The sequence below is a fragment of the Narcine bancroftii genome, chromosome 12 (assembly GCF_036971445.1).
Source record: "Narcine bancroftii isolate sNarBan1 chromosome 12, sNarBan1.hap1, whole genome shotgun sequence".
Taxonomy (NCBI): domain Eukaryota; kingdom Metazoa; phylum Chordata; class Chondrichthyes; order Torpediniformes; family Narcinidae; genus Narcine; species Narcine bancroftii.
Genome location: NC_091480.1, coordinates 33,485,521 through 33,557,609, shown reverse-complemented (window position 1 = coordinate 33,557,609; position 72,089 = coordinate 33,485,521). Strand labels below are relative to the sequence as shown.

At 42.3% G+C, this 72,089-nt stretch overlaps 1 protein-coding gene and 1 long non-coding RNA gene across 5 annotated transcripts in view; one reads left to right on the top strand and one right to left on the bottom strand.

Annotated features, from left to right (window-relative positions):
• The window catches only part of LOC138747008 (uncharacterized), a 21,046-nt gene extending 14,658 nt beyond the window's left edge, over positions 1-6,388 (top strand). Inside the window, exons 4-5 of the long non-coding RNA XR_011347231.1 lie at positions 3,862-4,078; positions 5,389-6,388. This is a non-coding gene — a long non-coding RNA (uncharacterized lncRNA). The remainder of the gene's footprint in view (positions 1-3,861; positions 4,079-5,388) is intronic.
• A 5,151-nt stretch (positions 6,389-11,539) lies between these two features.
• LOC138747007 (lipopolysaccharide-induced tumor necrosis factor-alpha factor homolog) lies at positions 11,540-57,965 on the bottom strand. 4 transcript variants are annotated; one of them, XM_069905837.1, is made up of 4 exons: positions 57,943-57,965; positions 26,293-26,444; positions 23,550-23,703; positions 11,540-14,392 (listed from the first exon to the last, which is right to left on the bottom strand). In XM_069905837.1, the coding sequence occupies exons 2-4, from the start codon at positions 26,429-26,431 to the stop codon at positions 14,284-14,286; spliced, it is 402 nt and encodes a 133-aa protein (XP_069761938.1). In that variant the 5' UTR covers positions 26,432-26,444; positions 57,943-57,965; the 3' UTR covers positions 11,540-14,283. The 4 variants fall into 4 exon arrangements, with proteins under 4 accessions (XP_069761938.1, XP_069761936.1, XP_069761937.1 ...); XM_069905835.1 differs by lacking the exon at positions 57,943-57,965 and adding an exon at positions 39,932-40,196; XM_069905836.1 differs by lacking the exon at positions 57,943-57,965 and adding an exon at positions 39,516-39,737.
• Between the last annotated feature and the right edge of the window lie 14,124 nt (positions 57,966-72,089).

The window sequence follows — 72,089 nt, the reverse complement described above, 5'->3', positions numbered from 1 at the left end:
GGGAAGGGAAGGTTGAGAACCCAATTGTTACTGAAATATTTTGTTGAGAAAAATGATCTTTGGCCCATTTCCTTTGGAGTTATGAAACTGTCATACCCACACTCCTGTTCGGCTCCGAATCATGGGTCCTCTACCGGCACCACCTACGGCTCCTAGAACGCTTCCACCAGCGTTGTCTCTGCTCCATCCTCAACATCCATTGGAGCGCTCACACCCCTAACGTCGAGGTACTCGAGATGGCAGAGGTCGACAGCATCGAGTCCACGCTGCTGAAGATCCAGCTGCGCTGGATGGGTCACGTCTCCAGAATGGAGGACCATCGCCTTCCCAAGATCGTATTATATGGCGAGCTCTCCACTGGCCACCGTGACAGAGGTGCACCAAAGAAAAGGTACAAGGACTGCCTAAAGAAATCTCTTGGTGCCTGCCACATTGACCACCGCCAGTGGGCTGATAACGCCTCAAACCGTGCATCTTGGCGCCTCACAGTTTGGCGGGCAGCAGCCTCCTTTGAAGAAGACCGCAGAGCCCACCTCACTGACAAAAGGCAAAGGAGGAAAAACCCAACACCCAACCCCAACCAACCAATTTTCCCTTGCAACCGCTGCAATCGTGTCTGCCTGTCCCGCATCGGACTGGTCAGCCACAAACGAGCCTGCAGCTGACGTGGACTTTTTACCCCCTCCATAAATCTTCGTCCGCGAAGCCAAGCCAAAGAAGATGAAACTGTGCACATTATGAGTCAATTAGGTATGATTAAATCAGTGTTTTCCAAACTTTTTCTTTCCACCCACATACCACTTTAAGCAATCCCTTACTAATCGCAGAGCACCTACCACATAGGGAATACTTAAAGTGGTATGTGAGTGGATATTGGTTGAGAACCATTGTTATAAACCCAAATGAATGGAGATTTGAGAGCAGCAGGAGGGCTCCTCCAGTCTCCATTGCAATTGCAGACACCATTGATTGTCCCTTTTTCATTGGTTGCTCAACTCCCTATTACCATTCCCTCCCTCCTTCTCTTATTCATTAGAATGTATAAGAATGAAATGGGTGGCATTATTAACAAAGTGGTTTCTGCAATGCTATGACAGCTCCAATGACTGGGGTTCAAATCAGTCTGTCTGTAAGGAGTTTGTACGTTCTCCCTGTGACTGTGTGGGGTTTCCCTGGATGGTCCCATTCCCTTCCACCCTCCAAAAACATATGGGGTTTGTAGGTTAAATGGGGTATTTGGGTGGCACGGGCTAGTGAGCTGAAAGGGCCTGTACTATGCGCTATCTCTATGTTCGTTCATATTAGCAGATCTCTTAATACTTTGCTCAGTTTTTGCATAGTTTAGTTGAGGACATTAGCAATTAGTGTCCTACCCTGATCATCCCTTTCAGATAAGGATTGGTCTTAGAGTCAGACATAGACTGTGCTAAGTAAGGACAGCAGATTCCGTATATCGTTAGAAACCATTTACATTTGACACTTAATTTGGTGGCTCCGTGCATACCAAATGTGAGCACGGCTGCATGAATAATTCCGATGCAAAGTCCACACACAGTACAACAGGCTTTAATTCGCTTAAATGTGTACATGCCATGTGTCAGTACGCTCCTGCCTCCATGTGTCTAACTGCTCCCAAAGGGACCGGCTTGAGTCTTTATACGGACTGACGATTGACAGCAGGCAGGAGGGGCCAGCCTCCCAGGTTGCCTACCTGCAGGTACAGTGGTTGCCCCCTGCAGTCGGCTGGTAGGAGTGCGACCAGTGTAGTGGTCGTATCGCCATTCCAATCAATACTATAGTCACTCAATAACCAGGCCTTAGAGTAACAGCCTAACTCTAGGTTACCACTTTCCATTGCTACAACTTATGCTGATTTTACTTGTTAGGAATGTTATTCATTTAGGATTATAGAGGAACTGTTGCAAGAAGAAAACGTGACATTTAGAAGTAATGAAAACAAACACCAAATTTTCATTTAATTAGCAAATGCACCATGTTGTTTCAAGTGCTGACTGAAAATAGAAAACATACAACGTATTTCTGTAACAAAGTGCAATATTGAAATTGTTGCAAGTGGTGAGTATGACACTTGGTTGGTTTTATAAGTAGGATGGATAGATTTTAAGATACCATTGTGACAAGCTATTGTTGGCCATAACATGGTAGTTCATTCATTTCTTGAGCAGTATATCCTGATAGGAAGGCCAGTGGACAAAAAGGAGTAAATTTAAATTCAATTTATTTTTAAAAATTTAGACACAGCACGATTACAGGTCATTTCGACCCATGTGTTCATGCCACCCAATTAACCTACAACCTCTGGTATGTTTTGAATGATTGGAGGAAACTAGAGCCCCTGGAGAAAACCCACACAGACACGAGGAGATCGTACTGTGACAGAGTATTTAGAGGTGGTTTGGAAGGAATTGTTAGAGCAACTTGCACACACATATTTTAAAACAGAATATTTGCAGGACTTTTTCAGAATGCTTTTTGCTGGAGGCAACAAAGTATCGACAGCAGCTTGCCTGGGAGCTTTGCAGGGAGAGGAGAAGAGTTTTGCTCTCAGAGAGGGAAGGTGTCAAACAGAGAGGAGAGAGAGAGAGAGAGACAGAAATCCATTCCAGAGGGACAAACTGGCAAACTTTGGAAGACTGTCTGGTCAAAGGAGAAGACCAGCAGTGTGAAAGGTGACCTGAAAGAGAGGATCAACTAGACAACACTGAAGGGGGGTAAGTTTTGTCAGCAAGACTGATTGAGAAGGAATCAGTTATGGATGTCCTGGAAAAGGAATCTCTCTCTGAAAACCAGCAAGAACCCTCCTGAGTCGTAACCATTTGCCTGTTAAGCAAATAACAGTGAACTTTGTTAATGCTAACTTCTGTGCACAGTACAAGAATTGCCTGCAACCAGTGAGAATGGACTGTGATCCAAAGAACTTTTCTAATCTTAAATATACATTACACATGCCTGCGCTTAGTATTAGAGGGGGATTTAAGTAGGTTAGGTAGGTTAAGTAATAAGTTAAAGTTTAATTCTGCTTTCTTGTTCAAATATAATTAAAAACTACTTTTGTTTAAGTGACCCCGTGTTGTGGTGAATATCCATTGCTGCTGGTTTTTGGGGTCCTCTGGACTCTGTAACAGTACAGACTCCTTACAGAGAGTGTGGGATTTGAACCTTGGTTCCGATTGCTGGCACTATAAAGGTGTTGCGCTAACCGCCTCTGTGCCACCCTTAATCTCCATTCTTTCTTTGGCTTGGCTTCGCGGATGAAGATTTATGGAGGGGGTAAAAAAGTCCACGTCAGCTGCAGGCTCGTTTGTGGCTGACAAGTCCAATGCGGGACAGGCAGACACGATTGCAGCGGTTGCAGGGGAAAATTGGTTGGTTGGGGTTGGGTGTTGGGTTTTTCCTTCTTTGCCTTTTGTCAGTGAGGTGGGCTCTGCGGTCTTCTTCAAAGGAAGTTGCTGCCCGCCAAACTGTGAGGCGCCAAGATGCACAGTTTGAGGCGTTATCAGCCCACTGGCGGTGGTCAATGTGGCAGGCACCAAGAGATTTCTTTAGGCAGTCCTTGTACCTTTTCTTTGGTGCACCTCTGTCACGGTGGCCAGTGGAGAGCTCGCCATATAACACGATCTTGGGAAGGCGATGGTCCTCCATTCTGGAGACGTGACCCATCCAGTGCAGCTGGATCTTCAGCAGCATGGACTCGATGCTGTCGACCTCTGCCATCTCGAGTACTTCGACGTTAGGGGTGTAAGCGCTCCAATGGATGTTGAGGATGGAGCGGAGACAACGCTGGTGGAAGCGTTCTAGGAGCCGTTACTATTTTAACAAAGAGCTGTATTCATATTTCAGGAGAAGGCGGCTCAAAAAAATATAGATTCCTCAACCAAGACGCTAAAGAGGAGTGAACATTCAGTACCATGTGGAGTGCCGTGGTTGATCCATTGAGATCACGACCACAGCAGTCTCCAGCTCCTGTAGGAAAACCAAGTAGCCACAAATAGCATCCCACCTCTCGGAGACAACAGCCAATTGCTTTTGTGCACCATCCCTCTACTCCTGGAGAACAGTGAGTAGCTCATTTGTATCTCTCTCCTGTGTGACCACACTCTCCACTTTCTAGATCTCTCTGTTTCAATACGGGAGACAAACTTTCCACTGGCACCAACTGCCACATCTACCTCGACTACACTTCCTCATGGCCTGTCACCTACAAGGATTCTATTCCCTTCTCCATATTTCTCCGTCTCTGCCACATCTGTTCCCAAGATGTGGTCTTCCGGTCCAGATCTTTCCAAATGCCCACTTTCTTCCACAAACGTGGCTTCCCCTCCTCCACTACCATCAACTCAGCCCTCACCCGTCTCTCCTCCATTTCCTGCTCCTCTGCCCCCAGGGACAACAAACACGTGATTCCCCTTATTCTTACCTATCACCCCACCAGTCTCCGCATCCAATATATTTCCTCTGGAATTTCCGGCACTTACAGCAGGAGCCCACTGGCAGACACAATCTTCCCCTCACCTTCCCTCTCTGCATTCCATAGTGACTGCTTCCTCCGTGACTCCTTTGTGCACTCATCCCTCCCTACCAATCCTCTCCCAGCACCTTCCCCTGTGGTCATAGAAGGTGCCCCACACTTGCATCCACACCTCCACCCTCTCCAGAGTATGGGGCCTCAAACAAGCCTTTCAAGTTAAGCAACACTCCATTTGTGTATCCGCAGGATTGATTTACTGCATCCAGTGCTCCCTTTGTGGCCTTCTCTACATTGGAAAGACTGGGTGCAGACTGGGAGATTGCATCACTGAACACGTCCACTCTGTCTGCAGCAGAGACAGGGATCTCCCAGTGTCCAACCATTTCATATCTGCATCCCACTCCCATACTCACATGTCTATCCATTGCCTCATGTACTATTCCACCAAGACCACCTGTAAATTGGAGGAACAGCACTTGATTTTCATCTGGGCACTCTCCAGCAGGATGGCATTAACATTGACTTTTCTGGTCTCTGCTAACCTGCTCTTCCTTTCCCCCTCCCTTCCCTTCCCCATCTTCCTTCCCTCAGCTTTCCACCCCTTCCCTCCTCCGCTTGCACACTGCTGTGCCCTCCCTCCCTTCTCCACCTATTACCTCTTGCCTTTGCGACCATGCTCCTCCCCCTTACCTTTTTAATTCAGATGCCTGCCAACATTTTCCCATACCTTAATGAAAGGCCCAAGCCTGAAATGTAGGTTGTGAATTGTTTGACCTGCTGAGTTTCTCCAGCTTTGTGTTTTTACTGCTCATGGGTATATTCTCTCCATCCATAGAGACAAGCATTCTGTTCACAAGTGCCGTCACTCTTATAAAGGAAATGATTGTTCTTTTCGACAGACGAACTACTCTTTACTGATCAAGACACTGACGGCCCTTGTACCCATCACTATCTCCTCTGCTTGCTGATCAGTGTGTTTGCATTCAGGTGGCCTCACAGCTGCTGGTACCTGAATCACCAGGCTCTCTGCGGTCAGTACATCACACCAGATCACCAAGCTCTTGTCCACTAATGAGAGGGAGTGAGACTCCCCAGCTTCTGTTGAACCCTACCTAATTCTTGCCACGAACCTCACCTTCTACAGACCAGATCTCCGGCATCTTCTGACAGCGAGACCTGACAGTGAAAAGAGGATCCGTTGAGCCATTTGCCAAAGGGAAGGCCTTTCTCTCAATACAATTTATCCTGGCCTAAGACTAGTTCAAACTGGTCTGAGGACCGAGTGTGAGCTGGAATAGAAGTCACCAAAGTCATCCAATTCAGAGTTTTATGCAGTTTATGCTGAAGAAGACTGCAGTGACATTTTCTCTGAAAAACAATTAAGCTCTTGATTGTTCAAGTTTATTATCACGTATTGAAACTGCAATGATAGAAGATGAACAGAATAATTATTGCACAACCCCGGCACCTGCAGATTTTCTTCAGTAATTTCTACAGGTGAACTATGGAGAGCATTCTGGCGGGTTGCATCACTTGCCAATGCTCAGGTCAAGGAAAAACTCCAGAGGGTTGTTAACTTGGCCTGTGATATCATGGGCACCAGACTTCACTACAAGAAGCAGTGTGTTAAGAAAGCAGCCAAGGACCCCCACCACCCAGGCCGAGCCCTCTTCACTCTGCTACCATCGGGGAAAAAGGTACAGGAGCCTAAAGACGAGCACCCAGCAGCACAGGGACAGCTTCGTTCCCGCTGCCATCAGATTCCAGACTGATCAATGAACCAAAGACCCAGCCTTTGACTTTTTTGTGAAGTATTCTTATTTATTTTTTGGAAGGTCGTTTATTTGAACTGTGCACTGTGACGTTGCCGCCAAAAAATAATGAATTTCGTGATTTGTTCATGACTAAAAATTCGATTCTGATTGAGGTTGTTTTGCGAGCTATGGTTCAGCAATACTTGGAATACCATTAGCAATTCTGTTCATCCATGACAGGAAAGATGTGGAGTCTTTGGAGAGGGTTCCGAGAGGCTGAGTTAGGAGGAGAGATTGGACAAACTGAAGTTGTTTTCTCTGGAGCACAAGAGGCTGAGGGGAGACCTAATAGGGGTGTATAAAATCATGAGAGCATTGATAGGATGGACAGAATTTTTTCCCCAGGGTAAAAGCGTCACACACAAGAGGACAAGCATTTAAGGTGAGAAGGGGGAAATATTTTGCACAATGCCTGGAACAGGTGGTGGAAACAGATACAACAGTAGCATTTTAAGAGGCTTGTAGATTGACAAATGAATATGAAGGTAATGGAGGGATGTCTAGATGTGTAAGCAGCAGAATTTTCATTTAATTTTACATCATGTTCAGCACAGACGAATGAATTACTGTGCTGTACTGTTCTGTTTTGTTCTGTGTTCAGACCAGTAGACATCTCAAAGTACCGAGCTACAGATCAATTGGAATGCAAAGACACCAGAATTTTACAGTTTTGAAGTTCATTCAGGATTCTAATCATCCCAGAAAGTATCCTTGAATCAGATTGTTTATGATCTCAAACTTGTGAATCTTCATCTTGATGGGAAGGGGATAAAGAGATTATGGCTAGGGTGGGATGAGTCATTAAAATGGAGTAATAATATATAAACGCGCATACTAGTCAAATTCTAAGAATTTGAGGGTAGAATTTAGTGGGCCGACTATTACATGCATACAGATTTTAACTGCATTAAGTACCCGAGTCATTCGAGGTATCAGGAAATCGGATGGGTGGGCAGGTGGCTGGAACTAGGTGGTAAGGCCGCGGTCAGGGCGTCGAGACGCTTGGGTGACTGAGACTGGGTGGTAAGTCCACGATTGGGCATTGGGAGCTCGTAGGGGCAGGCGGGCAGCCGGGGCCCAGGCGCGGAATCTGCAGTCAAGGCATTGGGAGCAGATGGGTTTGCAGGCAGGGCCTAGGCAAAAGTCTGCGGTTGGGGTATCGGGAGCTTGGATGGGTGGGCAGCTGGGGCCAAAAATGGGGGGCGGGGGTGGTCGACGTTTACACACAAAAAATATATGGAAAATACCAGATTTTGGGGTCTAATATTGCGGGTTGACTTTTACACGGTACCGAATATTTCACGCTTATTATACAGTAGATAGAGTTGATGGAAAGGAGGGGGATGTGTGTGATGGCCTAAGCTGTGTTCACAACTCTTTGCATTTCTTGTGGGCTTGGGCAGAGCAATTCCCATTCCACAGAGCAATGCACCCCGATAGGATACTTTCAGTGGTGCACCCGTCCAAGTTGTAAAGAGACGCAGGTGACCTGCCACGTTTCTTCAGGCTTCTGAGGAGGTAAAGGCGCTGGTGCACCTCCTTGTCTATTATATTGACATGAGTGGTCCAGGACCAGTCATGGGAGCGGCTTACAACTCAGAACTTAAACCTGTCAACTGTCTCCACTTTGCCAAAAACAGTCACGAACAAGACAAACAGAAAATTGTTGAGGGCAAACAAGAAACAGAAGAGAATAAGGGAACAGCCTTATCACACCACACATTACAATACATTGTGAAATGCATTGGAATGCACACAATACAGCTTCCTTATTACACAGCTTTTATTCATTAACAGGCTTGCTGTTCCTTCAAGCACAAATGATACAGTATTTCCTCTTCAAAGAGCACAGAACCTGAGTCAGGGACTGCATTCAAACTATTATTTATCCCCGCATTTCCTGAAATAATAGACTATTTTTATTTATGGCACTGGCTACATCCCTTGATCCACCTTTTGCATCTAAAACTCCACTGATGTCTCCCTCAAAAATACTTAAGGAACTGAGCCTTAACAGCACCCTTCCATGGAGAGTTCCAAAGATTCACCACCTCTGGATAAAGACACGACTTTTCATCTCCATCTGGAAAGTCAGAACCCTTATTGCTAGACTGATTTTTGCATACTCCCATGTTCTGGTTAGGAGAAGTGAGGACATTTATATTACTCAAAAGACGTGTACATGGATAGGAAAGCCTTAGTGAGATATGGACTGAACACAAACATGATAAATTGGGCTGAAGGACTGGTTCGATGCTGCAGAACAAAGACTCTTAGCAGGTGAGGTAACATCTGTGGAATATGAATGTTTCACGTCAAAGATCTGTTACGTCGCAGGTCAGCCGCAATAGAAATTCACCAAGGCAATGTTATATTTTTCTTTTAAAACACATTATTTTATTAATAACTACTAATAATAAGACGTGTGTGAGCACGTCTCAATTTCCCAGTCTGCATTTTAATTCCAAATGTTACCAGAACATCATGCAATTGGCACAATTCTGGAAAGTCATTCCAAAGTTCAGTCTTAGAAATCCCTTGTTGAGGTGCAGGCTTTCAAATTGATGCACAAAATTAATCCCAAAGGAGCTGGGAGAGACTGAGTGCCAAAAACTCACGAATCCTCATCGAGTTTCTTCCAGAGAAAAGATCCTTTCGTACAAACAGTTGTCATAACTCCCTTTTTCCTTGCATAGGGGAAATGAAACAAGAGACTTCCACAATGCATCCAAAACCCAGGTATGGGTCAATCAAAGTGATTTTTTTCCTTTGGTCACAGTGAGGTTCAGCAATTCCCATGACAGAAAGAATCAGCTGAATTGTCCATTTCACACAGAGTCACCCCACCTCAGTGAGATGGCTGGTAGTCAATAATGAATGCGGTTTCCTCCAGTATCCCATTCATTTGACTCTCTTGTCACCTGTGTCTCTGGAACAGCAACAAATGTTCCTTCTCCTCTCCAAAGGAGCAAATTTGGGTCCAATCTGTACTTTTTGTTGTCACCCAGTCTCTCCACAGCTTGTACTAGCCCTTAAGTAATATTCACACTCAATGAAATGAGCTTATAATAGACCAAAGAACAAAATGTTCACTCAATTTCTCATCCCAAAGACTCTGAGCTGTTAAAAGCTTTTAGCAGTTTTTTTTTTGTCATTTCAGATTTCTGGCAATTGTATTTTTTTTTAAACATTCATTGACCAAGATTGAGAATCCAGTTCAACCCAAGTAATTCACCAGTGCGCTACAGGGAAAAGGGTACAGACCAAAGACTGTGGCTTTACTCTTTCCAGAGACAAACTCAGGGACAGTTAAATTCATCCCTGATAAGTTAACTCAGTCATTCAGAATGGAGTCAGCTGACACATCCAGGAAGATGGGTCGCAAGTAAGATTGACCCTGTCCATGTGGGTGATGTCAATCGACGTCTCATTTTATTCATTCTTAGGTATGAAGTCATCTTAGATGAGAACTGCTTTTATTTCTCCTCCCTAATTACCCGCGTGAAGCTGTGGAGAGACATTTTGAATCACTGCAGTCCTTCTGATGAATGCTTATGAAGGACTGATTAGAAAATGCATAAGGCATCAGAGTAGAAAATGTAATTAGTAAAGGTGGCAATGTTGGTGTAGTGGTTAGTGCAACATCTTTACAACGCCAGCGATCGGGGCCAAACCTGGGTTCGAATCTCGCGCTGTCTATAAGGACTTTATGTTCTCCTTGTGTCTTTGTGGGTTTGCTCTGGGGGCTCCGGTTTCCACCCACACTTCAAAAACATACTGGGTTGTACGTTAATGGAGTATAAATTGTGCGGCACGGACTCACAGCACCGAATTGGCTGGTTACAGGGTTGAATGTCTAGATTTTTTTTAAAATTCAAAATAGCAAGTGTAATACATGAAAATATAACAGCTCCAAACACAATCTTGAATATGATTCACGGCACCTATGTTTTTTTTCCCTGAAAATAATTAAGCAGATTGAAAAGTTAACACCAATTTGCATTTACCCAGTGTTCTCTCAACACTTCACATGATAGAGAAAATTTTACCCAATGGTATTAGTGCAGATTCCCAAAAGCCTCGTCAATTAGTTAGATTTGAGGGAATACTTTAAAAAGGAAGAAACAGAATTCGAGGTGGAGAGATTCGGGAGGTGCAATTTAGGGATGAGAAGCTTGGTATGTCAAGCAGCTAATGGTGAAGTAACGCAAACCAGGAATGCCAAGGAGGCCAAAATAAGAGGCCAGTAGAAATGAAGGGCTATTCTGGTTGTAGACAGGAATGGTGTGGTGGCATTTGAACACACCCAATTCTGATGTGTTGGAAGTACTAGAGAAATAATTCTGATAACTGCCGAGATACTTGCCCATTTCTTTGTGGATTTAATCAAATTCCCAGAATCCTCAAAGGCAAAACACAGGCAATGACGTAAATACTCACCAAGTCAGACATTTTCTGTAAAGAACAAGCCAGAGTGGATTGTAAGTGGCTGACATTTCATCAGGACACTTTACAGCATTTTTCATTGTTATCCCAATATATTATTCTCTCTTGATCGTCTGGTGAGGCCACTGGAGATTTTGAAGAAATCTAATAAAATTCAGTGGTCACCATATATTACAGGTGAGGAAAAAAATCTAAAATAGCAATTGTGAAGGGGGGGGGGAGGGAAGAAAATCAGAATTTTAATTTTAGGTAGATGATTTAATGACAGAACAGGGAACTTTTCATGATGACAGGAGAGTAATACAGCTTTTATATTTAGTTCTTCTATTTGAGACCATTAGCATTTCCAGTAGGTTTATGACAGATTTCAGGTATTCATAACAATTTCTTCTAGTCATTTCAGCATTGAATCTGCTCCCCCAGTTCATACCTTATGAAGATCATTCTCCTTCGATTGTTGGCCGTGCTAGAAGTCACTGCAGTAGGCAATTCAGTCACGTGCAGTAGACAATCCAGACCGTGCAGTAGACAATCCAGACAGTTCGGCTAGTCACAAACAGCTCTCCTAAAATAGTTGACTAAGAGTGATCAACATCTATTTGGATTTCTAGTACAGCCCACGTCATATTTAACTAATCAATCTCAAGTTACACATAGCGGCCAGAATTGTTCATTCCAATACCAGCACATTGCACCTTTAACATTTTCCATAAAAACACAAACATTTAAAAAATCCTGCTCCTTGGAGGTTCTTAAACTGCAAGAATGAAATGATGCTTACAAGCAACAATTCATACTCAAAATATATTTTTATTACTTATTAAAAGAGAGGTTTGGTGTTCTTTTACATCACAATATAGAATATATTCAATCATAAAAGCATTCAAGGACATCTTCGTATTTAGATTTGAACCTCGTGCACATTGACGGACTTAATTCTGTTTGAATTAGGCAAAATTTAAAACAGCAATATAATCATTTAAAATGGTTAAAGAACATCAAATCTGTAAGTAAAATGTTTTTACAGTTAATGCAGTGAAACACAAAATCTGCAAGTGCAGTGATAGTAGTAAAAACACAAATGCTGGAGGAACCAGCAGTGACCATACACCTTTCCTCTTCTGCCCTACTATCCACGTCCAATTATCCTAAACAATGAAGACTTTGCTTCCTGAACACTTTTGGGTATATTTTATGAATTTTGGGCACGAAAATCACTTAAAATTTTCCTATCATGTACCTTTTTTCAAAAAAAGATACAATCTCTTTTTGTGATTTCCTGACCTATTTTCAATCTACTTCAAGCATTTAAAACCAGGAAGTGCATCTCATCAATGAAAGTTATTTTTGTGCATTCGCTCTTGGGCTTCTTCCCTGCTGATCTTAGTGCAGTCAGTGACGAACATGGCGGAAGGTTTCGCCAGGATATGTGACCATGGAAAAGTGGTATCAGGGCAACTGGAATCCATCAATGCTGGCCGATTACTGTTGGACACTGACAGGAGAGGCATCAGATGTGGAGTTCAAACAAAAAATCAGCAGTAAAACATGTTCAGGTCAGTTGAACTGACCTGAAAAGCAACGTGTCAGCATCATTATGCGATTAAAACATGCCAAATTCAGTAAAAGTTAATTTAATGTTTCTCCTAATTTCTATCATTGGTTTCAGCTTGAAGTTGTCTATCATAATCCCCAATTTCTTTACCCACCCCCCCCCCCCCCCAGGAAGCAAATCTTTTGAAAAAAATTGGTTTTCCAGTGTTATCATCTTTGTCTGTTGGTCTCCCAGGCTTTTAATTCAGACACCTGCCTACTTTTTGCTCATACTTTGAAAAAGGGCGCAGGCCTGAAACGTTGATTATATATCTTTACCTCCTATGGACTCTGCCGAGTTCCTCCAACATTTTTGAGTTTTCGTACAGTTAAGACACCCTCTTAACCCGGAGAATGATATTTATGTTCTTACTTTAAGCTATTAAAAGCAGACAACAAACAAATAATTCAAACTTCAGTATTAAAAGAACAAACATCAGCCATCTCTGATTCTGGGCTCAATAAAATTCACCCAAAACTGAAAAAGTATGGACCACAGGCAAGTGATCAGAAATCTTACTCAAGGTTAGGCAACATTTGCATTCAAATTTTACTCTTCTTAATATCAGGTGTGAGTGGTACAAGTTTAAACACGATCAGTCAAAACACTGCAAATTTGCAAGTGAATGAAAAAGCAAATCTCTTACCTTCAGCTGACCCCAAGAACCTGCTGTCATGTTAGTTCAGATAAAATTACACATCTGTTTGAATGATTTCAAAATGCCTCATGAACATCAGAACATGAGCTTGTATTTTCCTCATCACTCCCCTCTCACCCAAATATTAGGTAATATCTTAAATCAAATGCTTTGTTCTCCATTTTTTCCCCCTCTTTGTGCACAATTTTGTGTCTTTTTATATTTAAAAAAAACAAGCCTGGTCACTTCTCGTTCAGTAAATGAGATATCATGTTCAAAGTAAACTTTTGGAAAGTTGACAAACTATTTAATGAAGAATTTCTCTTTTTACCCTCAGGTTTTCATCAATTCACATACACTTAAGTAGCTTGCCAAAACAGAAATAAGATTTTGTTTCCCTCCCCTCCCCCACCCCATGATTATTAAACAGGTTTTGCTATTACAAAATAATGGATTTTGAAACAGTGCAAGAGTTAGGAATCATCTGGATGGCAATGCCAAGTGATCGTTTCTAAATGAACTTGTTCTACCAGAATATTTCTTCATGAACAAAGGAGATATGAAGGAAAGAATCTAATGCAAAGCTATTAAATAACAGGTCAGACTAGATTTCAATTACAGGGTACCTAATGTTTAGATTAGGTCTTCACTTTGCAAACTGTCATTGGGAATAAAATATAGTTTACCATCAACATGAATGAAATTATTTGAAACAGTAATCCAAGCCTCTGAGATATTTTCAGAAGTAATTTCAATGAAAAACTAGTTCTTCCGACTAACATTGCAGTACAAGTAATGTTTAAATTTAGAGGTATGGGACAGTAACAGGCCCTTTTGGTTCAAAAATCTGCTCGCCCAAGTGCACCCATGTGACCAACTAACCTACAAATCCTGTACATCTTTGGAACGTGGAAGGAAATTGGAGGCCCTAGAAGAAACTCACGTGGACACGAGGAGAATGGACAAACAGTGTTGATTCTTAACGGGTCACTGGCATAGTAATAATGTCATGCTAACTGCTACACTAGGGCTGCAATATGAAAATGACTAATAGTAAATTTCAAATCTTTCCATTAATAAATGAAATCTCCAGGAATATTTTCTTTATTAGCAGATTAAATTATGGAGACTGGTAGAATGGTATTTTGAGAAAAAGTATACATATTAGCCAATAGTTGATGTATTGCGAGCCAACCATCTTCAGGGTCACACAAATAATTTTATTCTACAAGTAAAAAGGACCTGTTAAGATGCAGCGTCAACATTTAATATCTTTAGAACACCTTGATCTTGCAGCAGCATTTTACAGGCGTTTGAAGCTCCCAAGGAACACTCCACAATTTGGACAGTTGTGATCCACATCCTGAAGGCTATCAACGCAAAATGGGATCAGACAGCAGCCTAATACACACCTGTCAACGGAAGAAAGGTTAAACAATTAGAGTTTATCCTCCCAAAAAATTGGTCACATTATCCAAGCAACTTCTTGTGGGGGTGCGGGGGGGGGGGGGGGGGGAAGAGAAGTTGGCATATGGAAACAGACCTTCAAGGAGATGGCTGGCTGTATAATGTTTCACTTGAAATAAGGGAAATAAAAAGGAACTCTGATGACCTGAAAAAAAAGAGGTGATCATCTGGAAACCCTGATGGGGTAAGTTTCTTCAACAAGCTGCAGAAGTGGCTGATTGAAAGGAATCGGTAGTGGATGTCCAACGAGCAACACCTCTCTCTCTGAAAACTGACAAGAACCTTCCTGAACGGTAACTATTTACCTTTCAAGCGCCAAAGCCTATTGAACTTTATAAATGTTAAATTCTGTGCACAGTATAAGAATTGCCTGATACCGGTGAACCTGGAGGAGTGAGAAGTGGACTGTGAATCAAAGAATTTTTCTGAACTTACACACACATTACATACATTTGCACTTAGAATTAGAAGGGGGTTAAGTTAATAGTAATAAGTTAAAGATTGATCCTGTTTTCATGCTTAAAGATAATTAAAAGCCACTTTTGTTTAAGTAACTTTTGTCTTGGTGAATTTCTGTTGCTGCTGGGTTTTGGGGTCCTCTGGGTCCGTAACAATATTGCATTTCTTCTGAATATACTACAATGGAACAAACCAAATCCATCAAGATTATTTCATTCAGTTACAAAAGAATTTTGGAACAATTGTTTTCATAAATTTGTTATGGCAACTTGGCTCAGTTGGCAGCATTTCACATTGAATGATGAGGTTATGGGTTATGCTTCACTCAACATGACTGGACAACCCAACAAGGTAGCATAGCCAGAAGAACCACTACCTCCTGGCTTCAATGAGTCAGGATGACTTCCCTCCAGGTGGACTCATTCCCAAAGACATGTAGGTTAATCAGGACTGTAAATTTCTCCTAACGAGTATAGGTATGGTAGAATCGGTGGGGGGGGGGGGGGGTGGGGGGGAAGCCATTCGATTAATCAAACCCCTGCTTTGACCACCCTCAATGACTGAATATTTAGAGCATCAAGGTGAACAATTTCAAAAGGATTTGTAACCCTTACAAGGAGATTTCTCCTCAGTTCTAAACTGTTCACCATACAACACACACTCTCACCTTGAACAATTCAATGAAACAACAGATATTGAAGAGTACTTTTGGAAAAGACAGAAGTGGCCAGTGGGAACAAGATTTCATGGAAGAACAATAGCATAGAAACAGGCCCTTTGGCCCATCTAGTCTGGGGCAACCTATTATTTTGCCAACTCCCATTGACCTCTACCTAGATCCTAGCCCTCAATACCCCTTCCATTCATGTACCCATCAATTTTTTCTTAAATATTAAAATCAAGCCCGCATTTACTTCAGCTGGCAGCTCATTCCACACTCCCTGTGTGAAGAAGTTCTCCAGTTTCCCTTCATCCTTGACCTACGTCCTCTTGTTCTCACCTCACATAACCTGACGTTATCTATACCTCTCATAATTTTGTACATCTCTATCAAATCTCAATCTCCAATGCTCCCAGGAATAAAGTTCTAACCCATTTAACTCAGTTCCTCAAGTTCTAGCAATTCTCATCTGAACTCTGTTAATCTTATTGATATCTTTCTTGTCGTTCGGTGACACACAAGACTCCACATTTGACCTCACCAAGTAGACATACAATCCCTTCCCTTTTCAAAATTTGAAAGGGATCCCCTTCTTCTCCCTGTTATGCTCTTCCATCTCTACCAACTACTCTTGTCTTTCAGCATAAAGTTGCAACACCTGTTCTTTCACCTCTTACCTTCCCACTACCCAAGAACCCAGTCTTTCTAGGTGAAGTAATGATTGACTTGCATTTCTTCCAGCCTGATGTACAGCATTTAGTCTTGGTTGAATGGTGCACCAATAACATCCTTGCATTCAATGCCACCAAAACTAAGGAGTAGATTGTTGACTACAGGAAAAGAAACCCAAAGGTATGCAATCCATTCATTACTGGGGAATCAAAGGTACAAAACTTTATTTATTCGTTCAAAATACAGATAGTAAATAACATATACAACAATGAACCAGAAACATGAATGTTATATTTTATAGAAAAAAAAGAAAAGAAAAGAACCCCCCCCCTCTCCTTCAGCCAGCTCTCCTAAGGAGAGCCATAAAGAAAGGAAACAAAAATATTAAGGAAAAATTAAACATACACATTAAGATCTAATCAACGTAAATCAAAATGTAAATATTCTGAGTATACCAACCACATTAATAAAAAACTATAATATCACGTGAAACATATGTAATTTTTCCATTATTAAACAATATTTCATCTCATTATGCCATCTATTAATATCAATCATATTTGTATCTTTCCATGTACTAGCAATACATTTTTTCACTACAAATAATGCTAAATATACAAAAGCAAGTTGAAATTTATCTAATCCCAAATGTTTCAGAGGTTACAAACTGCCCAATAAAGATACTATCGGATCTAAAGGTATTTTAATCTTATACAGGTATTCTAAAAACAACTGAATTTTCTTCCAAAAAGATTATTATATATACATGACCAGACAGCATGAAAAAAAGTTCCAACAGAATTACCATATCTAAAACACAAATCTGATTCACGAAAACCATACTTTTTTAGTTTTTCAGGCATTAAGTATAATTAATATAAAAAATTATTGTTAATCATTGCATAGCGTGCATTTATCAGTTTAATTACACTATCATAACAAATATCTAACCAATCATCTTTGGAAAAAATAAATCCAATATCCACTTCCCATTTACCTTTGGATTTATCCCAACCCTTTTTATCCATACCATCCTGTAATATTTAATACATAAATGAAATATAACCCTTCTCTGATACCTTCATAAGAAAAGTCTCAAATTTAGTCATTTCAGGTAAAATCATATCTCTACCAAACACATGTTTTACCAAAGACTGAATTTAATAATAAAGAAACAAAGAATTCTTATCAATAGCATAGCTGTCCCTCATCTTTATGCTTAAACGGACTGTTTAAACTTCAAACATTAAAAGTAGCAAACCTCAACTTTGACATATCTACTAGTAGTACTAAAGACCAATAGTATCTTTATATGAAAACTCAAATCAATGTATATAGGTCCTCCAGTAGGAGGAAAAAAATCACAAATTAAAAGCTAGATAAAATAAAAATTTAGAAAAATAAGAAAAAAAAATTAACAAACCCCCCCCCCCCCCAAAAAAAACTACCAAAAGGTAGTGATCCTTAAACAAAAGTTGGGTGTGGATCACCCACCAGTGGCTGATGACAAATAGAACCTAGAACAAATCTCTCCCTCCCCAGCTGAACAAAATATAATCTCAAAATATCATAATAACAAAAAAGTAAAATAAGAATAAGAAGATTCTTCTATTCATCCAAGAGGTTCCAAACTCAGAGATCCCATTTCAAAAGAAGTTGGACTCTTTCCATTCCCATTTTTCCCATTTCTGCCATTTCTTCCGTTTCCAGAACAACCAGATTTTTCTTTAGGAAAATAGTCCAAATAGTCTATTTTCCTCTCTAACTCCTTCTCACATTCTCGTCTTTGTCCTTTTATATCTGGCAATGAATCACCAAAAATCATTGCTTCATGATCATGCTCAAAAAACTGAGATTGATAGTCTCCATGAAACACCTTCAACACTGCCGGATAGCAAAAAGTAGACTTATAACCTATACGCCACAAAACTTCTTTAATTGGATTAAATCGATGTCGACTTTGAATGACCTCTTGACTCAATTCAGGATTTAAATAAAACTCTATTCTGAATCAATAACGGAGTTTGTCGTTTTCTCGCATTTTGCACCGCTAGTCAAAGTATTGCTTCTCTATCCAAATAATTCAAACATCGAATTATTACAGGTCTCGGTGACTGACCAAGTAAAGGTGATCTCCTTAAAGTTCTATGAGCTCTTTCCAACACCAAACCTTCAGAAAAAAATTCTTGCCCTAATACTTGTGGGATCCAGTCTTTAAAAAAACAAAGAGGGTCTTGTCCTTCCATACCTTCCGGCAAACCAACGTTTCACATTATTCCTTCTACTTTGATTCTCCAGATTGTCTATTTTCCTCTCTAACTCCTTCTCACATTCTCGCAATTCTATAACAGATTTTTCAACCTTCAACACTTTTTCTGTATTAGAAGCCACTTGCTGTTTAGATTCCAAAAAAGCAGACTGATATGTTATAAAATCTTCACAAGATGCTTCCACACGTGCTTTACTGTATTGAATTCTGAACTTATACTAACATTCATTTGAGCCAGCTCTTGCGTTATATGCTGAATGACAGCATTTAACTGCATATATTGTAGCTCAAAAAAGCTCAGCCCTGCTTTCTCTAACGTAGTGGCAGAACCAGGTAACTGCAGCTCCTGCTGCAACACAACAAATGGCATTTTAACGGTTTTACTGCGGGTCTGGACTCCCAGCGACTGCACCCCGACTTCCTCAGGGAGTCGACGCCGGGCTCCCCCCACAGCTTGTTGTTTTTCCAGAAAATCACAGATAAGATCGAAGTCTCCAGGTTGGAGTGGTGCCTGAGGCATTTCAGACAATGGAGTCGTCTTCCTGCGTGCTCCCTCCGTTAAAATCGGCAGGCTGCCAGAATCAGGATCCACTTCTTGGGAACACGCACCTTCCTCCAGAGAATGGGTAATTCCAGCGCTATCCTTCACTTGGTGAGTAGTAGAGATTTTCTTTTCAGCTCCCACAGGCAGTCTTTGTGGTTTAGGAACTAAGGAAGTTAAACCTGAAGCTGTAGCAAGTTGTTTAAGCCCCAAATCTTCAACACTTCGAAAATGTAACTTCTTCTGCACTTGAGGTTTAATCTTCTTACCATTAATGGCCATAACCGTTCCTTAATACTTTAAACTAAAATTTTAAAAGTTTAAACTTGAAAACAAGGGGTTAAAAATTGGTACTTAAAAGTCCGGCCAGAGAGGTCGAGATCCCACGAGGTGGAAAAGGTGAGCAAATTTAACTTCTAAGGAGTCATTATCTCAGAGGATTTTTCCTGGATTCAATACACCAATGGTATCATGAAGATAGCACGTCAGGATCTCTACTTCCTCAGGTGTTTGCAGAGGTTTGGTAGGATATCAGAAACCATAGCAAATTTGTGGGCGTGGCAAGATGGCGTAGGGAGCGGACGTGCATTCCCAGTCTCCCCCAGGCAGTTATATAAATACCCGTTTTAAGAATATTTCTTTTCTGTTAAAAGTCTTTGTTTTGTTTATCAATTGTTTTTAGTTTAAAATGGCAACAAAGATTAAGGAAAATAGAGTTCAAATACAGAACAAAACTACACTCTCCGACTTTGGAAGAAACTCGGCCTACTTGCCCAGACAGAACCACGGAGTCAAGGCTGGAATTTTCTTAAGAACGGAGCTCATTAATTGGACTGTCGGATAAGCTGGCCTTGGACACCCCTCTGAAAGATGGTGATGAATATTGATTTGAAATGTTTTATGAAGATAAATTGAAGACTTGAAAAAAAAATTAAAAAAAAAACTTTTATTGATTGTAAACAATGTTTAACTCAGTGTTGGGAGGGTGGAAAGGGTGCAAAATTTAATATCAAGTTTGGATTTTCAAAAAAAAGAATTTATGAATAAGATTGGTTAAATTGATGGACCGGGGTTTTATGGATATAAGAAATGATGATTTTTCGGTTTATACGTGTATTTTGTCTGCCTGGGGGGGGGGAGGGAGCGGTACTTCTGCTCCCGAAAGTCATATGCCACTTGTGGTTTATACCACACCCATTTGGGTTTTTGGGAATTAACCACCACAAGGTGGTTTCCTAAGGGGTTAGGGGAGGTGGGGGGGGGGGGGGGGTGAAAATTTGAAAATTATTTAGTATCTATTATGTAATATTATACTAAGTCAATTTGAAATGAATGTATGGAGATACTATAAATAAATTTTGAAAAAAGAAACCATAGCAAATTTCTCTAGATGTATGGTGGAAAGTGTGCTGGTCAGCTGCATCGTTGTCTGGTACTGGAACATCAATACCCCAGAGAGTAAAGCCCTACAAAAGGTAATGGACATAGCCAGGACATCACAGGCAAAACTCTCCCTACTATCAAGAACATCTACAGGAAACAATGCCATTGGAGAGCAACAGCAATTATCAAGGATTCACACCACCCAGCACATGCTCTGTTCTCGCTGCTGCCATCAGGAAAGAGCTGTAGGTACCACCAGGTTCAGGAACAGCTGCTCCCCCTCCACCGACAGACTCCTCAACAACAAATTCAATCAGAGACTTTAAGGGCTCGCACTTTGGCACTTTATTGATTTTCTTTTGTTCTCTCTGTATTGCACAGTTTACATTCTTTATCTGTTCTTTGTTTACATGTACATACTGTGTACAGTTTTGTAGCTTGACCAGTAAGTGATAATTCTGCCTGGCCTGGAGTAAAAAAAGAATCAAGGTTGCACATTCTCAGACAATAAATCGGAATTTAGTCAGCCCAATGTGGTTCCCTCCACAAGGGAGGCACCAAACAGGTTCGGTGAATGGCTTAAACTTCTGATTGTGTGCCATGCCATGAGTTCTTCACCCTATTACCATCCTGCTTGTGGCCTCCTGTGCTGTTTTGTGACCCATCGTAGACTTGAAGAACATCATCCTCTGTAAGGAAATGTTGCAGCCTTTGAACTCCATGTCAAATTCTACATTTTGAGCAATACTTTCCTTTTGAACCACAATTGGCCATTTCTAACAATTATCTGTCTGCGATTTTGGCTCATGATTTCCTTTCTCCACAAGTATCATTTGGCCTGTTGGCCATGTCCTGTCCTTCCATCATTAATCCACAAAGGATTCTGACCTGTTAACCCACTGGTGTTATATGTGAATTGTGGAGGAACACGTGGCCTCTCTGTCTGGAACATTGTGGATTGTGGAGAGTCATGTGACCTCCCTGTCTGAAACTTGGGAAGTCGCATCACCTGTCAATCAAGGTTGGACTCCGGCTGCCCATTAGTGCACATTTTACCGCTGGCTCATTTAAATGGTTCAGTGTCATCAATGGTTCGATGCCCAGCTCGGAACAGGGTAAAACATAGATGTACACTGCATTTCTTCCACTCTGCCTCATGATCCAAGTCCCAGACATCGCTCCGTGCCAGGTCACTACAGTGGACATCATTGGAAGAGTTGCAGGTCAGATGTGCACTGCACACAAGCTGAGCCATAGTTGTGTGATAGATCAGTGCTTACAGAGAGCTACATCCTCATTGGTACAGGGAATTGGGAGTGTGTCTGAAAGTCCCTATCTGTGAAGCATGTACATGAGCGTGAGCATGTAGAAGATCGGCGGCAACTGGTATCGTAGTCCAGCCTGGGTCTGATGTGTATGTCTATATAGTTGTTTAGTAGTAGTGTAATGAGGTATCGTATGACGTTCTCCCCTATGTTCAATAAAGTTACCTTGATTGCAACACATGTGTCCAGACTCATCTCTCTGTGAATTCACTGAACCTGATACTCTTCCAAACACAAATGGACTCACCTTAACAGATATTTCTTATCCAATTCATCTCTCTCCCACCAAAATCTATCTTTTTATTCCCCCATTTTCTCAAGATACAATGACTGGCCTCATTCCAGTAATGTTTTATCATGTTCTCTTTCCTCAGCTCCTACACGACTTGTTGAATGTTTCCAACATTTTGTCTTTATTTTCACAGGCTCTATATGCTTATGAAAACACACAAGTACTTGCTAGTCAAATTAAGAACCCAAAAAGCAGAAAAAAAGATGCAATGAAAGGCAACTTTTCATGTGTGGTTAGGCATTTTCACCTGCGAGCGTATGTCATAGGGTAAGAGTGACAGTGTATCACAGGGAATAATTTTCGTTCTCTAATTAAGAATGACTGAAGCACCACGTCTCAGTGTGCAGTTTTTATCCTTGAAACATCAAATACACAACAGCCAAGAACCCTGATAAACTATAAAGGCTGGTGAGTGATGGGAAATTAATGTAGCCTTTTCCAGTTGTTTATTTGGAGGGGGACGGTGGGGTGGAGGGGGACGGGGAGAGGAAATAAAGTAGTGGAACATTACCCAACAAGCCCGGCATAGTTATTGTAGCGGTTAGCGCAGCGCTATTACAGAGCCAGTGACCTTGTTTGAATCCGGCGCTGTAATTAGTTCACCCCATGATCTGCAAGGATTTTCTCCAGGTGCTCCAGTTTCCTCCCACCCTCCAAAATATATAGCGTTGTAAGTTAATTAGGTGGCATGAGTTTAAGTGGCCGCAATCTGCTTCTTCCGTGTTGGAATTTTTTTTTAATTAACCACTCACAATAAAGAGGAAATAAAACTTCCTGTGCACAAAGAACAATGTTCAGGGAAAGAACTTCATGCACAATGTCACAAAGCCCAAATCAAGTTCTCACTGCTGAACTTCAGAAGTGTTATGTGTATATTGATACTGTGGCACATGCTCAAGCCAGAATAACCCTCCCCTTCAAGGGGATTCACACAGTATCAACAGGACCTGATCAGCTGACACTATCTTCCTGCTCAGGGGAACATAAATGCACACTTTGAATGGACGTTGATATTCCTGAAGTGACCAAGTAGCACAGAAGCTACAAGCCAGTTGTATTGAAATAAGCAGGCAATGCCATCACACACTGGCTGATCAGGAATAAACTAGGCAGACCACAGTAGTTTGGACTTGGTCTCAGGCACAGTTTTTCCCTTGCAGAATTTTCATTTTAAAAATAATTTATTTAAAACGTTCCAGTACTGAACAAGGTTGACAATTTTTCAGCTCGACCCACCTGGAATTTAAGGTGTCCGTTTACATTTTATTTCAAATTGTTTCTATTTTACATTTCAGCCTTGAGCAGCAACTCATTTAATTTCTCCAGAGGGGTGGTCCGCCTTTATTTTTCAGCACTTTGTCGCATCAGGATACTTCATTTACATTTCTATTTGTGTTGATGTACACTGGAAATGCACTGATCTCTTAAATAGTTTAAAATTACAATGCAAACACAAGTGACAGGAACACTAAATATTTGAAGTCCAATTGAATTGCCTACCCAACAAAGAAGAGGCCACCACAGCTGATCCACGTTAGCAGTCCAGGTGCATACCGAATACGCGTGATCACCACCTGGCGACAGGACGGACAGGTAGTCTGTACTGGCTGAGCACCAAAGCTCTGAGATGGCTGCACGTACACCGTCTGCACCACTAACAGAAGGAGAGAGAGATTTGATCAGTGCCCAAAAGTATTTAGTAAATAGTAGAATCAGAAACAGGACAAGACCCAAGTTCCTCAAGACTGCTCCAATATTCACCACAATATAGCTTATTTTCTATCTCATTTACCTGCACGATTCCCTACATCCCTCAAAATCTAGAAAGGTAATCAATGAACATCTGGAGCTTCACCACACTTTGCGTGAAGAAATCTCATCTCAATCTTCAAAGGAATATGCTCGCCATTGTGACTGGTAATTCTATTTCACCTCAGCCAAAGAAAATCATCTCCCTGAATCCAGCTCATCAGGGCCTGCAAGATTCAACAAGACCACCTCTCATTCATTATTGCCAGATATTTACGAGAATGACATCCATGGAAGGATTTATTTTCCTCAGAGGTCTCATTCTTACAAGCCCAAAAGAATGCAGGCTTTGTCAATTCAGTCTCTGCTCATGCAGCAGACCAGTCATCCCAGGAGCAGGCCGGCAAATCCTTGTTACATTTGCTATAGTAGGCAGATTAATTTTTAAATGCAAGGACACCAAATCTATAAGCAGTCCAAAACTTCAGGCGCCATCTCAACAACCCCCTGCAATTGTACAATTGTCATGCAGAAGGACTTGGGAGTGCTTGTGCATGAATCGCAAAATGTTAGCTTGCAGGTGCAGAAGGCAATCAAGAAGACAAATGGAATACTAGCCTTCATTGCTAGAGGGAATGAATTTAAGAATAGGGACATTATGTTGCAATTGCACAAGGTACCGGTGAGGCCGCATCGGGAGTACTGCATACATTTCTTGTCTCCTTATTTGAGGAAGGGTGAACTGGGTTTGGAGGCAATGCAGAGGAGATTCACCAGATTGATTCTAGAGAGGAAGGGATTAGCATGAGGAGAGATCGAGTGACTGTACTCACTGGAATTTAGAAGAATGAGAAGGGATCTTGTAGAAACATAACATTATGAAAGGCAGAGGTAAGATAGAGGTAGGCAAGTTGTTTCCATTGGTAGGGGGCACCAGAACTAGGGGCATAGCCTCAGGATTCAGGAGGAGGAACTGGTTTTCCAAGGCTGGTGAATCTATGGAGTTCACTGCCCATTCAAGCAACAGATGTGACCTCAGCAAATATATTCAAGACAAGGTTGGATAGATTTTTACGTAGTAAGGGAATTAAGAGAATTGGGGGGAGAATGCAGGTGGGCAGAAACGAGCATCATCAGATCAGCCATGATCACATTGAATGATGGAACAAACCTGATGGGCCAAATAGCCTACTCCTATTTCTTATGTACTTATTGCAGTAAGCCCTTGCTCCACACGCTGAATTCTCTTGGAGTAAAAACCAACAAAGCACAAGATAACATCTCCCATGAGACTCCTCTATTTGGAAAAGCTCCTGGCTATGATGTTCAAGACCAACAGGTGCCATAAAATAGTTGTAAGAGGAAGAGCAAAAAAAAAATCTCATATGACCAAGCTACTCTTTTCTCCTTCCATTCTTCCAATCTCTAGGGGAACATTCTCCTTTGTCAGGGCACCATTTCTACTTATTAATTATGGCATGCAGCAAATCATGGCTGGGATTATCCATTCATAATTGGTATAACAAATACACGTGCAATATATTCACATTTAAACCCAAGCACTCACTAACTTGTTGGTCACCACCCAGGCAAATTGTGGTGAATTAATCTGGACTCCCCACCTGCTCAAACTTCTTTGGTTTGGCACGAAAAAGTCAATTCTCCACTTCCAGGTGTGATCAGCGAGGCATAGCAACGCCCCAGCAACAGACTAGGCAGGTGACAAGGCTGTGCACTGAACCATGTTTCCTATCAAAACTTAGTCTTTTTTTCCCCCAAATGTCTCATTAAAACCCCATTTGAATACAGTGAAACTAATGTTCAGGGCGGCACGGTTGGCAGCGATTGGGACTGGGGTTCAAATCCCACGCTGTCTGTAAGGAGTTTGTACGTGGGTCTACATGGGTTTTACCCGGGGACTCCAGTTTCCTCCCTTCACTACCAAGCATTGTAGGTATAATTGGGGAGCATGGACCTTTGGACCAAAAGGGCCTGTTACTGTGCTGCATGTCTAAAATGTATATAATCTCATTTTGAAATGTTAATAATTTGTCAGCCGACTCAACTGGTTTTGTTCCCATACTTCCTTCAAATTCACTTGGGCCTGTTGTCCCTTTAAATTCACTTAGCTCACTGGAAAATGTATAATGCTAGGAAGTCACATGAAAGAATTAAAACTGCTGGTGTATTAAAAGGAGTAATATTCACTAGGTCATGAAACATCTGCCAGTCACGCAGGTCGAGGGCATCAGATTAAAGTTTCACTATACTTTTTTAAAAAGTAATACTTTTAATAACTTTGTTTTCTCCCATATGCCCAGGTTTGAATTTTAATTCAAGTGCACAGAGACTCCAATCCATTGCAGCCGAACAACCACTTCACAGCTCACTGATCTTTTCGAAAATGGGATGTGCTGATCCATGGATCACAAGACCACAGCCAGCGAAAGAGGAACAAAATTGCTATGAAGTGACGTCCACCACCGACACTTACCCACAGGAGGCTGAGCAGGATACGAAGGTGCTGTAGAGTCTCCCACCACAGGCGGGCCAGGATAAGCGGCATTTGCTTGGTAGCCTGGTGCTTGCATTGAATCAGCGTAGGAAGGGGGTGCACTTGCTTTGGAGTTCATTGGTCCAGATCACCTGAAATAGACAAGATGCTCAGATAAGAATCAAAAGAAAAACCAGCTTAAATCATGAGGTGTTTTCTTGCTGGATCAGGATTATTCCATAGAAGATGGCTACCCAAAATATAGCAGGTCATTTGACCCAGCAAGTTCATGCTGGTACTCAAGGCAATTTCATTCATTTATTTCTCTTCAATCCACTCAGATCCTCCAAATCATCCAAAGAGGTAAGTTCGAGTGACTAACCCAAAGGCCAGCAGGGATTTGGAATGTGGGAGGACACTAGAGCAGCCAGAGGAACCCCATCCAATCACAGGGAGAGTATACCAAGCACCCTGTCAGGATCAAATCCAGATAATTGGAGCATCGCCTGCTTCTGTGTCATCCTACAAGTCCTGACCTATCTCTAGCGATTCAAATCAGCATAAGTGACACAGGAACTGTGTGGCCTGTAATGAGAAAAGGGCAGCCAGGTGTGGGGTTGGAAGAAGTGCAAAAAAAAATTTCCTACCAAAGTACTTCCAGACAGAACATCTTTGTTTAAAAATTGTGCAACACCCATTAATTGCAGTCACAACTGAAGACCCCACAGGGGCCTCACAACTGAAGTTTATTGGCTTATTTAGACATACAGCTCGGTAACAGGCCATTTCGGCCCATGAGTCCGTGCTACCCAATTTACATCCAATCAACCTACACCTCTGTACATTTTGAACAGTGGGAGGAAACCTGAACCCCCCAGGGAAAACCCACGCAAACGTCATATAGACAGCGCAGGATTCAAACCCTAATTCTGATCGCTGGCGCTGTAAAGGCATTGTGCTAACCACAACATCAACTTTGCCACTTCTTGCTTCAGTACACTAGACCTCCAAAACGATAAACTTGAGATGCTTTTCCTTTGCCTCTCCTTGTTCGCCGCTTGAAAAATCTTGCTTTGCCCTTTTTTAAAATTTTGGCTTTATATCAGCCAATTTTATTTTCAACATGTTGAAACTACCAACCGTGCAATTTTAACTACCAATTGCATCATAACATTTACCATAATTATTGTAAGACTGCACCACTGGGTTCTCCCTACAACCAATGCTTGAAAGTCAAATCAAACAAAGATAAACTGACACAATGAAGCAAAACGTCGTGGCATTTGTACCCTCGTGGGAATGGTGCAGAACAGAAATCATTCAACACCAGATGAGTGATCACATATTAAATTAATTTGCTCTGCAAACCCGTAAGAGGAGAAGAAAGAGTATCTCTATCATATTTTTATTTTTGATTTGTTTGACTCAGCTATACCATCTTATATTTGGAAGGGTAAGCGTCCTCATCTAAATAAAGTTCGTTTACAAAAATCAAGAAGGAATGGAGGCATGGCGCTACCTAACTTTAAGTTTTATTATTGGGCATTCAATATGCATAACCTCACACTTTGGTTATATTTTCATAACTGAGTCGATTGTCCATCATTGCTCAACTTTGCTTAAAAAATTGCTATTCCAGTGCTTCTTGGATCCTCACTCCCTTTTTCTTTAGATATGTCAATTGACACTCCAGTTGTCAGATACTCTGTGAGAGTATGGGTTCAGTTCAGGAAATATTTTGGATTTCATGATTTTTTTTTTCTTTCAAGCCCAATTTTATTCAATCTCCCTTTCCAACCGGCTTTGCAAGGTTCTGCTTTTCAAATTTGACACAATAAGGGTATTGAACATTTGAGAGATTTTTTTGGATGATAGCTTTGCATCATTTCACCAACTCTCTGAGAAGTACAATTTAACAAATACTCATTTTTTTAAATAAAAAAGATATTTGCAAATCAGGCATTTCCTTCAATCTCAAATGCCAGGTTTTCCTCGGGTACCAGATGTGAATGTCGTGGATAAGTTTTATAGTTTACAACCTTTGTGTAAAGGTTTAATATCCTTTATTTATAATGAAATGGCTGACCTAAGGTATGTCCCGATACTTAAAATAAAAATGCTTGGGAACAGGATTTAAATTTGTTCATATTGGAAGAGATTTGGGATTCAATTTTTAGGTTAGTCACTTCTACATTGTTATAGGCCCGTCATTGTTTATTACAATTTAAAGTTGTACACAGGGCCCATATTTCCAAAGCCAAATTATATTGTATCTATCCAGAGGTAAATACATGGTGTGATAAATGCAAGAGTGATGAGGCTTCTCTAATTCACATGTTTTGGTCCTGTCATAGTCTTGAAAATTACTGGAAGGAGGTTTTCCAAACTTAATCTTTAATATCTTAATCTTAAGTTAGAACCGAATCCTTTGGTAGCGCTTTCTGGTATAACGGGAAATAATGATGTTTTTCTGACTCCAAATAAATATTGCATCTTGCCTTTTACTTCTCTTTTGGCCAGACATGCTAGACTACTCAGGTAGAAGGACGCCGACCTGCCTGCTCATGCTCAGTGGCTGAAAAGGTGTTTTGTTTAAGTTTAGAAAAGATTCAATGTTCAATTAATAACTCTCGCATAAGACTCCAAGGTGAAAGTTGTGACCAACAGGCAGATTTCTTCAGCCTTCCCACTCACAAGATCAAGCAGAGAGGGATGCCTCCAGCTCTGTTCGTACTGGCAATAGAACCGTTGGCTGAGGTCATTCGTCAGAATCCAGACGTTAAAGGATTTCAAGTAGGCCAGGAGGAACACAAGATCAGTTTATTTGCTGATGACATATTGGAATATTTGACAGACCCAGTAAAATTGTTGCCCAAGTCTACTTTGGGAGACGATGGTGAGGTCTCCAGGTACAAAATAAATTGGGATAAATAAAATAAATTGGCACTCACAGGAGGGGACTATACCTAATCCAAAATAAGTTATCTAAAGTGGCCTCAAAACGGAATTAAGTACCTAGGGGTTAAAATTGATAATTACTTGAATCACATATTCAAGTTAAACTATACCCCCTTGCTTGGAAAAATCAGGGAGAACTTAAGTAGATGGATGTCCCTGCCAATAATACTGGTGGGCTGGGTCAGCTGTGTAAAAATGAATGTGTTACCAAGACTTCAATATCTCTTTCAGACATTGCCCATGCTTTTTTTTTCAAGCCTTGCTCTCACGATTAAGAACATTCCTATGGAATGGTAAGGTGGTCAGGGTCTCTATGGAGAAATTAACCTGAGACTATAGTCTGGGCAGATTATGGTTGCCAGACTTTAAAAAATACCATTGGGCAGCCCAGTCCAGGCACATTTCCTCACTCTTTGAGAGGGGAGAAGTACTGTCTTGGGTACAAATCGGACTGCACTTGGTGGGCGAGAGGGTAGCAGAGGACTTTATTTATCTGGGAAAACAGACAGCCCCATTTTAAGACAACATTCATATTTGGAGGGATATTAACCCATATTTAACAATAAAATTGGGGCAGTCTCCAAAAACACCCCTGACCGAACCGTTTAATACCCTTGACAGTAGGTAACAAGATTCTGGATGCCTGGCATAAGAATGGTGTCAGGTGCATAGAGGACTGTTACAAGCAGGGACAATTAATGTCATTCAAGCAGCTCAAAGAGAAATATAATTTAACAAATAAAACATTCCACTTCTACCTTCAGATATTTTCTCCAGGAAAAATTAGATCAAACCATGGCCCTGCCAAAGTGTAGTGATGTAGAGACTAGGATTCAAAGGGGGAAACACACAGAAATTCATTTCAGCAATGAATTTCATGCTCCAGGTGGAAGGACCTAAACAAGGTCTTTGAAAAGCAAGACAGAGGTGAGAGTTAGTCTTGGGAACAATGATTCAGATACAGGCTGGTGCAATACAACTTCTTGCGCCAGCTGTATCTAATGCCACAAAGGATTAACAGGTCCAAGCTGGAACTGTCAGACCAGTGTTTCAGATGCGGCTTTATGAACACAACCTGGTGAGGCCCTTCTGGGTAGAGTTAGGTGAAGTCCTAGGAAAAAATCATAGGTAAAGAATTCCCACAGGATCCTGAGTTGTACCTGGTGGGTAACATGATGGACACAAGACTCACAATGAAGCTGTCCAAATTCAATTTATAATGATCGCATTGGCCAGGAAATGCATAGCGGATACCTGGAAATCTGACTCTCACCTGAGTATTGCGCAAGAGCAAGGATATGCAAGCTTGTATTCTCCTGGAGAAGATCACCTATAACCTGAGGTGAAGGTGCGGCACCTTTCAAAAATCTGGCAGCCATACCTGAACCACATGGACGACTTCTTAACACTAATGAGCTTATTGCCATGTACATGACCACTAAAATTCTGGCTATAGATACTTCGTCAAAATAAAACTCGTGGTATACACTGAATTATACAGAAAGAGTCTGCAGTTGAGGATGTTTTATTCTCTCATCTGATGGAATGCAACATTCTTCTGTGCAGCCAATGAATTTTGATCTGGTTTTGGTTCAGGTCTCTGAAGAGGAACTTGAACCCAGAATCTTCAAACTAGATAGCGTGAATGCTACTGTGGAGATGTGAGCTTCATGTTTACAGACAACCAAAAGAAATAATGGCAACAATGATTCAAAAGGGATTGGGAAGTACTAGAAGTTGGCAAGTTAGCCAGGATATGTGAAGGAACTAATATTTACTCAAACTTTGTGTGGATTCTGCTAGGTCTACTGAGATTTCCCCCCCCCCCCCCCCCCACCCACAAGTCTCTCCAGACATCTCAGCTTGAATAATAGATTTTAGTTTGAGGAAGTTTGAGAAACTTTAGTTTGTGGTGGGAGGGGGGAAAATTTTATGCCTCACTGTAAAGCAGCACAAAATGCTAGAAAGCTTACAATAGTTGCAAATCACATTTTGGCATGAACAATTAGCTGAAAAACATGATATGTAAGGGTTAACTAGCTTCATTGCTCTTCAAATGAACTTTCTCATTGTACCCAACCTTGAAACTTGAACTTTTCCATATTACGAAACTTATCAATCGGTGTGCCACTGTTACTGCAGCCTGGACCTCATTTATTTTTTTTAATTTTTATACAAATGCTTCAAAAGGCCCAATCAAAGAATTTGCTGATGTCATGAAAAAAAAACAGTTTGCAAAATTTACGGAGGCTACAAAAGGTTAAACAAACAGGCAAAGATCTGCAAATTGGAGTTTAAGTGTAGCAAAACTGATTCATCTTAGCAGGGAAAGTTTAAAAACAAAGCAGCATCATAAAGAATGAAACTTTGCCCAGTTGAGGCATCTGGCATCCTGGTGGACAAGTGTGCTGGCATTGCAATAAATTAGGAAAGCTAACAAAAAAATCTTATTCACAATGTTAATTGCACAAGATTATGCTTCAGTTACCGGGGGATAACACTGCTCTTTGGCACAGGAAAAATACTCCTGAACAGACTGGTGCCCACCATTACTGAAGAGTCAGTGTGGCTTGAGAGCCAACAGGAGCACCATCAAGGTGATGCAAACTGGGTGATTTTTTTTTCACCCCTCTTGAGTCACGTCTTTAGAACCTTCTTCCTCAACAGAAAACTGGGAGGAGAATCGTGGAATGTTTAAGGAAAAGATAGGAAGCCTCTTGATAAACAAGGGAGTAAAAACAAATTCTAATCTTTCAAAAAGAGAGCAGTCTATTCCTAATTTGTATGTCCATGTGCAAATATATCTTCAGTGAAATTAACACAATTACCAGGCAAGGAGAAAGGCGCTCTGAAATGCTTTACTTTTGTCACAGAACTTCTGAGCTTTAGTCCTAACACTTCAGACAGACACCAAGGCTCTGTCAATATTATTTGAAAATTTAAAACAATTTGTGGACATCTTGCAGCATAAATTCCATTTGAACCTCAATCAATAGATTCTTTTGTCTCCTTCCTAGCAAGGTGGTTAGAACCTCAACAAATGACACTTGCAAGATAATCGCTTTTTATGAATTCCAGTGTATTAATATTCTCTCTCGGGAATGGGAATATTGTGCTTGAGACAAATGTTATTGGTTAATCCACTCTCAAAAAAACAATGGTTAACAGTGCAATAGTTCTACAAAAATGTCCATCAATATAGTTTCATTTTATCAAGCAGCTGTCTGACAATAACTACTGGTTAAAAGTGTTTATTCTGAAGGGCACATTTAGTGTGGGTCAGAATGTTGTCTAGTTATCATTTATAACAATAGTTATCCACATTTCATTAAAAATCTGCACAAGATCAAATCTTAAAACAAAATAGTAGTGTCCCTTTGGTTTTTAAAAAGTCTGATGCAGTACATTTTTAATTCATTTTGCTGCAGTTCTCTGAAGAATCCTGTTCAACTACTAAGAAAGCATATTTAATATGGGCACTGTAAATTTAAATATCAATTTTAAACCTGAGAAACATGCAAGGTACCTGAAGAATTATCAAAATAATTCAGAATGCTGCAAAATTAGTCAAGCTAACTTTCAGATGCTATGGTCATGGGGTTGAACAGATTAATAAGCATATAAAAATAATTTGTAGATGAAGTCCACAAATTTTACATCAGAGGTCTTAGAGGAGTTAAAACTGATTAATTTATCGAGTATGTCAAATAAATGTGTAATCCCTAGTACAGGAAAACTATGAACAAACTTTATCAGGATACTCAGACATTAAACTTCACTGGAGTTAGAGGGAGATAAAATACTGGCACTAAAGAAAAGATCTGGTTTAAAAAAGATATGATGATTGACGGGTAATGTTTAGAGCTAGTGACAAAATTAAGTTATCAAGGAAGAAGATTCTGAGAGAAATGCCTTTTACACAGGGGACTGATTGAATGCTTTGGCACAGGGAATACATTTAGACAGAGTGAAACACAAAAGTCTGCAGACACTGTGACTGCAGCAAAAACACTCTGAAATGCTGAAGGAATACTGAAAAGACTGGCCTAGTTCCTCGAGCATTTCAGAGTGTTTTTAATAGATTTAGGCAGACCTCAGCAAACCTAGAAAATGGATACAACTGGACCCAAAGTGAGGTCACAAATATGTGCATGACATTCACAAGAGCAAGAAAATAGTGGGAGGTGGCCATTGGGTGACATGAGCCAGTCAACCTTTCAATAGGATCATGGCTGATCTATGCCAGTCTCAACTCATCTGTGCCAATTCCCCATAAACTCAATTCCTTGATCTTTCAATGGGATTATCTAACTTCTAATCCCCTGGGACAGGGCAAATTCCAAATTTACTACCAAGAAGAAATATCTTTGCACCCATTTAACATGGCCAGCCTCTTTTGTAGCTACATGCTCTTGTCCACTGGTGAGAATGCCTCAACGTCTACTCTGTCGAGGATCATGTATTAGTACAAGGTCACCCCTTGTTCTTCTAAACTTAAAGAAACAGACAGATTTGTGGTTCTTGCTAAGAACACCTAGATCCATCTGAACTTTACTGATTTACAGTCTCTCTCCATATAGATAATAATTCACCCAGTGATTCCTCTTTCCTAGGCGCACTACTCTATTCACTCAAGCTTTATCCCAGTTCAGAATGAATGGGCTCATCACATCCTTCTTGTATTATCCACTGTCCATTTTCATATTTAAGCAACCTAGAAATCTTGGATTTCATTCCCTTCTTTTAAATCATTAACAGTAAACAATTGAAGGTCACGAACCAATCCCTGGAGTATTCCATTGGCTACATCCCTCCAGCCTGGAAAAGATCTGTTCATTTCAATTTAGGGTCTTAAAGTGTGTGCCTGCCTCTCAAGGGACACCTTGTAGAATGCCTCTTGAAAATCTAAATGCACTGCATTAACAGGTTTCCCTATTTTTCGAATATTTTATTTAATATTGCATACATGCAGTAACTACAATTATAATATAGAAATACAAAAAAAAACAAATTGATTACATACACAATGATTTTCAAATTGGTTTCCCTCTCTAACAGTCCCATTGACCGCTCCAAGGTGCACAGGACATTGTCAAACAGAACTTGGTGCAGCTCCATATTAAGCAATAGAATAGGACTGGAAGAAATCCTCTAATTTTTTTTTAGGAAGCAAGAACTTTGCAATTACGTGGGCTTACCATTAGTTGGAGGGATTGGAAACAAAATAGTTTAAAATTCATGGAAACCATTTGGTTTGGTGTGGTCACTAGTGCAATAACAGCAATGATGTTGAAGCAGTTTGCCTTTGACATAAAGTTTTTCTTTGGTAGCACGGATAGATATATTACATGCAGGACTGTCATTTGGAGATCCAACAAGAGAGTTTAATGCATTGCACTCACCTCGTAATGTTATTAGTGGTGTTAATGGATGACTAATTTTGAAAACATCCGCCAAGACCAAATATGCTTCAGCTAATTGATGAAAGCAAAGTATATCCCATACAGGACACAACTTCGCTTCTTTGAGACAGAAAGATGGTTACTCACCTCAACCATCTCCCCAAAATTGATTCTTTCCATTACCCATGCATTATGAATGCATGATGAATGCATTATGAATGCCCATTCAGAGCCAGCTCTTCAGCGCTTGACGTCCTGTTTTGCGGAAACTGCCAAAATATTTGGCCTGGAAGTCAGCCTGAAGAAAACTGAGGTCCTCCATCAGCCAGCTCCCCACCATGACTACCAGCCCCCCCACATCTCCATCGGGCACACAAAACTCAAAACGGTCAACCAGTTTACCTATCTCGGCTGCACCATTTCATCAGATGCAAGGATCGACAACGAGATAGACAACGAGATAGATTTGCCAAGGCAAATAGTGCCTTTGGAAGACTACACAAAAGAGTCTGGAAAAACAACCAATTGAAAAACCTCACAAAGATAAGCGTATACAGAGCCATTGTCATACCCACACTCCTGTTCGGCTCCGAATCATGGGTCCTCTACCGGCATCACCTACGGCTCCTAGAACGCTTCCACCAGCGTTGACACCGCTCCATCCTCAACATTCATTGGAGTGCTTTCATCCCTAACGTCGAAGTACTCGAGATGGCAGAGGTCGACAGCATCGATTCCACGCTGCTGAAGATCCAGCTGCGCTGGGTGGGTCACGTCTCCAGAATGGAGGACCATCGCCTTCCCAAGATCGTGTTATATGGCGAGCTCTCCACTGGCCACCGTGACAGAGGTGCACCAAAGAAGAGGTACAAGGACTGCCTAAAGAAATCTCTTGGTGCCTGCCACATTGACCACCGCCAGTGGGCTGATATCGCCTCAAACCGTGCATCTTGGCGCCTCACAGTTTGGCGGGCAGCAACCTCCTTTGAAGAAGACCGCAGAGCCCACCTCACTGACAAAAGGCAAAGGAGGAAAAACCCAACACCCAACCCCAACCCACCAATTTTCCCCTGCAACCGCTGCAACCGTGTCTGCCTGTCCCGCATCGGACTTGTCAGCCACAAACGAGCCTGCAGCTGACGTGGACATTTACCCCCTCCATAAATCTTCGTCCGCGAAGCCAAGCCAAAGAAAGAATGAATGCAATATGTCTGGTCATACTTGCCTAGTCTCCTCCGACAGTACCTCAAACCATAAGCCACAAGATGCATGAGCAACAGGTGTGTGTCTGCTCATTCCCCTTCAAGTCGCACACCATCTTCATGAGAAATGTATCTGCCTGCAAAACCAGAAAATAATTTCTCCTGCCCAAGCCCAATTCATTATCCAGAGAGTCAGAGCTCTGCACTCTCTATCAATCTGATAGCAACTTTAGAGTACACATCCACATTTCAAATTCCCTCCAATGCCCTTTCCTATTTCTGCAACTTCCTCCAATCTAACTGTTCTCCTTAGTTCTGACTTGCTGCAAATCTTTGGTCTGATAGTATTTACCACAAAGGAACAGATCATTCAGCCCAGCCTGTTCATGTCAGCATTTTTGCTCCTGTGCTGCCTTTAACATTCCTCAGCCAAATCCATCGGCATCATCCATTGTATGCTTGCCCCGACTCTCCTCAAATGCATCTCCCATTCACTTCAACAACCCTTAACCACCAAATGCCATCTACAAATTGACAGATGACACCACAATCGATGGCAGAAGCACAGATGGTAACGAGGGGAAGCGTACAGGAGTGAGATAGATCAGCTAGTTGAGTGGTGTCACAACAACAACCTTGAAATCAACATTACCACAACTAAGGAACAGATTGTGGACTTCAGGAGGGGGAAAAAAAATCAGGTGAAACCAAACCAGTCCTCATCGAGGGGTCAGCATTGGAGAGGGTCAGGAACTTCAAATTCCTGGGTGTCAAAATCTCTGAGGATCTGTCCTGGGGCTTCCATGTTGATGCAATCATGAAGAAGGCTCTCCAGCAGCTCTACTTGGTGAGAAGTTTGAGGAGATTTGGTATGTGGAGGAAACATGGCCTCCCTGCCTGTATGGAACATGTGTATTGCGGGTGGTCACGTGTCGTCCTGGCCTGACACTTATTCAATGGCACATCTTGCCATTGGTTAATTTAAATAACCTAGGGCCATTATTGGCTAGAAACTGATTAGCACTGTATATAACAGGGGTGGTCAGACTGCAAATCGTGAGCCACATTGGAGGGTTCTTTGACATATTATGTGTGGCTTGTGGAAATATATTGGCTGAGACAGGAAACATATAATGGTAGTTTTAGTGGGTGTGGCTCACAATCGCATAATTGTGGCTCTCAAACATCTGATGTTTATCGTATCAGGCTCTTCCATTCAGCAAGTTTGGCCACCCCGGTATATAACACCAACACACAGTACATACTTTCTCTCTGCCTCGTGGTCCAAGCCCCGGACATCGCTCCATGCAGGTAATTGCTGTGGACATTACTGGAAGTGCTGCAGGCAAGGTTTGCACCACCGCGAAGCCAAGCCATAGTACTGCAATAGATCTATACTTGCAGTGAGCCATACCCTGTTGGTCAGGGAACTGGATGTGTAAGAGTTCCTGTTTGAAGTGTGAATGGGTCGTGCATAGGTTTACCATTGTCAGAGTCCAACCAAAGTCTGAGGTGAATATCGTCGCTCAAGTGAAATAGTGATCAAGTACCATTTAATGTTCTCTCTGTTTATTTCCCTTGTGTTAATTAAAGTTACGTGTGATGGTAACACTTATAGCAGACTCATCTCTCTTTGAGCCTACCGAACCGGATACTCTACCTAACACAACAGTATGTCACCAAAGACTCTTGCAAATTGCCGGAGGTGTACCGTGGAGAGCATTCTGACTGGTTGCATCACTGTCTGGGTATGGAGGCATCAATGCACTGGACAGGAAAAGGCTACATAGTTGTGAACTCAGCCAGCATCATCAAGGGTCTGAGTCTTAACTCCATTAAGGAGATCTACAAGAGGAGGTCTCAAGAAAGCGACCACTCTCCTTAAGGGCTCTCACCACCCAAGCCATGCCCTCTTCTCAGTGCTCCTATCAGGAAGGAGGTACAGGAGCCTGAAGATGAACACCCAACCGTACAAAAACATCTTTCTCTCTGCCATCAGATTTCTGAATGGTTAAAGGATCAGACACTTCCTCGCTTTTCTTTTGCACTAATGTTTTTTTTAAATGTTATTTATACCTATTTTGAACCTATACTACTGCTGCAAGACAATGTATTTTGTGATACATGTTCAGGACAATAAATTCTGATTCATCTAGTCATGGGATTCACATTCCAATGACTTGCTAGCAAAAAGATTGTTCTGAATTCCTAAATAGATTTCCTGGCAATAGTCTTGAACTAATAATCTCTTGTTTATGCTCTTTCCCATTTTGAAAAATTCATCCCTGAAAGGGCACACAAGAATATTTCCATTCTCAACAGGGAAATGCAACTGCTGACAAGATTGAATGACTTGCAATCATTGCAAATGCAAATGCAAAAAAAGGACGAGGTCTCTCAACTTTTTCCTGCTCTCCAGGCAGGTAATTAAACCATCTGCCACCGCAAAGGCTACAAGATCAGACATCATCCTTGCTGTTGGACTCCAGCCAAATTGTCCTTGCACAGTTATAATATTACCAATCAATGCAGAAAATTACCTAGATAAGTCCACTTTGGGTGAACAGGACAAATCCACTACAGCCAATGACTAACCGTTTATTCTCAAAAATAATGAAGACAGCAACACTCAGTGATCACATGCCTCAAATAATTTGTTCATTGTTGCCCAATCTGGGTTTGGCCAGGATCAGGAGGACCAGAGGGCAGATGAAACATGGGAACATCTGCCCAAGGTGGTGGGGACAGGCGCTTTCAACATCCGGAAGAATTGCCAAAGCAGGCAGGCTGAGCTTCATTGTATTTGTTAGAGATGGGCATTTGTCAGTCAGAATAGACAGGGTAGGTCACAGAGCCCATTTCAGTGCTAAATTACCATTTGGCTCGAAATCTCAATGAAGCTTTTGTGGACAGGTTGAAGTTGGCAAAAGACCTGGGGTGGACGTTTCCCACCTCAGCGCGGGCTAGGAAAATGGGAAGATGGCAAACATTGGTGGTCAGGATCGAATAAATATGTGGTACCAGTCACCAATCACAAAGACAGAGCATTGATCACCCCGATCCAGCTCTTCCCCACCCCGTTCACTCCGCCCTGAACTCAGCTTCCAAATGCAACTCCCCACTCCAACTCTTCACTGACCGACCGACTACCCTTGCGCGAGTCGAGGCAAGTGGCATTCGCTGCCACGCTGCGGACTACTCCAAGGTCGCCAAGTTCTCAAACTCTGGGCATTTTCACCCCAACTCCCTCCGCCCGTCACCTTTGATTCCTTTCTCTCTTTTTAAAGTTTTTGTCTCATTGAGTTGAACCAAAACCCTTTACTCAAGGCAAAGTAATGACAACATCAATCAGATCCAATTGTAAATCAGAAGGAGAATCATAATTATTACATTCAGGGTATCAAATTCTATAATTATAATCTTTGGCTTGGCTCCAAAATAATATTGAAATCAAAAGCGATACAAATAATACCCGTAAAATTCCCTAAGGATATTCCTGATGTGATCTGTAGTTAACCCCCCACCTTTTTTTTGTCTTAATAAGAACTGGATTATTTTTCTCCCTACTCATCCCCCCCCTCCGTCTAAACCAGGTTTACTGCATATATTGTACATATGAATCTAATATCGACCCCCCTCGCTTCCAAATGACTTTAATTACCTCTCCGGAAAGTTACAATCAAAGTTTCGCCAACGCTCCAACTGCGAACGATCTGCTCATTTTTTTTTAGCCGCACCCAACAGGAAAAGGGCCCCCCTCTCCTGCTCGGGACGGTCACTCGCGCAAGGGGTTTCACGCCGAGTTAGTTGCTTGACGTTCACTCCACGTTTGCTGTCATCGCCTGAACCCTGGGCTGTGTGTGGATTCCACTGAGGGGGACATTTCCATGATTCTCCACCCTTCCTTCAGCGACCCCTGGCCCAGCCCAGTTGGGGAAACATTGACCCCGACAGTCAGAAAGAGGAACCAACTCTATTACCCATTCTAAGATTCCCAAACCCCAAAGCAAAGACTCTAATAATTGTTTTAAACTAATGTTCCGCCACTAATTAATTCTTCGACAACTTGACTTTTACCTTAAATTGTTCTTCGTCGGTTTCTACTGAAATCCAATCCCAAGTGAAAGTTCCCTTCAGCTCGCTCCTCCTATTATTTGCTGACCTCAAGTCTATCTAACCAGAAGTCGATGACGTTGCTTGGTTTTTATGGATTAATATTTCTACTGACGTTAACATCAACAGTAAACAGGGGCTCGTTTGTTACAATGAGGAACAGGGCCATGATTCAGAAACGGGACGCTTCTCCTGCGTATGTTACGAACGCTGGCAATTGAGTAACACTCTTCGGGCCACCCAAATCAACAGTGGGAGGGCACCGGAGTTACAGGGGAGAAAGAAGGTCCAGGCAGACAGCGCCAACAAATCCTGTTTGATCTCAGCAGCTGCCGGCAGAAATTTCCCCCCCCCCCCCCAAAAAAAATAAATTAAATCCAGACTGGTAAAAACAATAGGCAAAGAGTATCAACACAGAGCGAGTAGTGGGAAAAAGACTAGTGTTCATAGCCCTTTTAGAAATTTACAACACACTCTATTAACCCATTAAGCACAGTTGAAAGTACAGCCACTACTGTATTTTGCTAAAATCAATTTGCTTAGAGTATGGTTCCGAAAATCAATAAGAAATTCCCCAAGATTGGCCAAGACACTCGAGATGAATCTGTTCAGTGGCTTGAAAAAGTCCCGTGGTCCATCATGTTGTCTTTGCTGCAGCGTTCCGTTTGAACAATGTTCCATCCGATTGTGCCGGGATCCCTCAGAACTGGTCGAAGCTGCCGGGCGAGACCCTGACACTGGTCGAACACAGACTTGGTACCATTCCAAATGAACACCCATGCTTGAGATAGAGAAATGCAGGTTGGGAACAGGCTCTGGTCCTCACCAGATCAAATTGTTCTCGACCATCCCTCCCTGACTGTGCATCCATCCTCCCTCCAATCTCCACATATCCATGGGTCTTAAATTTCATAGAGGAAGAAACGAAGTCTACTCGATAGGTTAGAGACTCAGTGGTTTGTGAAAATGGGTAACAGAAAGAAAGAACCATCAGTCAAAATGTAGCCCAACAGCCTTCATCCCAAAGTCTGATGGAAATTGCATGAGAGCTAATGGGTATTGCCTTCCAAACATCAGGAAATGCAGCCAATGTGCTCCCACAATTTAAGAAAAGGAGGGAATGTATCTTTTTGGTGGACACAAGAACTACATTTCCCAGCAGGCAATGCACGCCGTTGGGCGGAATCCACGAGTAGAATTCGATGCGAGTCCGGAATTGGACATTTTGGCGCTCACATTTGACGATGGCCCTGGCATTAAATGATTATATTTTTAATTTATTATAATAAATATAAATGTATTAATTGATTATAATTTTAATTAGGGTTAACACTAACATCCGTTTCCCGCAGTTCACCCCATGGCTACATCTCTACACTCCCCTCTGCCCACAGTGACATCTCTACATTCCCTTCTGCCCAGTGACATCTCTACACTCCCCTCTGCCCACAGTGACATCTCTACATTCCCCTCTGCCCAGTGACATCTCTACACCCCCTCTGACCACAGTGACATCTCTACACTCCCCTCTGACCACAGTGACATCTCTACATTCCCCTCTGCCCAGTGACATCTCTACACCCCCTCTGACCACAGTGACATCTCTACACTCCCCTCTGACCACAGTGACATCTCTACATTCCCTTCTGCCCAGTGACATCTCTACACCCCCTCTGACCACAGTGACATCTCTACATTCCCCTCTGCCCAGTGACATCTCTACACCCCCTCTGACCACAGTGACATCTCTACACTCCCCTCTGCCCAGTGACATCTCTACATTCCCCTCTGCTCACAGTGACATCTCTACACCCCCTCTGACCACAGTGACATCTCTACACTCCCCTCTGCCCAGTGACATCTCTACACCCCCTCTGACCACAGTGACATCTCTACATTCCCCTCTGCCCAGTGACATCTCTACATTCCCGTCTGCCCACAGTGACATCTCTACACCCCCTCTGACCACAGTGACATCTCTACACTCCCCTCTGCTCACAGTGACATCTCTACACCCCCTCTGACCACAGTGACATCTCTACACTCCCCTCTGCCCAGTGACATCTCTACATTCCCCTCTGACCACAGTGACATCTCTACACCCCCTCTGACCACAGTGACATCTCTACACTCCCCTCTGCCCAGTGACATCTCTACACTCCCCTCTGCCCAGTGACATCTCTACACCCCCTCTGACCACAGTGACATCTCTACACTCCCCTCTGCCCAGTGACATCTCTACACCCCCTCTGACCACAGTGACATCTCTACACTCCCCTCTGCCCAGTGACATCTCTACACTCCCCTCTGCCCAGTGACATCTCTACACCCCCTCTGACCACAGTGACATCTCTACACTCCCCTCTGCCCAGTGACATCTCTACACCCCCTCTGACCACAGTGACATCTCTACACTCCCCTCTGCCCAGTGACATCTCTACACTCCCCTCTGCCCAGTGACATCTCTACACCCCCTCTGACCACAGTGACATCTCTACACTCCCCTCTGCCCAGTGACATCTCTACACTCCCCTCTGCCCAGTGACATCTCTACATTCCCCTCTGCCCAGTGACATCTCTACACCCCCTCTGACCACAGTGACATCTCTACACCCCCTCTGACCACAGTGACATCTCTACACTCCCCTCTGCCCAGTGACATCTCTACACCCCCTCTGACCACAGTGACATCTCTACACTCCCCTCTGCCCAGTGACATCTCTACATTTCCCTCTGCCCACAGTGACATCTCTACACTCCCCTCTGCTCACAGTGACATCTCTACACCCCCTCTGACCACAGTGACATCTCTACACTCCCCTCTGCCCAGTGACATCTCTACATTCCCCTCTGACCACAGTGACATCTCTACACCCCCTCTGACCACAGTGACATCTCTACACTCCCCTCTGCCCAGTGACATCTCTACACTCCCCTCTGCCCAGTGACATCTCTACACTCCCCTCTGCCCAGTGACATCTCTACACCCCCTCTGACCACAGTGACATCTCTACACTCCCCTCTGCCCAGTGACATCTCTACACCCCCTCTAACCACAGTGACATCTCTACATTCCCCTCTGCCCAGTGACATCTGTACACTCCCTCTGACCACAGTGAGATCTCTACACTCTCCTCTGCCCAGTGACATCTCTACATTCCCTCTGACCACAGTGACATCTCTACATTTCCCTCCGCCCACAATGACATCTCTACATTTCCCTCTGCCCACAGTGACATCTCTACACCCCCTCTGACCACAGAATTCTCTACACCCCCTCTGACCACAGTGACATCTCTACATTCCCCTCTGCTCACAGTGACATCTCTACACTCCCCTCTGCCCACAGTGACATCTCTACACTCCCCTCTGAGCACAGTGACATCTCTACACCCCCTCTGACCACAGTGACATCTCGACACTCCCCTCTGCCCAGTGACATCTCTACACTCCCCTCTGCCCAGTGACATCTCTACATTTTCCTCTGCCCACAGTGACATCTCTACACCCCCTCTGACCACAGTGACATCTCTACACTCCCCTCTGCCCAGTGACATCTCTACATTCCCCTCTGCCCACAGTGTCATCTCTACACTCCCCTCTGCCCAGTGACATCTCTACATTTCCCTCTGCCCACAGTGACATCTCTACATTGCCCTCTGCTCACAGTGACATCTCCACACTCCCCTCTGCCCATTGTGACATCTCTACACTCCCCTCTGCCCAGTGACATCTCCACACTCCCCTCTGACCACAGTGACATCTCTACACCCCCTCTGACCACAGTGACATCTCTACACTCGCCTCTGCCCACAGTGACATCTCTACACTCCCCTCTGCCCACAGTGACATCTCTACACTCCCCTCTGACCACAGTGACATCTCTACATTCCCCTCTGCCCAGTGACATCTCTACACCCCCTCTGACCACAGTGTGATCTCTACACTCACCTCTGCCCAGTGACATCTCTACATTCCCCTCTGCCCATAGTGACATCTCTACACCCCCTCTGACCTCAGTGACATCTCTACTCTCCCCTCTGCCCAGTGACATCTCTACATTCCCCTCTGCCCACAGTGACATCTCTACACTCCCCTCTGCCCAGTGACATCTCTAAATTTCCCTCTGCCCACAGTGACATCTCTACACCCCCTCTGACCACAGTGACATCTCTACATTGCCCTCTGCTCACAGTGACATCTCCACACTCCCCTCTGCCCACAGTGACATCTCTACACTCCCCTCTGCCCAGTGACATCTCCACACTCCCCTCTGACCACAGTGACATCTCTACACCCCCTCTGACCACAGTGACATCTCTACACTCGCCTCTGCCCACAGTGACATCTCTACACTCCCCTCTGCCCACAGTGACATCTCTACACTCCCCTCTGACCACAGTGACATCTCTACATTCCCCTCTGCCCAGTGACATCTCTACACTCCCCTCTGCCCAGTGACATCTCTTCATTTCCCTCTGCCCACAGTGACATCTCTACACCCCCTCTGACCACAGTGAGATCTCTACACCCCCTCTGACCACAGTGAGATCTCTACACTCCCCTCTGCCCACAGTGACATCTCTACACCCCCTCTGACCACAGTGACATCTCTACACTCCCCTCTGCCCAGTGACATCTCTACATTCCCCTCTGCCCACAGTGACATCTCTACACCCCCTCTGACCACAGTGACATCTCTACATTCCCCTCTGCTCACAGTGACATCTCTACACTCCCCTCTGCCCACAGTGACATCTCTACACTCCCCTCTGCCCACAGTGACATCTCTACATTCCCCTCTGCCCAGTGACATCTTTACATTTCCCTCTGCCCACAGTGACATCTCTACACCCCCTCTGACCACAGTGACATCTCTACATTGCCCTCTGCTCACAGTGACATCTCCACACTCCCCTCTGCCCACAGTGATATCTCTACACTCCCCTCTGCCCAGTGACATCTCCACACTCCCCTCTGACCACAGTGACATCTCTACACCCCCTCTGACCACAGTGACATCTCTACACTCGCCTCTGCCCACAGTGACATCTCTACACTCCCCTCTGCCCACAGTGACATCTCTACACTCCCCTCTGCCCACAGTGACATCTCTACACTCCCCTCTGCCCACAGTGACATCTCTACACTCCCCTCTGACCACAGTGACATCTCTACATTCCCCTCTGCCCACAGTGATATCTCGACACTCCCTTCTGCCCAGTGACATCTCTACACTCCGCTCTGCCCACAGTGACATCTCGACACTCCCCTCTGCCCAGTGACATCTCCACACTCCCCTCTGACCACAGTGACATCTCTACATTCCCCTCTGCCCACAGTGACATCTCTACACTCCCTTCTGCCCAGTGACATCTCCACACTCCCCTCTGACCACAGTGACATCTCTACATTCCCCTCTGCCCACAGTGATATCTCTACATTCCCCTCACCCTGCATTAAAATCCACCTAACTGTTAGCGCCAAAATGTCCAGCACCCAAACTGGTGGGTGGGGTGGTGTGGAAAAATGTCTTGAGCCAAATTTAATAGTCCTATAAATTTGGAGATTTGAAAAATTCACTCGTTAAAGACAGAATAGATTGTGGAATCCCAGATAATGGACTTCGAGTAAGACTGTTGCATGAAAAAGTTTTGACACTAGAAAAGGCTGTGAATATGTGTAGGACAGCAGAGACCACACAAGGACACTCTAAGGGGCTGCACAGGATAGACATAACAGTGCATGTGATGAAACAGAGAAGCGGAGCACAAGGAGTTTCCCAGAGCAACAACAAAGGAAATTGGTCGGCTCAAACAGCAAATGCAGCAGATGCGGAGGTAGTCATATTCCAAAGATGTGTCCTGCCTATGGAAAGTCCTACTATAAATGTTGGAAGAAGAATCACTTTGCAAAGTGCTACAAGGCAGGGGATACCAAGAGAAAGGTGTACACAGCTGACAAAAAAAAATGAATGAATCCTTTGGGGATTCACTGCCCTGCTTTTGGGAAAATGGAAGGATCATTCTAGTGAATGTGAATGAGACAGTAATTTCACAGGTTATCTGTGAAAGATTACAAGACCCTCACTCTAAAGAGCAAGATTTGTCCTGTGGAATTAAAAGTGACAGGCTGTACCAGAGAGAGTGTTCTAGTAAAAGGGTGACCATCAAACACAAAGGGCAGCATCTAAAGTCACAGCTATTGATTACAGAAAGGAGAGCACAGTCAATATTAGGTCTGAGAGCACTTGAAGAGCTCAACCTGGTGAAAAGAGTTTTCATAATGGCTTCACAGACCGAAGATCAGTGCACAACACTTTTGGAAGAAAGGATAACTACACTGAAAAACAATGTATAGATGGACCAACCTCATTACATGACATGAATGACAAACTGAGTTGGAAAATAAGGATGCCTTTTTACACCAGATAGAAGACAAAAATAGTCACAGGAATGTCTGGAACTTGCTGAACAGAAAGAGCACCAAATGATGAAGTGAGCAGAAATGTTACCAGAAGTAGACGCTGAACTTGCCCAGTGAATTGCAGCTCTGACAAAGGCTGAGGAGCGGCCTGGCAGCATTGAAGAATGTTTGAGACATTTTAGACTCGGCTTGACTCTAAAGAATGACTACAGGTGCATCTAAAAGAAAGAATGGCTGCATTAGAGGATAAGAATATATCGATACAAGAATCTGAACTCTTAAGAAAACAACTTGAAGAGTCTCTTCATGATAAGGAATTGGAAAATGCAAACCATCTTCCTTCAACTACAAAGGAGTCACCACAATATCAGAAGAGGAACTGGAAGCTATGTCGCCCACTGAATCAGCGTGCCTCATTACTCAACAGAAAGAATCAGGGATACAAAATGCGCATCAGATCTTTCATAGCAGAATAGGTGTTTTTTGATGGAACTAGAAGATGGGTGAGGAAATCATATTTTACATGAAGATGAAGTTAGTTCTGCTGATGTAAGCAGCTCCCTTGAAAATTATTTCTCAGTATCTGGTGACTTATCGTAATGTGGAGGAACTGCAACAGCAACTGGTGACTGTTCGTGAACGTGCTGATAAACAAAGCTCCTCACGGATTTCTAAACTTCAACTGAATCTTGCAGATTCCCCTGAATGAACTTGAACGACTTCGTGAAGCCACAAGTCATCAGATGCAACTGATGGAAAGAGACTGATCACGGAATGTAGATTTTTTCTTTTAAGTATAGACAAAGTATTGTTTTTGTGCTTTTGGTTTTTTTTTAAAGGGGAAAGATGTGTTATTATGTGTGTAAATAAGAACTACATTTCCCAGCATGCAAAGTGCATGGTTGGGCAGAATCTGAAAGTAGAATACAATGGGAGTTAGTTGAAGGTCAGTGGAAGCAACACAAGGAAAATAAAGTCAGTTAACTGATAAACCCACGTAAAGTTGTTGTTTTTTAAAGAACAAGTATAACAGGAAGAAAACAGGAAACTATTGACTTCTACTCTGAAGTTATTGGAAGGGAAAATGCTGGAATCTCTAAAGAATGATGTTATCACAGAATGTAATGTAAGAATAATAGGACTGAGTAGGCTCAACATGGATTATTGAAGGAAAATCATGTTTGACTGATCCAGTGGTTCTCAAACTTTTTAATCCCCATTCACATACCACTTTAAGTGATCCTTTACTAACCGCCATATATGGGATGCCATACATCAGATCTCTTTGGTTAGTAAGAGATTACTTAAAGTGGAATGTGAGTGGAAAGAGAATGGTTGAGAATTTCTGGTTTAATCTGCTGTACTTTTTTGTGACCTGCAGGATAAATAAAGGAGGACTAGATGATGTATTTGGATTTTTGATGGCTTTCCATAAAGCATAAGTGTTGGTTAACAAGGATGGAGAACAAAGAAAGTGCTTTGAGATTTAGTTTTTGACAGAAAACGGGGGGGGGGGGGGCACAGACAGATCCTTCTCAAATTGGAAGACTGTTCACCCCCCCCCGAAATGTTGGTAATACATCTTTACCTCCTATAGATGCAGCAAGACCAGCTGAGTTCCTCGAATGCTAAAGTCCCAGCAATTTACAATCTATGTCAACAATTTGGCTGTGGGTACATTTTCAAGTTTCTTAATCTTAAGTGAGGCAGTTCAAATGCAGATAAACTTTGTTGGAATATAGAAAAAAAATAACTGGACAAGAACAAAATCATTTCTAACAGACTCTGAGATATAGATATTTAGGCTCTTAGGATTTATCAGTTTTCAAATTCAGCAATTTCTCTAGTACAATGAATCTTTTATCCTTTCTCCCTATGTGGTGGTACACCACTGGCCTACTGCAGGGGGCAACCTCTGTACCTGCAAGAGTGTAAGGGGACAGGACAACACCTGGCTGGCTGCCAATGTCGGCCTGAATAGATCAAGCCCCACCCAGTCAGGTGTCAATCACCCTCCAGGATATAAGCCTGCGCTGGGCTCCCGAAGTCTCACTCAGAGTTACTGCAGCCACAGCCAGCCTGGCTCTGTGGAAGTCTTTGTGGATTAAAGCCTGTTGTACAGTCTTTACCTTGTGGGTGTCTGATTCTGGCTAACAGCGCCACATACCCTATAGGAATGGAGCATTAACCAATCACATATTGCCTTTTCATCTCTTCAGGAACTGAAGCCTCTATGGAATATGAAAATTAACAAAGAATTAGTAGGGGAACTCATCTGGTCAGATAGGATCCACGGATGCCCTCTGATCTGCTGATTTCTCCAGCAAGACTTCTAGTGTGCTCAAGCATTACAGCACCTGATCTATCAAGATTAACATTTCAGTTGAAAGACTGTCTTTTTAACAAAACTCATCTGATGAAAAGTCAATGATCCAAAACTTCTTACCCTCCACCCCGTTTCCCCCCCCCTCTCTCTCTCTCTCTCTCTCTCTCTCATACACATATAAAAAATGTTGAAGTTTTATAACCTTTTTTTAGTTTCCTGTAAAATTTTGCATTTGGCTTTGCTTAAGTTCTTTGGTTTTGGCATTGTCCCAAGATGTACAATCTGTATGCCTTTGACTGATTGGTTTAAGAACTCCGTATCCCTGAAAAGTATATTTATTCATGTCCTCATGATTTAGTTGTACTTTGATAATTAAACAGGGCCACAATGTACTCCTGAGACCTGATAAATGGTCTCGTTCTCAATAAACTCCTGAATACTGTTCCACAACTGTCAGTAGTCAAGGGCCAGAGACTCCCAGGAGTCATTGGGGGAAGGAGCAGATTAGGCCTTCTTGGCCTTCAAACCTACTCAGTTGCTCATTAAGATCATGACTGATCTACCTCTGCATCTTTTTTCTAACACTATCACAAACAGCTGCAACAGAAATTCACCAAGACAATGTTATTTTAAAAATAATATTTTAATTAATACTTAAATCTAAACAACCCCAGCTATGTACAAATATTCCTCTGCGTGTGTGTGTGCATATCTGTGTGTTACCCAAACCAAGACAGCTTAGGAATTACTCTGGAAAGTCAATTCCTAAAATTCAGTCTTAGAAATCCTGTGTTGAAACTCAGAATTTTTAAACTAATGTTCAGAAGAAATTATGAAGTAGGTGAGACACTGAGTGATCAGAGAGTGAATAATTGTTGAGTTGCTTCCAGAGAAATGTTCTTTCATACGAATGATTGTCACAATTCCCCTCTTCCTTGCGTAGGGGACACAAAATGCTTCCAAAAACCCAGACAAGTGTCAGACAAAATGACCATCAGAATGGTCATGATCCAAACGAACCAATTCTCCTGCTTCCTTTATCCTTTAACAAAATGACCATTTACAAAGACCATGGTGGTTGAACAAGAATGATCAGATTTGTTCATTTCACAGAGCCATTCCAACCTCTGTGTTTTCAGATCACCTGCTGTTTCAATGTCCCAAAAACATGACTCATAATTATATGACTTCTCTCACCAGATGGGATTCCTTAAGAAAACATTCATTGTCTCAGTTCTTAGTTGAGAGCATTAACTCTTTTTATGGTTTGGACTCGCTGGGTGCCTCTGAGTCTGTAAAAATGTTAATGTGAAAAGGCTTGAACCAACCCCCAAGGTAACACTCATTAAAAATGGAAGATTGCAACACCTTCTATACCTTCATTCTCCTGATGTTCAGAAATCTGTGTCACAATTTTGAATGATTACTATTACTGGCCCTCCATTGTTTACTGGGGTGGGAAATTCCAAATATTCACCACCTACTGATAAACTTTCTCCTCTTTTAATTTCTAAATGGCCTTCATTCTCAAACTATGCCCCTTATGGCAAAATTGACATTCCTGGAACCAGTGTAGTGCAATATTGCCACAATTTCTCGATGGCAAATACATCCTTTACTTGGTAAGGCTAAAATTGTGCATAACACTCAAGGCGCAGTCCCACTAACACCCTACCCAAGATCATCACTTGTGTATTTGAATCACAAGAGAGGCCAACTTATTGTTTGACCCCTCAATTGCTTACTACATCTGTATAAAACATTCAATGATTTGTGTACAAACACACTTTCGTCCCTTTGAACATCAGTACAAATCATTCTTTAACCACTTAATAACAACTTGTAGCGGCAGCTACACTGCTACTGAAAGAACACACAACCAGATGGGTTGAACTCAGTGAGCAGAAAACTGGTTTATTGCTGGCTGCTGGGCTGGACTTATATTCCCGGACTGGACCTGGCTGAGAACCACGCTGGGGGAGCGCCGTCGTCACTCAGGCGTCACGTGGTCCCCCAGTGCAGGTTTCTGAGCCCGGTGCTGAGAAGAAGGGGAAACTCCCGAAGGCGCCATTTTGGCCGGCTGCCCCGCCGCGTGGATTACAAGTGTGGCCGGTTCACCTGCCTAGTGGCATGCCACCACACAGCCCCCCACCAGAACCAGCGCCAATTTCCTTTTTAGCTGGGTGGCCTTACTTCTTGGGCTGGGCCACAATCACTGGTTCAGTGGGGTCGAGGTGAGCTGGCTTCAGCCCGTCCACAGTAAACAGCTCCCACCTGCCACCGATGTCCAGTATGAACATAGACCCTGAATGCTGGACAACCCTGTTCAGACCTCTGTAAGGTCTCTGCAGAGGTGCTGTGGATGGACACCGCCGAATAAAAATGTACTCTGTGGTGTCATCGGGCAGATGGTCAAGGAAAATTCGCTCAAAGAATGGGCAGTTGGTGTGATCACCCATGAGCGCGAGCATCTCGTCAATCAGCTCCACCGTGGACCTGTCCCCCTAGACGTTGAGGTGCAGCATCCAAGCAGCACGCTGACACCTAGATAGTCCGAGGGATCCGGTGAGCACTCACTTGATGGTCCCATATTTGCCTTTCGTGAGTGGGTGCTGAACGAGGTGCAGCACATGTTTGGCGGTGGCCTAGTCCAGGGCGGCAACCACATGGTAGAATTTGGTTGAGTCAGCGAAATCTGGCGGAGGTGAAACTGGGCCTCTGCGAGGCTGAACCAGGTCTCCGCCTCCTGAACCCAGAAGTCAGACAGCTTGATGGCTATAGCACTGATCCCAGGTTCGCTCATGTTGGGTTCAAAGACATTTGAACCAGTCAGGGTCACCAATTGTACACTGCTACTGAAAGAACACACAACCAGATGGGTTGAGCTCAGTGAGCAGAAAACTGGTTTATTGCTGGCTGCCAGGCTGGACTTATACTCCCAGCCCAGACCTGGCTGAGAACCACGCTGGGGGAGGGGGGGGGCGTGCCGATGTCACTGGGGCATCACATAGTCCCCCAGCGCGGGCTTCTGAGCCCAGTGCTGAGAAGAAGGGAAAACCCCCCCCCCCACCGACTGCGCCATTTTGGCCGGCTGCCCCGCCGCGTGGATTACAAGCCGGGCCGGTTCGCCTGCCTAGTGGCATGCCGCCACATACTCTTCTTTTCTACATCAAACAGTTCACAATCCTTCCTATGTTGTGAACCAGTAAACAATAGAACAAAACAGATTCACTTCCATTAGAACAGTTTCCCCATTCACAATCCCAAGACTCTTTACATGTTGGATTTTTACTTCTTACTTTCAAAAGTTGTCCCAAAACTCCGCACTAAAATTTGCTGCATTTGTAACATAGTGATCTTTGGAAAATCAGCCCCAAAATGTTGCCTTAAAACTCAACATGGAAACAATGTTAAATATCTCTGAGAACAAAAAAATACATGTATCACAAATTGAAATCTTCTGCTTCTGTACAACATTCAAGAAACTTGCATCTGAAATAACAATGTATAAAAAGTTACTTCTGCACAACTTATCTATAATTGTATGCACCATACTAAAAAGAAATCCAAATCTTTGACTCAAAGCAGCAGAGCTAACTATGCTCTTTCCAACTGATGCCAACGACCTTAAGTTTCTGATAGACAATACTATCTCATTTCATTCCCACAGTAGTAGCATGTAGAAGTCAGAATGAAGAATGAAGTAGAATGAAGAAGTCAGTTGGTGTGGTTATGAAGATTGTTAAGAATTGATCTGTAGTTATACCATTAGGAAGTGTTATTGCTATGTAACTGTGAGGACTGCTTTCCATTATCTCTTCTTCCTCTGCATTTTGGATGAGTTGGATGCTTATCCAACTGCAGCATGTCTTAGACACTTGTCATTGGGATGTGGGGTCAAGTAATAGGGCAAGAGTGTGTGATGCAGATCAATGAGGAGCTGGAATTCCTTTGCTTTACACGGGGAGGGGGCATACCGCTGATTTAAACTTGCTAGATCTTCGCAAGCTTTGTTGTATTAGATATAATGTCTTTTGAATGTGAAAGTTAGAATCTGCATTAGTTGGCCAGTATATAGTAGCACAAAATAATAATTATGTAATAGCCAAGGCATTGTCATCATCGAGAGAACACACAAAAAAAAAGAAAGAATAATAATTCATCGTTCTTTCAAAGATTTAACCTTTTTCCCCTGAGGTCTCAGGAAGAAATAATTTATGTTCCAAATGTTCAGGTAAGGGAGGCTACATTCTTCTGGGGGAAAAAAGGGACACATCATATTAGCTTTGTCAAGGATATGGGATAGGGAGACCTTGGCTTCAGTACTTTCAGATTGATAAAACAATTGTGCAGGTGAAACTAACAATGAGAAATAGTTGTCTAAAGAGAATACACCAAGTCCATAAGAGTGAGTGGTCAGGATTACATTACCCCACCCCCACCGAAGTTTCTATTTGTTTGTGCTTTGTTCATTAACTAGGAACATTTACCAACCCCTTGAAATAGGGACTTGTGTTCACAGGCAAAGCTTGACCGACCAACTAAAGGCTCTTCAAATTGGATTCATCATGTTCACCTTGGCCTTAATACCCTGAGTTACCAAAGAAGAAAATGGACAGAGAAAATGGAGACTGATGCTACCCATGACTGGTGCTGAGACATCCTGTTGATTACTGTGTGACTGATCAAGTGAGTGGATTTATACACATCATCTGTTTTGTCATGTTATTACGAGGTAATTGCAGAGACTTTCGTTTTACTGTGAACCAGTAAGATCACTCTATTCCTCATTGATTTTAACAAGCTTGTGACCTTGGAAAAAACCAAAGTCACAACCTATGCTATACAAACCCAGAAGAGCTTTGAAGCAAAGGGGCCTCCCACTAGTAAAGATCACGTTCACTGGCCTCCCACTAGTAAAGATCACGTTCACTGGCCTCCCACTAGTAAAGATCACATTCACTGGCCTCCCACTAGTAAAGATCACGTTCATTCTCAATGCACAAGTGCCCACATCAAATGGGAGGAATAATGATTTATAAGACTTCACTTCTGTTTGCAGAGCAATGAGATACATTACTTCCTCTGTTTTTTTGCCATTACTTCTCCCAATTGGTGTGGATACGTGCAATAAAAATGAATTTCATGTTTACTTGTGGGAGACCAGTTTGCATCATAAATCTTCCCGGTTTGTGGCGACGCGGCCTAAAAAAGTTAAAAACAATGTTAAGAAGTAAATATAAAAGTGCTTTGCCTGAATGCTAGACCTCATAAGGAGGTCAGTGCTACAACATAAAACTAAATCTAGAGATAAAGGATGGTAACAGGCCCTTCATGCCACCCCCCCCCCATACATCAATCAACCTATAATCCCCGTACATTTTTGGAGGGTGGGAGGAAACTGGAGCACCTGGAGGAAACCCATGCAGACATTGGGAGAACGACCAAGTTTCATACAAAGATCATCAGATTTGAATCTCTGTCACAAGTTCTCAAATAGCATTGCACTAACTGCCGTGCTACTCAAATAAAATTGGCATTGTGGACCCCTGATTTCAAGGTGAACATGAATATTCAAGTAGATCTCATATTTAGGAAGGAAACAGAAGGAAAAGGATGTGAGTGATATTGCACAAGAATTAAATCAGAGCAAATCAAGAGATCGAAACAAAGAAGCAGTATGGGGTAGTAAACGTTGGTGGGAGTTATCCGTATGACTCAAAACAGGTCCGTTCCTTTTATGTCACGTACATTGTTTACTGTACCAGCAACAGTAAAATATGAAAATCAACAGACATCATGGTTGAAGTGAAAACAACGCTGGAGAAACTCAGCAGGTCACTGTACTTTATATAGCAAAGGTAAAGATCTATAACTAATGTTTCAGACGAGCCCTTCATCAAGGTACCTTGATAAAAGGCTTGAGCCTGAAAGGTATCTTTACCTTTGCTATATAAGGTTCACTGTTTGACCTGCTGATTTTCTCCAGCGTTGTGTTTTCACTGCACCAGCAACCACACAGTTATTACAGAGCAGCAGCAGGAATCAAACAGGAAATTAGACGTCTATGTGGAAAGGCTATGATATAAATTACATATGTACTGGTCAAAACATATTAGAAATAATACGCCCATTACTGCAATTTTTGGATTACCTATGATAGATTTGACTTATTTATCTCTTCCTGCGGATCGTATGATTGCTTTTCTTACACTAATGGCTAGAAGATCTATACTATTGAATTGGAAAGAGGTTAATCCTCCCACTGTTTTCCAATGGTTTACCCAAACTATACTATGTTTAAATTTAGAGAAAATTAGAAACTCTGTCTATGAATCCCCTTCTAAGTTTGAGTTAACCTGGCGACCATTTATTCAATATTTTCATTTGTGGTGAGTTGATCTGGCTCTGTTTTCTTTCTATGATTATGTATGATAATTGGGCTGTAAGATGAGATCGGAGTGATGGGCGTGGTTTAGCTATATCTGTAGGTTTTTTTAAAAGTTTTTTTTAAAGTTTTTTTTAATTCAGATTTGTTTTTTCTTCTTTTTTTGGGTTTTTTTTCTCTTTTTTCATATATTGTTATTAATTATATCTTTTTTTTAGAGATAGTTCACACCCTAAACTGATCAAAAAATTTTTTTTATGGTATATTTTTATTCTGTAATATTATTGTTTAATATCTCTGTATTAATTCATTACTTACTATGTATTTTTTTTATATCTCTTTGAACTGTATGTGTTTATAAATTATAATAATAATAAAAAGATTGAAAAAGAAAGAAAATAAATAATACGGTGGAGGACAAAGTCCTGGTGTGGATTGGAGAGGAGCTAACAGATTTGTTAAGTATTGTGCAGTAATCTTGCTGCATGAGTCTTTTAGGGAAGGATGATCAAAAATATGATAGAATTATTCCTGAAGATAGATGGTGAAATAGTTCATCCTAAAACAAGGATCAAAAGCAGGGGTTTTCAACCATTTTCTTTCCACTCACAGACCACTTTAAGTAATCCCTGTGCCATCGGTGCTCCGTGATTCGTAAGGGATTGTGTAAGGTGGGATGGGAGTGGGAAGGGAAGGTTGAGAACCACTGCTCTTGACCCAATTGTGACTGAAATATTTAGCTTGAGAAAAATGGTCATTGGCCCATTTCCTTTGGAGTTGTGAAACCTTGCACATAACTCAATTTGGGATGATTAAAACAGGTTTTCAAACTTTTTCTTTCCAGCCACACAGAGCACCGATGGCTTGGGGAATACTTAAAGTGGTACGTGAATGGAAAGGAAAAGGTTGAGAACTGCTGACCTAAAGTGAGGTAGAAATGAAGAGAAATTCTTAACAAAAGACAAAGTGAGAGAAGGAGCGTCCGTCAAGCACCTACTTAAAAAAAAAGGGAAAATAGCTACAAAAGTCGGCTTGATTGCAACCCCCTATTTAATTACTGTGGAAAACTGTCAAATTGTCATGCAAATGACATAAAATTTGAAAATACATGGAGGTCTGCTCTAATGTCGTGGGAACCTGCTACAAAGAGTTTAATGAGAAACTTACTGAACCCAGAGAAACTCAGCAAAAAAAAAAATTTAAGGAAATGGGAAATCTTTTGAAGAATCACTTAAATCCAAAGCCAAGAAAGATCATACAAAGATTAAGTTTGATTTACGCCTTAAATAAAAATTGATGAACAAGGCAGAATTTGTATCTGAATTTATAGTGTTATTGTATAACACTGTCATTATGCTGGCACCCTCTCTCAGATCAGATGCAGAGACAGGCTTGTATGTGAAATCAATGATGAGCAGGTTCAGAGAGCCCAGCTGTTCCATGACAGCCTACACTGACACTGGGGCAAGAGGCCAAAAGCATTGATTTTTTCTGATGCAAATCCAAATGAATCAACAAAGTGGAGGGAAATGTGTAATTTGAACGATAGCTTCGGCAAGATGGCATCACAAAAGTGGTTAAGGGGCCACATCACCAGATTCTGTAAGATGAAGCATAACATAAATGGAAGAAAGAAATAAGATAATAACGATTTCTGAACTTAACCACATAAAGAAAGCAAATGATGCTTCTAATGCATGAGCGTTCACAATGCAAACTGGGAAGGAGCTGGATTAACGAAGGTGTTATGATCCTTTGTTGTCATGGAAGCGAGTGACACTGACTGCAGTTTTACACTGATGAGCCTGACTGAATGTGTAGCTCAGTTGTCAGAAAGCATCGCGCGTGAACATACAAAAGGCACAGCTACATCTGAAAATTTGTGCAAGTGAAAGCCTCGAAATAGTTGGGACTGCTGAGGTGACCAGGGAATAACAAACAGAAGTTGAAAGCTTAATATTGTTGCAGGTTCCAGAACCAACCTTTTTTTAATGGAGGTGGGAGATGGGGGCGGGGGGGGGGGGGGGGGTGTTGTTTGAAAGGATTTCCCCTTATTGGAGGAATTTCTCTCATTTGTATAGGGTGAAATGGAAACATTTCAGGAGGTGCTTAGGAAAAGCAAGGAGGCTTTGAAAGATGGACCTGATGCATTGTTTTAGATGAGATTACTGTGGATGCCGACATTGGTTCAACCAGTGCCTCAGCCAATGAACCCAGAATTGGAGGCAGAAGTTGACAAGATTTCAGACAGAATATAGTAAACCTGGAAAGGACTTTGGGTGGCCATTGTACTAGTGGTAAAGCATTTTGTGGAGATTACAATTCAACGTCCCTGCAAAGGTATACAATTCCTGGAATAGAAATCTCCTTTTCAGTTCAGCCTGAGGCAGTCCACTACATTGGGTACAAATCAAACACAGCAACCAGTAAGGTTAGCAGATCAATACAAGTTTTGAAATACCAACAGACACGGGGTTTACTTGCACCCTTCACAGGTTGGCCTGCACTTGCTCTCTCTCACAGAATCTTTGAGCCACTGCCGCTGAGCATTTCTAGGGTCACCTGCATGTTATTCCACTTACGGGATTCTTGGGAGATGAACATTTACAGAATCTAGATGTTTTGAGCAGTCTGAAAAAGGTTTAAAATACATATGTACGTTCTGGCAACTGACACACATTCCTTGGAACACTGCTTGAATAATAAAGTTCAAAAGAAGGTCACCATCAATGATTTAATCCTTAAAAAACAGGGAAGCCAGACTAGAGTGGGCAAACAATCTACGCCTTAAAAAGCAAACTACTCATTCAATTAGTCTCAACAGCGGTGACTGACCTGAAACGTTGGGCTGAGCATTTCACTGTATGTTGCCGGGCTTGCTGAGTCCCTTCAGATTCTCATTTGAAGTGAGGTCACAAGCCTGCCTTCCAAATGGAATCCTTCCAGGGCTCAAGAACCCCAAATGCTCAAGTGTGAAAGGGGCAACTGCGTGGAGGAGGTAAGCACTTTTCCAGCACCGCTTGTGTGTCAGAACGAGCAGCAGTGTTTCCCTCCTGTCCACAAAAGCTGATCTGATCTTTTGTCCTCGGTGGTTGACGTTCCCTCCCTTGATTACCATCTCCCCATCAATGCCCATCCTATTAGTACACCACTTCTGCAACTAGCAAACCCCACTTTCAGCCAATACTTCCACCACTCGCCATTGCTGAAAAACATCCTATGATCTCAAAAATTCCTCAATGTCACTGACTCTCCTCCATAATCACATACTCCTTTTCCATAATTGAAGCTTGGCAACATCACCTACGTTCTCCTACAATCCGACACACTCATAACACCAGCCTGTTGTCTCAATTTGCCTTCAACCCATGTGATTTGTCCCCACCTCTTTACCAAACTATGACCATTTGGGCAAGAAGGGCTCTCAAAGGGCCTTGGGTGCTGAAGGCTTCCTAATTGTATCGGAGGTTTGGATCTGGAGCTTGTGTTGCCAATGGTTTGAACTGGAGTCTCTGCGGCTACAGAGGTTGCAGGAGCACTGGAGGTGAATCTACGAACATTTCATTGACCCTGAAGAGATTCTCTTTTGCTTCTCTTTCTCCTACTGTTAGGGGCACCGAGTAATGCTCGTAGCGCCTCATTGTTTGCTTTATGGCAGATAAAAATTGAAGTACATCAACTTCAGGATAAAAGGGCGTCAATTTAAAACAGATACGGAAAAATGACTTTTATCAGACAGTCATGGGTCTGTGGAATTTGTTGCCACGGGTGACTGTGGAAGCGAGGTCACTAGGTGTATTTAAGGCAAAGATTAACAGGTATTTGAATGGTCAGGGCATCAAGGCATTCGGGGAGAAAGCTGGGGAGTAGGACTGAGTAGGTGAATGGATTAGCTCATGGTTAGAATGGCGGAGCAGAGTCAGTGGGCCAACTTCTGCTCCTATATCTTGTGATCATATATATTACATTTCTAGTCTATTATTATGTGATAATAACCATATAACAATTGCAGCATGGAAAGAGGCCAATTTAATAAAAGGAATCTTTAAACCCAACCATACTCTTCATTGTTGATCTCTATCCAAGAGTGAGGGAATCTACCTACTCCTGGGCTGGACTCTCCACTCTATCTGAAGAGGAGACAATCCCATTAACATCAGTAGCTTCCAGACAGGGACCCTTGTGGGGAAATAATTATAATACGTTCAGACCAGAATTCCCGCACCCCCCACTGGCAAACATTCCCCTCTGAAGAATGAGGTTTTGGAACAATTTCAAAAGTGTGAATGTTAATCTTAGCATTTTACTGAATGGAAACAGGCCCTTTGGCCTAACTTGTCCATGAAGACCAAGCTAATCCCATTTGACTTCTTCAATCTCCACTTAAGCAGATAATATTCTCATGATGTGCTAGGAAGGTGAGACTTAGCTAAATTGCTGATGTTAAACTTTGTAAACATTGGAGTGCCCTTGGAGATTTGTTGATAAACTTAAAGGAATACTTGTCAGATTGCCGAGGCACAAGATGCTGGAATCTACAGCAAAAATGCTAAAGACTGGAGAAGCTCAGTGAGAAAGGTTATATCCACAGAGAGAAATGGCCAGTTGATGTTTTGGGTCAGGACATGTTTTGGAGGAGGGTTTTGACCCCAAAAATTGACTAACCATTTCCCTCCATATTGTGCTCTTCCAGCAGTTTGGTTTTTTTACTTGTAGAATTCCACCCTTGTACTCAAAGTAGATGCTGTTTACCTTAATGGCCTGTCATAAGAATCTTCAGATCAAGGAGATGTGATGTTCCCCCATTTTTCAGTTAATTTATTTTGTATGGGACTGTTCCTTTAAGAGAACAGATTTAACAAAAACCAGCAAGGTTTAGAAAATGACAGTGAACTAGCAGCAGGATTCAAAGACAGCATGTTCTTAACTTGGATATCTTAGCAGAATGAAGGGAGAAGCCCTGATGCAGAGCCCATGTGACTAGCAGTGCACATTTTGCTCAGGAGGCCATTTTTAAGAAGGCAGCTCAAGAGTAAAGAGCTCTTCAACCTCCTTTGTGGGAATGAGAAACCCACTTGGCCTCATTGTGTGGTTATAGACAAACTGTCAGATTTCCTTCTGTTAATTATAGAGGGATGAGAAGACCACTTCGACTGACCCATGAAAAGGGTTCTAATTGCAGAAGAAATATTGCACTCTACTTTGACTGACCCACAGAATGGATTCTCCTTCATGAACTGCTAACTTCAGTTCAAAGCCTGTGTCTCTCACCCACCTTAAAACCTAGTACATAATTCCCTGAAAGTTGAGTCACATGGAGTGAAGATGTTGGCCTTCATAAATCAGAGTATTGAATATCGGAGTTTGGATGTCATGTTGAAGTTGTAGAAGGCATTGGCAAGGCCAAATTTGAAATATTATGTGCAGTTTTGGTCACCAAATTATAGGAAGGATATAAACAGAATAGAGAGAGTGCAGAGGAGATTTTCAACAATGTTGCCTAGGTTTCAGGGTTTGAGTTACTGGGAAGGTTGAGCAGACTGGGACTTTATTCCCTGGAGCATAGAAGATTGAGAGGTGATTTGATAGAGGTATTTAAAATTATGTGGGGAACAGATAGAGAAAATGTGGACAAGCTTTTTCCATTGAGAGTGGGGGAGCTTCAAACAAGAGGACATGGATTGAGATTGAAAGTGAAAAGGTTTAGGGGAAACATGAGGGGGAATTTCTCCACGCAGAGCGTGGTGGGAATGCGGAATGAGTTTCTGGCCGAAGTGGTAGATGCTGTTTCAATTTTACTATTTAAGGAAAAGTTGGATAGGTGTATGGACGACAGAGGTGTGGAGGCTTAGGGGCTGGGTGAGGTCAATGTGACTAGGTGGGAAAAAGTATTCGGCATGGACTAGAAGGGCCAAACTGGCCTGTTTCTATGCTGTCATTGTTATATGGTTATATTACATGGTTATGTGTGTCGCATCCACTTAAGGCCTGTCTGCCTGACCCATCCAAAGACTGTGTGTTGCATTCATCTAGGCCTGCGTGGTTCAACTATCTAAAGCCTGCACGTTGCATCTATTTCAAGCCCATGTATCATCACTGGATTTCTAAAACTGAACTTTAAACTTTGAAATTGAGCCTTGAGCTGTTGTGGCTTGGAGTATTTTGCACACCAAAATATTTGTGCATAGTTAAAGTTTAAGTGAGATAAGTGCAGATAAATCTAGTTAAGTTAATTAAATTAGATTAGATGTTATATAATTGTTGATAAATAATTTAAAAGATTATTTTAAATATAACACGGTCTGGGCTAATTTTTATCGCTGCTGTCAAGAACATAACAAAGGCCATCTCCAAAACATTGTGGACGGTCAGCACTGGGAAATGGATTCCTTGTCCAAGATCCACCCAAAATAGTCCCAAACTTTGAACTGCACAGCGAGGGTAATCTTGAACTGCATTCACAATGGATGGCAGGGTGCTGCATAAAAGCAAATAGAGGATACACCCAGTAGGTTTAAACAAACAGCCACTCTATATATTCCTGCCTTACATGCTGATTTCCATTAATGACTGTTACATGGCAGTATTAAATGGGCATCAATGAAAGTGATAGCAAGCGACATCCGGCTGTAGGCTAGCAAACTTGTAATAGCTGACACTACCTGGCCATGTGTAGTAACTGATATAATTTTCACTGACATTTAAATGTTGATTGAGTAAATACATTCTGACACCATGCTAGATGAAACACTGCTTCTGATGCTCCATATACAACCGAGTCCTAATAAATAAACAGACTATTATAATGGACCAGATTTTGCTGTAGCAGGGTACCTAATGGCAGTTGGTATTAATTAGATTTATTTGTACAGGACAACCAAGAGGACACCCTCAACCAATGAGATTGGAGGATTCGCAACTGAACAGCAGGAGGTCCGAGAAGGAGGGTGAACTAGTCTGGATGAATTCAATTCTATAACAGATTGGTTGACAGAAATTCATGTCTTTACTACAATGCAAGAACATGCAAGTAACAACCCAACTGCAAATGTTGCCATTGAGATCAGATGCTGGCATTAGGCATTGTCTGCCAAATTTCAAATGACACACTGATACATCCACACATTTCAGCTTAGTTTAAAGTTGGTTTTCTTTTTCAGACTGGTGATGACCTCACTCAAGTTCTGATTAAGCCATTGATATTCAAAAGCATTTGGCCGCCTGGTTCTTCTGCATCCATCTATTTGATACAAGGCAATAATCTTACTTTTGTTGTGGTACATGATACAGGTTTCGTTTACATTTACTTTTCAACAAGCAGCTTCATGACATTTGATGCCTTTCTTTCTGGTTTTGCTTGCTTTCCAGACCCGTTTACTGGCTGCGCTGACATTCATTGTCTATCTCAGAAAGATGGCTGACAAAGGTTGGCGGCACAGTTGGCGCAGCAGTTAGCACAATGCCTTTACAGCGCCAGCGACTGAGACCGGGATTCGAATCCCACGCTGTCTGTAAGGAGTTTGTAGGTTGTCCTCACGTCTGCGTGGGTTTCCTCTGGGTTCAAACTGTACTGCCAGTTGTAGATTAATTGAGTGGCATGGTCAAAATGGCCTGTTATCCTACTGTATGTCTAAATTTTTTAAATAAAATTTTTAAAATTTAAAATTTAAAATTAAAAGTGCCAGTGAACTGTTTTCAGGGAGTACATGTACACTCTGCTCTATCTGAACATCCGCCCTTCGCCTGAAGCTTCTATGTTTCCCCTGGTGGCTGAATCCAGGACAAAAGGGCATAGTCTTAGAATTACAGGGTACCCATTCAAAACAGAGATGAGGAGAAATTTCTTTTACCAGAGGGTCGTGGATTTGTGGAATTTGTTGCCACATACAGCTGCAGAGACCTGATCATTAGGGGAGTTTAAGGAGGAGATTGATAGGTATCCACTTAGTCAGGGTATCAAGGGATATGGGGAAAAGGCAGGAAATTGTAACTAGATGTGAGAACAGTTTAACTCAGGGTGGATTTGCCAATCAGACTTGATGGACTGAATGGCCTACTTCTATTCTTTTACCTTGTGAACATGTATCATTGGAAACAGCCCCTACAGCAGAGTCCTGTGTTAGCAGATTGCTGTGTTCACTTCATTTTATTTGCATGGGACTCTCCCTTTAAGAGACCAGATTTAGCAAAAGCCTCCAGGATTTGGAAAGTGACTGTGAACTAGCAGCAGGCTTCGAAGATGGTATGTCCAAAAAGTGAGTGAAGGGGAGCAGCCCTGGAGAAGCCAGGGGCAGAGACCACGTGACCAGCTTCTGGAAAAGACAGTACACATTTTGTTCAAAAGGCCATTTTAAGGAGGCAGCACAAGAGAAAGACCTCCTTTGTTGGACTGAGAAACCCATTTGGTCTCATTGTCAGACTGTCAAGAATTCCTCCTGTTGATATAGAGGGATGAGAAATCACTTCAACTGACCCCCGAAAAGGGTTCTCTGTTGGCGGAAGAAACACAGCAATCTTCTTTGCATGACCTGAAAAAGGGGTTCTAATTGCTGCTGAAGACCCTTATCTCAAAAGGACATTTCTCTGAAGTACCAGAGCAAAGGTTTGCATGAGTTAATCAACCTTCTGTCACCCCCACCCACCCCCCCCCCCAGTCTCTTTCACCCACTTCATGAACTGCTCCTTCCAGCTAAGTGCGTGTCTCTCCATTCTAAGGCCTGTGTGTCTCAACCATCCTAAAGCCTGTGTGATGTATCAGTTTTAAACCCATGTTCCGTCACTGAAGCTGCCTTCCCAGAATGAAGCCTTGAGCTGTAGTGGCTTGCACCATTCCACACACTGATATATTTGCACATAGTTAGAGTTTAAGTTAGATAATTGTATATAGATTTAGTTAAGTTTAGATAAGTTAGTTAAATTAGAGTAGGTGTTATATAATTTTTGATTAATAAATAAAAATATTATTTTAAATATAACACTGGTTTCATGTACGTAACAATTGCTATATACATGTTGTGGCAGCCAATTAGGTCCTTCTTGGAAAGGAATTAATAATATGCAATAAATTAAACTAAAAAGAGATAATAAATACAATGGATAGATAATAACTATTCAGTTACAGTGCAAGAAAAAAAGTGGTGTTACAATAGTGCAGACAATTCTTTTGTGGTAAAAGATCAATCAATTTGTGTAACGGGGGAGATTAAAGAGTCTGATCACTGTTGGAAGGAAACAGTTCTTGAACCTTGAGGTGCTGGTCTTCAGGCATCCATACCTTCTACTCAACAGGTAGCAGAGAGAAGTGGTGTGTCATGTTCCCCTGACCCCCTCCCTAAGACCATGATCATTTCCTAGGTTTTGCTAACTTTGAGGGCAAGGTTGTGGTTGTGACAGAGCTGCTGTATCCTGCTTCAGTACGCTTCCTCATTGCCGTTTGTGATTCTGCCAACAACTGTGGTGTCATCTGTAAACTTGTAGATAGCGTTGGAATTGTGCCTGGCCACACAGTGGAGAGGGTCAAGAACTTCAAATTCCTGGATCTGTCCTAGACCCTCCATGTTGCTGCAATTATGAAGAAGGCCTGCCAATGGCTATATTTTGTGAGGTCTTGAGGAGATTCGGTATGACACCAAAGACTCTTGGTGTACAGTGGAGAGCATTGTGAGTGGTTGCATCACTGTGTGATATGGAAGTGCCCAATCTCAAGACAAGGAAAAACTCCAGAGGTTAACTCAGCCTGTGACATCATAGGCACCAGACTCCATTTCATCTAGGTCATTCACATGAGGCGGTGTCTTAAAAAAGAACCCTCTATCTTCAAAGACCCCCACCATCCAGTCTTACTCTGCTACTATCGGGAAAAAGATAAAGGAGCCTAAAGATGAGCACTCAGCGGCACAAGGATGGCTTCTTCCCCGCTGCCATCAGATTCCTGAACGATCAGTGAACCAAAGACACGGCCTTACTTTTCTTGCACTATTAGTTTTATTTTTTTATATTATTATTGTGAGGGTTTATAATATAAATGTTTGGACTGTGATATGCCGCTGCAAAACTCCAAATTTTGTGACTTGATCACGAAAATAAATTCTGATTCTGATATCATAACATAACAATTACAGCACGGAAACAGGCCATTAGGCCCTTCTAGTCCGCACCGAACCAAACACCCCTTTCTAGCCCCACCTCCCTGCACAATGCCCATAACCCTCCATCTTCTTCTCATCCATAGACCTGTCCAACCTTTTCTTAAATAATACAATTGACTCCGCCGCCACTATTTCTCCCGGAAGCTCATTCCACACGGCTACCACTCTCTGAGTAAAGAAGTTCCCCCTCATGTTACCTCTAAACCTCTGCCCCTTAATTCTTAACTCATGTCCTCTTGTTTTAATCTTTCCTCCTCTTAACGGAAATAGTCTATAACATAACAATTACAGCACGGAAACAGGCCATTAGGCCCTTCTAGTCCGCACCGAACCAAACACCCCTCTCTAGTCCCACCTCCCTGCACAATGCCCATAACCCTCCATCTTCTTCTCATCCATATACCTGTCCAACCTTCTTGAGCCAACGTCTTCATATCTTCAATGAATAGGTCAGAGCCTGTGATAGACTTGGCTATGTTTGTTGTCTTCTGTGTTCCTGGACACTTGAATAACCAAACCAGGTTGTGATGCAACCAGTCAGTATTCTTTCCACAGTAAAGACACATTCCAGCAATGGGACTCAAGTCCTGAGTAGTTTGTGAAAACTATAAGAGTCACACTGGATCTTACTGGATGTCATTAGTGATGAGATGTCTTGCAAATGGCAGTGACTATCTTGCCATGTGACATTACAATTTGCTCCACTCATTCTTGTCCTCTCAGGACATTTAGACATATGTTCTACACTTGAAAAAAAAGTCAATTTTAGAAATTGCTCACCTGGGAGGAGTGAAGGGGGCTGGGAAATATGTTGCTCAGTGAACAAGGACAAAACCAGTCTTTGTGCTTACACACTGGATGGCAAATACTTTCTTGTCTGAGACCTTGCACATGCGATCCCCATGGGCAAATTCAAATTGGAACTTCAGAAAAATTGAAAAATAGTTTTGGTGATTGGCATTGAAAGAAATGTGGTTGATTTGCATCATGTAGAGTAAAAACCATTTTACACCTCACCGAATCCCTGTTGGTTATGGCAGAGAACAACACACCCACCTAACCAATTTCAATTTTGATAAGGAGGCTAATTTCTACCAACTTTTGACACATGCTTGGCACCAGCGCCAACTAACTCGATCCAGATTCCCAACAGTTGCCCTACTCCAGGGTAAAGGGTAGAGAATGATCAGGTCAGCAATTGCTTTAGTTCACTCTGGCTTCTGCCTCTTCCAAAGTCCATGAACTATTAAAAAAAAAGTGACTTCCATTTGTTTGACACCTAATGTGGCAGAAATGTTTGCACCAGAATATTTACTCATATCAAATCCTTGTTGATTCCAACACACACAAGACATGTAAGGTGCAACATGAGGCAAATTTCAGAATGTCACATGGCTACAGTCAATTATAGAAGTGATATATTTATCACTTACCGTGACAGTGACTAGGTACTGGCAGAATGTGGTTTGGGGGCAGAAGAGTAGGGAGCTGGGCCGACTCACAGGAACTCATATTTCTCTGTCTATCCTCAAAGACCTCTGGTTTATCTTGATTATTCTGTTTCCAAAGAAACTGACAGACAGGTGTCACTCACACATACACTACAGCCAAGCTGAGACATTTCTATTTCAGCTACGTGCTAGCTAAAGGATCATTTAACTTTGTTTATTTCTTGCAAAGCATGGCCACGAAGTAGGCATGCATGGACTCTACTAGGCCACAAGGTTTAATAACATTATTTTAAGGCACACAACTTCCCAATAACCGAACAATGAACTCTACAAAACGGCTGTCAGTAAATAAAAACAGTAATTTTTCTGAAATACCTAGAATGATAAAGCAGCTTCTTTGAAATGTGGTTCAGAGGCCTTACAGATGTATTCTTTTTCTTCTATCCTTCTCTCCCTCCCTGCAACTTAAAATGAACTTTTCTTTTACCCTGTTCTGTCCTTAACTATTGCCTGATCTCCTTAACATTTTCAACATTTTTTTTGTTTCTTTGGACCAGATTTTTTAAAATTTCCAATCATTCAAATACAAACTTATATCTTCCCTCATGACCAAGTCAGTGAAAGGATAAACCATCACCATATCACCATTTACGGAGTGGAGACAGGCCATGTTGGCCTTTAGAGTCCGCACCGGTTCACTGATTTTGTGCGCCCTCTAATGGTCCCATTCTTCTGTCTGGTGTGCGTCTGCGTGCAAACATTTAGAACTTCAAGTAGCTGGAAACGGAAAAGCAAAAAGAAAAATGCTGAAAATATTCGGTAGGTCAGGCTGCAACTGTGGGAAGATAAACAGAGTCATCTTTTCAGGTTGGACATCGTCGGAACACCTGTGAAGCATTTTTTCCCCAGCCTTTTCTATTTTAATTGCAGGAAGTTTTTAATCTTTGCTGAGGTTTCTTCCAACAATGCATGATCCTGAATGAGCTTGGCTAGAAAGGCAAATGGCAGTCAGGCTAGCTCCTGATCAACATCTCCTCCATTTTCGGCTCTTCAGTCCTGATCCACTCTGCCCCCAGACACCACAAAAACAAGATTCCCCTCATCATCACCTACCACCTCACCAGCCTCTGCATCCAACACATTATCTTTGGTCATTTGTATCGCCTACAATATGATCCCACCACCAGACACATCTTTCCCTCTCTGCCTTCCCACAGGGGCTGCTCCCTCTGTGACTCCCTCATCTACTCGTTCCTTTCCGTTAATTGCCCCCCTTGGGACTTTCGCCTGCGAATGCCGGAAGTGGCACATTTGCACTCACACCTCCTCCCTTGTACTATTTGGGGCCCCAGCCCTCCCAAGTGATGCAACACTCCACTAGTGAATCTGAGGGAGTCATCTACTACATCCAGTGCTCCCATTGTGACCTTTTCTACATTGGAGAGACTGGACGCAGACTGGGAGGTTGCTTCACTGAAAGCCTTCACTCTACCCACTTCAATGTCAAGGACCTCCCAGTGGCCAACCATTTCAATTCTGGTCCCCAATCCCACACTGACATGTCTGTCCATGGCCTCATGTACTCTCAAACCAAGGACACCCATAAATTGGAGGAGTAACACCTAATATTGTATCTGGGCTCTCTCCAACCGGACGGCATTAACATCGACCTCCCTGTTTTCCCCTTTCCTCCTCCCACTGTTTTCTTTCCTCCAGCTCTCCACCCCCTTCCCTCTCTATTCACAGAGACATCCTCTCTCCCCTTGTTTGCTGGTGTGCCCTCCCTTCCTTATCCACCCATTACCCCAACGTGGGTCTATGGCCCTACCCCCTGCCCCTCCCCAACCACCATTTTGTTTGGGTGCCTGCCGACATTTTGCTCATACCTTGATGGGGCTCAAGCCTGAAACGTTGGTTATGTATGCAATAGAAAGTGCACTGTTTGACCTGTTGAGTTTCTCCAGCATCATGTTTTCATTTCAACAACAGTGTCTGAAGACTTTTGTGTTTTACTTCTAGAAACCTGTAACAGAGCATTGTGGTGCTGCAGGTCGTGCAGCTCTCTCACAAATCCAGAGAGCTGAGTTCAGTCCTGAGCCACGATGCTGTCCACGTGGAGATTGCACCTTCTCCTTGTGACTGTGTGGATCAGCTTTAGGTCCTCTCACATCCCAAAGACATATTGATTGGTTGGATAATTAGTGACTGTAAATTCCATCTTGTGAAAGTAGCTGTTCAGAGAATCACAGGATTCTTAATGGGTATCAGTGAGAGAAAAAACTACAAGGAAATATTGGGAGAATGCAATTGATGATATTGCACCTAATGCTGGCAGAGACAATATACGCCAAATGGACTCCTTGTCTTGAAGAAATATATGAGGGTATGTGCTTACTGACAACCTCAGACAGTCTCCCATGCAAAGCCACATACCACAAATGATCTATTTTAGGACATTTTCTGCAGATGTTGTTGAAGGCAAAGGGACAGTCAATGTTTTGGTGGAGGCCCAGCACCAGGATCAAGCATGCAGAGGGAAGATAGCCAGTAAATAGAAGTGAGAGAAGGGGTGTGAAGGAGGCTGCTGGATGAGAGGTGAAACCATACACAAGAGGTACAAAATTTAAAAAAAGGGAACAGATAGGAGAGTCAGATTGCAACCCACAATATGAACATGAACCTCATGAAAAGGAAACTGAGGTGACACCAAAACTGATTTACTGATATAAATTCAAATGAGTGTACAGTACATTTGCAAAGCTACATATCAGTGAGTTGATGGTGTGAAGTGTATGATTCACAGCAATTGGTCTATTTTACAGAAAACTAATATGTTCAGGAAGTGAAGTTCAATGACAGGAAAAAAAACCAAAAATTAGATTATGCTCTTGCAATTAAAAATGTGAATTTCTTTAGAAAATTGCATTAGGAAGGCAATTGTATATCAATTATTTGCAAAATAACCAATCTTACCTGCTTATGGTCATCAAACTTAATTGCAATCACCCAGTAATCTACCCACAAGCTGATTTTAGCACTGGATTGTGTTTTTAATTTAACAAGTGATTATCAGTTCTCGTGGGGAGAGTATAAAATGGGAGGTATCAGTTTCATCAGTGCTATTTCCGTCCCTGCTCACATCAAAAGCCTAATGGAAACACAGCTGCTCATTCACAGAAGCATTGACCCAAGTTCAATCCTGACCTCAGGAGTTGTCTGTCTGGAATTTACACCATCTCTTTGCAGCTGAGTGGATTTCATCCAAATGCTCTGATTTCCAACCTGATCCCAAAGAGCTTCTTATCAAAGCACTGTTCCTTCTCAGCTGTGGGTGTGTGTGCGCACACACATTCTGCAACCAGCGTACAAAGGGACCTGATGTCCGCACAAAAGGCCAGTTACCTAAAATAATCTAGGAATTGATCATTATACTTATTGAAAATAATCTCTTAGCTATCTTACCTGTATTATGTTAAAACAAGTCAATACAGTTTTATCAGCCATGAGAGATGGGCTGTGCCAAAATTGTATTAAAACAATTTCATGTTCACATTTGTACAAGCCTACAGTGCGCACATACTTTTGGCACCGGTACAAAATTTGCACAGGTTAAGATTTTTGTACAAACTGACTACTAAAAATTAGAGGGAACACTGCTCATGCCATCTGTAAATTGCCCCTAGTTTATTTACATAGCAGAGATCCAGAAGGGATTGGATGGGCACCTGATAATTATGGTTAGGCTTATAATTTACCATGGGTATGTGACCTATATTATCTGATTTGATTTAGCTTATCATTAGTTTACCTTGTGCAAAGGGTTTTCGTTAAACTCAATAAAAATATTTTTAAAAGACTTTTAAAAATTATTTTAAGAAATTAGTGGGGCAGTTGGTGTAACGTTTAGCGCGATGTTTTTACAGCGCCAGTGATCGGGACCAGGGCTTGAATCCCACGTTGTCTGTAAGAAGTCTGTACGTTCTCCCCGTGTCTGTGTGGGCTTTCCTCAAGGACTCCGGTTTCCTCCCGCCATTCGAAAAAAGTACCAGGGGCTGTAACTCAATTGGGCATAAATTGAGCAGGGCAGACTAGTGGGCTGAAATGGCTGTGCTAAATGTCTAAATGTTTTAAAAATAATTACATTTAAAACTCTGGTATCTTCATAGTGTTCTGATTGAATAATGATTTACACAAATACTCTTTTGTAGGTAGTTTGAGGGCAATAAAATACATTTTTTTAAATGATGGACATGAGTACAGAAGGGGTTATGATCTGGATTTGTACTGGTTGTAAGAGATTCAGAAATGGAGGTGATAAAAGATTTCAAAAGGGAATAGGTTACATCATTGGGGGTCTGTGTCCTTAGGACATTCAAAGCTGGTGCAGAGGTTGATAGCGTTGTTAAAAAGGTTTATTGGCCTTCTTTAACCATGGGATCAAGTTCAAAAGCTGTGAGGTTATGTTGCAGCTCTACAAGACTTTAGTTAGACCCCACTTGGAATATTGTGTTCAGCTCTGATCTCCTCACTATAGGAAGCATGTGAATGCTATTAGAAAGGGAGAAGAGGAGATTTACAAGGATGCTACTTGGATTGGAGAGCATGCCTTATATGGATAGGTTGAGTGAACTTGGTCTTTTCTCCTTAGAGGATGAGGGGTATCCTGATAGAAGTGTTTGAGACCATGAGAGGCACTGATCATGTGGACAGCCAGGGGCTTTATCCCTAGGGTTGAAATGGCTAACACAAAGGGGTCATAATTTTAAGGTGCTTGGGAGTATGCACAGGGAGAATGTAAGAGGTCATTTTTTTTCACCCAGAGAATGGTGGGTGCAATGAAAATGGAAGTGGAAGCAGTTACAAAAGGATCCTTTAAGAAACTATTAGATATGGAGCTGTAGATTTCTAGGTTCATAAATAAGACCATAAGACATACGAGCAGAAATGGGCTATTCAGCCCATCAAGTCTGGCCTACCATTCAATCATGAGCCGAACCATTTCCCCACTCAGCCCCACTGCTCAGCATTCTCCCCATAACCTTTGAAGCCCTGGCTAATCAAAAATCCATCAATCTCGCCCTTAAATACATCCAATGACCTAGCATCCACAGCCACCTATAGCAACAGATTCACCATCCTCTGGCTAAATAAATGCCTCTCGAAATCTGTTCTGTGGCTGCCCTTTGACCTTTGTTGTGTCCTCTTGTCCTCAACTCACCCCCCCATGGGAAACAACCATTCTACATCTACTCTGTCCATGCTTCTCAACATTTGAAGTGTTTCAATGAGATCCCCTCCTCAGCCTTTGTGCAGCCTTCCTGTTTCCTCACCTCTATCTGCTACCTTCGTATCATGTACAAACTTGGCCAAAAAGCCATTCACT

Excerpts from the sequence above, each read along its gene's own strand:
- LOC138747007 (XM_069905837.1), bottom strand. The coding sequence starts at position 26,431 with ATGAACTCCAAAGCAAGTGCACCCCCTTCCTACGCTGATTCAATGCAA. Across the intron at positions 23,704-26,292 it reads TCCTGCTCAGCCTCCTGTGG|TGGTGCAGACGGTGTACGTG; the intron begins GTAAGTGTCGGT and ends TCCTTCTGTTAG. Across the intron at positions 14,393-23,549 it reads GGTGGCCTCTTCTTTGTTGG|GTGTGTATTAGGCTGCTGTC; the intron begins GTAGGCAATTCA and ends TTCCGTTGACAG.